Raw genomic sequence first — 72,089 nt, 5'->3', positions numbered from 1 at the left:
CAGGGTCGCGGGGGGCGCTGGAGCCTATCCCAGCTGTTGCTGTGTAATCAATTATTGTAAATGTAAATGTTATCAGGAAATGATCAGACAGGAGAGGGTTTTCAGGAAGCACTGTTAATTGTTTAGTTTCTATGCCATATGTTAAAACAAGATCTAGAGTGTGATTAAAGTGGTGGGTGGGTTCTTTACATTTTGAGAAGAAGCCAATTGTGTCCCATAACAGATTAAATGCCATGTTGAGGCTGTCATTTTTAGCATCTACATGGATTCTAAAATCATCCACAATAATTATTTTATCTGAGCTGAGCACTAAATCAGATAAAAAGTCTTAGAAATCAGAGAGAAACTCTGTGTAAGGCCAAGGTGGACGATATATGATAACAAGTAAGGCTGGTTTCTGAGTTTTACAGCTGGGGTGGACGAGGCGAAGCATCAGGCTTTCAAATGAATCAAAAGTCTGTCTTGGTTAATTAATAGGCTGGTGTGAAAAATTGCTGCCACACCGCCCCCTCGGCCTGTGCTTCGAGATTTCTGGTAGTTAGAATGACTCGGGGGTGTTGATTCATTTAAACTAACATAATCATCCGGCTGCAACCAGATTTCTGTAAGGCAGAGTAAATCGATTTGTTGATCAATTATTAAGTCATGTACTAACAGAGACTTGGAGGAGAGAGACCTAATATTTAATAATCCACATTTCACTGTTTTACTCTTTGGTTCAGTTGTGGATACTGTATTGTTCTTTCTTTGTGACTGTTTATGTTTAAGTTGTTTGTTGCTGGTTTTTAGTTTGTTTTTTGTCTGTTTGGGAGCTGACACAGTCTCTATGGAGATGGGTTTTTGGGGGGGTAGCAGGAGGAGAGAAGCTGCAGAGAGGCGTGTAAGACTGCAACTCTGCTTCCTGGTCCCAACTCTGGATAGTCGTATTTTGGGGGGTTTAATAAATTTGTCCATATTTCTAGAAATGAGAGCTGCTCCATCCAAAGTGGGATGGATGCCGTCTCTCCTAACAAGACCAGGTTTCCTCCAGAAGGTTTGCCAATTATCTTTGAAGCCCACATCGTTTCTGGGACACCACTCAGACAGCCAGCAATTTAAGAAGAACATGCGGCTAAACATGTCACTCCTGGTCTGATTGGGGAGGGGACCAGAGAAAACTACAGAGTCCGACATTGTTTTGGCAAAGTTGCACACAATTCAATATTGATTTTAGTGACCTCCGATTGGCGTAACCGGGTGTCATTACTGCCGACGTGAATTATGATTTTACTGAATTTACATTTACCCTTAGCCAGCAGTTTTAAATTTCCTTCATTGTCGCCTGCTCTGCATGCTCTGTGGGTGTTCTTCTGCTCAAAGCTGTAGCTTTAAAAATGCATTATCTTGTCAGCTATCTCTAAAGCTCCACTAATCAAGATTGCTGCCCTAACAAAGATATATAATACAGTATATCTGGCCCCTGGAAGACAATTGACTATGGTTGCCGGTGTCTCTAGCTTCACATGTCTGAGAACAGAATCACCAATTACCAGAGTTCGACCCCCGGCAGGTGTGTCACCGAGTGGGAAAAAAAAAACGGTTACACACATAAACAGGTTGGTGGTGTACCTTGGGATTCTGTTTAAGACTATGCTTCCTCCTCACCGTCACCCAGCCGCCCTCTTTCCCCAGCTGCTTGGGGTCTGCCGGGGAACAGCTAGAGGGGCCTACGGTATCTTCGACTGCACCAGCTACAGGGTCCTGGCTAGCTACGGGTGAATGAAGGGTGCGAAGCCGAGTCTCCAATTCAGCAATCCAGAGCTGCAAATATGCTACTTTTGTTACAGATATCATTACTGCTAAAGGAGGCCGAGGAGTAACTAAACATCTGACACAATGAGCAAGAAAGTGCAGGAGGGACAGGTGAAGTAGCCATGGTGCTAACGAGTCGGCTACGAGCTAAGCTAAACTAGAGAAACAGTACAGACAGTGAGTGAATACTTTGGCTATAAATTAGGTAGTGAGTACACAGAAAGTGTGCTTCGGAAGAAGCACGTGAAGATTATACTATGAAAAAAGAATGTATTTAAAAGTTTTTAATTAAATTGCTAAGCAGATAAGCAGTAGCAGTTTTTGATACGGGCGACACGGGCGGTTGCCTGGGGCGGCATCGTGTTGGGGGCGGCATCACGGGCATCAGCTAAAAAAAAAAAAATAGCTCGATCTCATGTTGCCCCGACGTCATGCATAGTAGGATGGGATAGGGACCGATTGGTTTTCTATTGCCCATTTGCTGGGAGTAAGGGCGCCCTCCGTTAGCGAGGTGCGCCTGCTGCTTGCGGCACAGGGAGGAGAGGGCGGGGCGGCAGGGGATTCTCTGGCTGGCTGGAGCGGCATCTAATAACCAAAAAATGATGCAGACTTATAATTTGCACAGATGTTTTTTCGAAATTCTATATGCGCGAGAGCCCTCGATGCGCCTGCTCGCTGCTGAAGTCAAAGTAAACTTTATTGTCATCTCCGCTACATACAGTCCAGTATATAGAGAGACGAGACACAAGGCTGCAGTTACAGCAGTGCAAGTAAACAAACAATAAATATAAGAAGAGTAAGAAAATAAATATACACTTTAGGACTCGGGGAGGCAGTGTTCGCCCAGGGTGCCAAACAGGCTAGGACCGCCACTGCAGATAAGCTACTCAGAAACACCACTCTGTTTGAGCAGGAACAGGAAGTGATACTCTACCACAGAGCAATCGAACACCAAGTGACAGCGCCACCAAGAGAATGAATTCAGGCAGATGGGATAACAGGATAAAAGAGCTCAGCTATCATCTACATAAGATACACACACACACACACACACACACACACACACACACACACACACACACACACACACTTATCTCTTAGATGATATGAAAATAAAAATATTCATGAAAAACATCTAATACACTATGTTAAGCTGTTAGGATGCCAGGCTTTTTGAGTTTATTATATTATTTATACTTTCTAGTCTTTGGTTTCTTTGAGTTCTGTCTTATGGTTTATGTCTGTCTTCTCTAGTTGTTCTGTCTCCCCTGTCACCTGTATCCCCTTGTCTAGTTCGCGTCTCTGTGTATCCTTAGTTCTTATCCCCGTGTCCAGTCAGTGTTTGTGTCTGCCCTGGTCCCACGTCTCTGTTCCCTCTGTAGTGCCTGCATGTGAGTCTGTGTCTTTGTTCAGTCTGTGTTATGTGTTTCCTGTTTTACTTTGAAGGTCTCTGTCTTATCTCAGTGTGTTCAGTTTACGCTTCTTTTGTCTCGTCAGTTCTGATTTGCCCCAGCTGTGTTTCCCTCCTGTTACTCATTCCCTGATTGCTCCCTCTGTGTATTTAAGCCCTGTGTTTCTCTGTGTCCGTATCGCGATCTACCGTTTATTTTGCTGTGTGTTTTGTCAGTCTGCCGGTGTTAGTTTATTTTGACTTTTTTCCAGTTTTTCCAGTTTTTTCCAGTTGATATTAATATTAATAATTAATAATATTAAAGCTGTTTCGGTTTAAGTTTGTATCTGGAGTCTGCACCTTGGGTCCTATTCCTGTTTGCACACAGCCGTCACTTAACATAAGCATTTGTTTAAAAAAACAAAAAACTTAATGTGTTTAAATGTTTATTGAATATAGCAGAAACATGAATATACAAAATTAGCATGAAGCTGTATGCTTAACATTCTTCAACATTAATAAATTCCTTCTTTGTTACCAAATTTAAAAGAAATATTTATTGTACAAAACTGTTTTAAATTACATTTTTGTTCTAATTAAAGACTTATTGTGGACATTTCTATGCAGAAAAAAGCACCAATGTCCTTTTTTTTATTTATTAACATACCTAACATAAAATTAAAATATTAATACTATACTAATACTGCTCTCAGAGTCTGTCCACTTTGCAGCCACACACCATCTCCACTCCACATCAACTTCTTTGTCAATGAGACTGAGGTCACTCAAAAAGAGAAACCCAAATGGCTGAAACTGAGGTACGTCTGAGTTAACCCCCGTAAACTCTGGACCTTAAATTTTCAAAGCCTCACAGTGAAACAGCAAAGAGATGTAAAACTGAAATTAAGTCCTGAGAGATATCATTCTGTGGACCAGGTTCAACAAAGCCAGACTTTCTTTTTGTTGTTTTGCTTAACAAAATCTAAAATCCTAGTCAGAGATAACTTTAAAGTGCCCACTCTTAAACATCATATGACACTGCCCCATATCTAATGAAGAGATTTAAAATTTTAAACATTAAATCAACTTTACTGATCTTGTATTCTGGGTATCTCAAATAAAAAAAAATGTTTAAAAAGCAGCTTCTTAAGGTCAACTATGGGTAAACACTGATTGGTCGACTCATTGATTGGTGTTCTTCAACACACCAATTTGTGTGCAAAGTGTCAACAGCAAAGTCTTTTGGCCATGTTGACCTTTGAAATAGACGCACACATAAACCTTCATAAAGTCTAAAGTGCTTCATATGGTTTGTAAACAGGAGCAGAAACAGACACACATGAGGGCTAATTAGTTAATGAGTTAATTAGCCACACATGTGCTAAATATGACAATATCAAAGTCTGATAACAAAGTGCTGGATGAAAATTTTTTAAAGCTTTATAGCTGGAGTTAGCATATCCTTCTGTTGTTGTTCTCCATTTGTTGAAGTGAATTAACATTTTTTTTTTTTTTTTTTTTAAAGAAGGTAGTAATAATTAAAAGATTGTCAAAAAGGCAAACTTTGTTTTTTATGCATTACTTGGAGTTTAACCTTTTGTCTGGAAAGACTTCTGAAAAAATTGGTCAGGCATAAGAACTGGACTTTCAAGACTTACAAGAACATCTGACTCCTGGAATTCGAAATGTAAAGAGATCGGCGGCTCAAGACTTTTTCATAGTATTGTAGAAGAGTGGGTGTGGTGTAAATGTGCACTGCTCTGTGGCACAGCTCTGAGGAATTTGAAAAACATTGGCAGCAGTCTCATTTAGGGATGGGTACCAGTTCTGACATAAACGGTAGTAACCAGATCGAAAAGCAGTGCACATTTCGGTGCTTTATTTCGGTGCTTTTTTTTCCAGAGCTGTGATACACTTTAGATTCTAGCCAATCATTTTACGTTTCCGAGGATAGTAGGCGGGTCCAGGTACGTACATTCTTTTAGAGCAGAGCTACAGATTAAAAATGCCCAAGGCGAAGCGGTCAAAAGTCTGGCTGTACTTCACAGCAAAAGATGCAAACTCAGCAGCCTGCAACAAGTGCTTTAAGCTGATAAATGGCCTGTATTTATATAGCGCTTTACTAGTCCCTAAGGACCCCAAAGCGCTTTACATATCCAGTCATCCACCCATTCACACACACATTCACACACTGGTGATGGCAAGCTACATTGTAGCCACAGCCACCCTGGGGCGCACTGACAGAGGCGAGGATGCCGGACACTGGCGCCACCGGGCCCTCTGACCACCAGCAGTAGGCAACGGGTGAAGTGTCTTGCCCAAGGACGCAACGACCGAGACTGTCCAAGGATACTGTGATACTGTCAAAGGAGGTAACACCTCAAATCCGATGAAACACCTGGCGACGCATAGCGTTTTTTTTAAAAGCCGAGAAATGCACTGTATTTGATAGCTTGCTGCGAGACCTCACACATCTACTGCAGGTGTGGTGCCTGTTATCGGACCCGGAGTTAGCAACATCCCCCAAAAACCCGAAGAGGAGAGTCCTGGCCCCTAGCCCTGTCAGTGTAGCAGAAATGATGACGGATGATGATGGCAGCAGCAGCCGTTCTTTTCTGCGTGAGTAGCTTAATGTTGTTCGTGTGTAATTTACGTTGAGTAGGCTAACCACGTTATTACATTAATGCATGTAAAGTGAACTAGCAAACATCATCATAGCTACATGCGGCTGTCTTCTTGTTTGATGGCAGATACTCCCTTCACCCTGGCTAAAAAGGCTAAAATGACCAAAGAAAAAGTGGGAAACAGTTAAACATGAGAGGTTTTTAGACAAAGTTTGTGTTTTTTCCATTGTTTAAGCACTGCTTCCAGCCAAGAGTGATGCCATAAATCCTCTATAGCTGCAGAAAAGACTAACATTGTTATCTTTTTCCAAAAAAACAGCTGAACATGAGAGGTTTTTGGACCAATTTTGTGTTCTCCATTCTTTAAGCACCGGTTTGAGCACCGGCACCGTTTCAAAAGTACTGATTTGGCACCGGTATCGGATAAAACCTAAACGATACCCATCCCTAGTCTCATTACAGTCAGAGGTGACCTCAGGAGTAATCTGTAATGGGCTGCTACTTCACATTAATACAAATAATATTATTTACAAAATGTTACAGACAGGTAACGCAGTGGCAGCGCTATGATCACCACTGCAAACAAAGCCAGAGCTGCGTGGAGGCCGATCCTCTTAGAGTTCGCTGGTTTTGATGTCACTTCCACAGGTTTGTTAAAAGTTGCTGCAAAGAAATTGAACGAGCATGAGTGAAGGGATCATTCTTCAAGAAAACTTAGTGACTAATTAACAAAGTTAGTTGCTTAAGACTTAAGAGATTAAGACTAAGATCAAGCATGAATTTTAGTTTAACACACTTCATTAGTAACCGCTCTTAAATAGTCAGACCAGACTATCTGGTAACAAACGTCCCGACATGACTCTCACTTAAGTTATCTTTCTCCCCCATTCTGATCCTCAGTCTTAACTTCAGCAGGTCGTCTTGATCATGTCTACATGCCTAAATGCTGCTACAGTGTGATCAACTGATTAGAGATTTGTGTTAATAAGCAGTTAAACGGGTGTACCTAATGAAGTGGCTGAGAGTGTACATGCTAATGTAGCATTCACAGCCTGTGGTACTTTATATCATGGCCACTGGTTCAGGATGAACTTAACATGATGGCATAACCAGAGAAGAAAAATCAATGTTTGTGAGACAGAGAGAGGGTAAAGGAGTGCATGGTTGTGATAATACTGATGCTGATTTTTTTTTCTGGTGACTGAAAATATACACAAATGTATAGATTGAGTACAGTACTTTAAGTATGCAAGTCTAAATATTTGATACTACATAGTTATTGTTATGGAAACCAGCAAAAGAGTCAGTGGTGTCATCTTACCTGTAACACTGAGGTCACAGGTTTTGGAAATAACTTCTTCGTTAAGGACAACGATGCAGTGATACATCCCCGTGTCGTTGAGCCTGAGATCAGTTAAGAGACATTCAAGTCGTCCTTTCCTGGCGAGCTGTGGATCACACTGCAGTCGTCCTCTGTAGTTCTCATCTGGATACACCTCAGTGCCAGTCTTGCTGTTATAGAAGAAAACCTGTGTCTTCCTTTTCACATTCATTAGGTCTATTTGCAGGAAGTCAGGAGGCCTGTTGGTGTCTAAATGGAGCAGCCATGTTATTGTGATGTTACTTTTTTCCTCAGCTTGGTAGACCTCCTGTTCTTCACTCATAGTGAAGTTACTTTGACCTGCAGGAGGAAACAGACACAGAATAAATTAGGAACCATATTAAAAGGCAGAATCAGCTCATGAAACTCAGTAAGCATACTGACAATCTCAGGAGTCAGGCGTCTCTTTCTGACTGTCTTTTATGAGGGGAAGCTAATCAAAAGAAAGATATAGAACAGAGATAAAACGTATTGTTTGAGAGCAATGAACTGACAGCAGAGCTCTATTTGTTAGTTTCCACGTACACAAGTGTGTGACGGTCTGCTTTGCTTAGTTTTCATTACGGGGTGAATGTGAGGCCCAGTGTGGACTCGCGGTCTCCATCAGGGAAAGAAGAAAATATTTTCTGTAATTCAGAGCACAATTTCTCTGATTTTTGAAGTATCAAACATTTTAAATCATGTGATTTCAAACAGAAATCAGAGTCTAAGAATCAATATCAGCACGAAGTTGACTGAAGCAGGTCTCTGGACTTAGACTGTGGTAACAGGCAGCAGGTATGTGACTTTTTACTGCTTTAAATCCTTCTTTTAAACTTCAGAAACAGGAAGTTTACAAACTAATGCTTCATCAGCTGAACACAGCAGCTACTCACCCACTGCAGCACAGAAGAGATTCACAGTTAGTACTGAGAGGAGGAGAGCTCTGGAGCTCCACATTCTTCATTGTACCCTAAACAGTAAAACTAAGAACAGCATTATTTACAACAGATTCAGTTCATTCATATCACAGCTGAAGTAGACTGAAGATAAACGCTGCAGATGGGATTTCTTATCAGATGACTTTGACAATGTGTTTGTCCTTGGAAGAAACACATTAATAAATAGAGATGGCAAAAATCAACTTTTTTAAGTTTGAGTTTCATTTTGAATGAAACTTTTTTCCCTTCATACTATTTTCAGATTTCTCGTACACCAAATCCAAGGATTTAAAGTAATGCTCCGGATGCAAGGATTTCAAACACCATTTTGTTATATCGTAGTTTTTGCACTCACGATAGATTCACTTCAAAAACTCTTTGATCTCTAACATGGATTTTATGATTGCACAGACGTAATCGACGTCATGTTTTTATGCAGCTGAAAATGCTGCAGACAAATGATTCTGAATCCCCAAATTGGATTCTGTTCATCTGGACGTAACGTTTTGAGCGGGAAAAATTTTTCGTCACTCATCCAAGTGACTTCTTCAGTCTCAGCCGACTGCAGGTTTCCCAACCTTATCAACAATACATTTGCACAATGACTGAAACTAAATGAACAATGGGCTGTGAGATTAGTTCCTTGATATACAAATTGTCACGATTATTGATCAACAACCATTGATTCAAATTATTCTGAAGAAACATATCTAACGTATTTCTGATCTGAAGAGGAATGCAGACTCATACTTTAGGCAATTATAAATCTAAAGTACAGTTCACCTATTTAAAGCATACAAATGTCAGAGGAACCTTATGGAACACTTGTTATATACTTTTATAAAACTATCAAAGCTTGCAGGCCTCTGTGGACATTTACTTACTGCAGAGTCCTGTGTCGGACGCAGAAGGAGCATAGTCACAGAAAAAGAACAAAATTGTCCAAATATCTGAGGTAGGAATCCAAATTTATATACATTAAAATCATAAAAAATGCATCAACTCTCTCAAGGCTCCAAAGAAAGAAACAAACATATTCCAACGTTTCTCATTGCACAATAACGACACACCTTCCTGCTTTCCCCTAAAGTCAAATGGAGCCAGTCCGCCCCCTCATGTAGGCAAACCCAGACATGCAAAACGAGCTCATAGCTGTGAGATCATAATGCTCAGAGTTTTATATGAGCAAAGATGGTTATTCTGTGTGGAGTTTGTATGGTCTGTCCATGTTTGTGTGGGGGGATGTGAGTCACTGTTGAGATACTCTGGTTTTCACTTATTAAACATTATTTAAGCTTTAGGTACTACTTTTAGAATATTTCATCTCTACATCAGCTCTCTGTTATGATGCACTGCTACAGATTCAGCAGACTGAGGGACAGTACATTAAAATTGCTTTGAACCTTTAGCTCTACTGCTAAAAAGCTCCTAAATAAACACATTGATAGACTTCATTTTTTAAATGCTGTGTTCATTCCAGGTGAACACTGCGTAGGCACAAGTCATGTCAGGACAGCCTCCAGCTTTCATTCTCACAAGCTGTTTATTTGCATTCTCTCAGATTGTTTTAGGTTTAATATTGCTCATGAAAAGAAAAAAATCTAAACCCTGGTTACAGCCTGTTTTACTCTGTTCAAATTTACTAAGTATCAAATTCCAAATATGAGCCCACAATCAGTTCATATTTAGTTACTAAGAGTACTTTGTTACTTCAAAAAAGCGCCCCTCCGACAGCCAAATCCATATGTTCTCTGATTGGATTGCTACATTTGTGATTGACATGACATTGACCAATCAGATGAAAGGAAGAAAAATAGGGTCAAAATTCGTATTTGTAACTTGCAGAGATTCACACGGTTTTTCTTGGCTAAGTCCAAATTTCTAGTTTATTTTTGGGGCATGGTCTGTGATGCCACTGCAGGTGAGATGGACGCACCTGCGCACATCTACAGTCATGCCTCGCCGGCATAAAAAGCTGTTCTTGCCTGTGATTGTGTTGTTGGTGATGTGTGTGGCTGGCATAAGGAGAGCTGAAGCCGCCGAGTGTGACAGCAACCTTGTAAAAAGTGTATACAATAAAGATCTGGAAAAGCAGTTGAAAAAAAAGCAGTCGTCGGGCCTGTTGTGGTCGTTCACAATTCTTATATTCAGATTTATGTACTTAGAATTTCCACTGTAGAATTTTCCATACCTTTTTGGGTCTACCGTGGCTCAGGGGGTTGGGAAGCGTATCTGTAACCGGAAGGTCACCGGTTCGATCCCCGGGCTCTCTGTCCTGGTCGTTGTGTTCTTGGGCAAGACACTTTACCCTACCTGGTGTTGGCCAGAGGGGCCGATGGCGCGATATGGCAGCCTCGCTTCTGTCAGTCTGCCCCTGTAGCTGTGGCTACAACTGTAGCTGCCTCCACCAGTGTGTGAATGTGAGAGTAAATGAATAGTGGCATTGTAAAGTGCTTTGGGTGCCTTGAAAAGCGCTATATAAATCCAATCCATTATTATTAAGGTGAAAAACGTGTGTCAGTATGACCAGATGTAGCCTGCTTAACTATGTAGAAGAATGAAACTCCAGCGCTTCCCATAGATAGTGGGAGTCACTATCTGCCCGGCAACAGCGAGGGTGGGACAAGAAAATGTTTTAACTGAACATGCGGGAGTTGTGTTTGATGTTATAAAAGAGATGCTGCGAGGACTCAAAGGCAGACCAGGTGACTGTATAAGTGAGATGTTTGCTATCCACTTGCTCTCCTGCATGCAACAGGTGTAGCTACAGCTGATCACATTGCAAACTTTAATAACAGAAAATTCCAACACAGTGTACACAGCAAATTCAAAAGTGTTAAATGTTTTGGTGTTAATAGTCTCCTTGCAAAAGTAGAGTTAATTTTACTCTAAGCAGAGTCACATTCTTTTAATGTAACTCTGAGGTGTAAAATGATAGTAGTTCAAATCGAGTGTTAAAAATGAGTGTTTCTATGTCAAATCTGGAGGTGTTACAATGGAAACATTAACTCTTGACCTCTTAACTCTGAACTCCTAGAGGGGCTATGACACCAACAGAGTAAATTCACAGACTCCGCCCCCAGCATGGCTCCAATCGAAGCTGAAGTGAAGCCGTTTCATTTTGCTCTACATATTTGAGTTGTTTGCCATGCTTGGTAAGTCATTTTTTCAAAGATTGTTTCAATTATTATTAGCTTTTACTTCTGTGGCTCTTTGGAGTTGAGACAAAGCTGTGTGAAAGGCATTAGCCATGTTGCTCGCTGATAGCATAATATTCTGTTTTAGCTAGCTGAAAGGTATTGTTTGCGGGCAAATACCACAGCCTTGACAAAAAGCTTGCATGTGAATTTTCAGTCAAATTTTTTGGTCAAATACACCTAAAACAATGTGTAGAATGTGAAATGTTGGTATAATGGTGCTACTTGAAGCCTGAAAACGATCGCCCATAAAAAAAAAAAGACGAGCAAACAGCAGTAGCTGACGTCCTGACTGGATTCTACGTTAGCATAGATCCCTCCAGAGTTTTGTGCACACGGTTTAGGTAAAAATGAAAAAGGTTGAGGTTTTACATTTAGTTCAGTATTACCTGTTGCCTGTGTCTTTGTCTTTTGAGAAAATACTTTACACAAGTAATGGCTCAAAGAGGATTCCTTTTTTTTTTTTTTTTACTGTGCTGCAATTGTTTACTGGATTATTTGTGCCATTAATTAGCGTCAACTAATTTTTATTCAATCTCCACACAGGATATGCTTGTGAAGATGGAATATGGGGGAGAGCAGAAGTGCATTGAAGTTCCACAAAGGGATGAATGAAGGACATGCATATTGTATTGAAGAAATAAGTGATGAGAATGCTGTTATTTGCATTTACCATGTCAGACCTTTTGATAAACAAAATTCTAATGAAAGTGAGAACATGTACACTGTTACATCTTTCAGAAGATGTTTTGAAATTGTGGTGCACAGTTCAGAATAAATGTTTTTCAAAAACCATTGCATCTTTTTAGTAAATGTTTATTTCCAAAAGAAATTTCTAGAAGTTCAGAACAGTAAAATTCCCGCTTTTTCAAATTCAAATTCAAATCAAATTCAAATTTTATTTGTCACGTACACAGTCATACACAGTACGATATGTAGTGAAATGCTTGGACAACTGCTCGTGATCTAAAGAAAACAAAAAAGGAAAAGGCTATGAATAAGAAAGGAAATAAATATGAAAAATTAAAAAGGGTAAATTTAACTAGGAAGGAATAAAATATAAATTAAGGTTAAAAATGAAATAACTGTACAACACAAATTAGAATGAAGGGTAAATTTAACTGGGAAGAATAAGATAAAGATAAATATATAAATTAAAGTTGAAAATAAAATAACTGTACAACAAAATACACAATACACAATATAGAACTATATAAGAATGTATGAAGAAATCTAAATATAAATAAATATATACACAATAACAGCAGCTGTACAAGTATTAAACGGAAATGAAGAATATAGTGACCAGTGTTGTGCAAAACCAAAGTCCAGAAAGTCCAGTGTGTGTGTAAGAACCATATGTGTGGGTCAGTACTGTGTGGTGGTGTGATTGAGAGACCGTATCGCCTGCAGGAAGAAGCTCCTCCTCAGTCTCTCTGTGTTGGTTTTTAGAATGAATTAGAAGATAACTCTTACGTAGTTAAACTAAAATACTCTTTGAGAGTTAATATATAAACTCTTAACACCAAGTGTTAAATTATCAACTCCAGACAGATTTGGTGTTTAACACTAAATCAGAGTTGACGTACCAACTCTCCAAAAAGAGTTAAATTAACACTCTCTGGTGTGGACCCATATAGACACTTTAACAGTGTTGAAATCAAATCCGACAGTGTTAATTTGGACATGCTGGATTTGCTGTGTATACATGTACAAAGAATACTATGAAATGGAGAGACTAGACATATATAGAATATACAGGATTTTTTTCCCTGTCATACTTGTTTTATTTGTTTTGAAAATACCACATGCATTACGTTAAGTGACTTTGGGAGAGACCACTACCTCAGCAGTGTAGGGGAGAAATGGCAAGATTAAATACAACCAAACGGTGTATATATATATATATATATATATGAGAAAAGGATCCGAATTGCAACCACCACCACACTCTCACACACACACACACACACATATATGTGTGTGTGTGTGTGTATATGAGTGAGACTTGACTGTACATGGGCTCCTGGGCACGTGTCCAGGTAATGGCATTTTAGCAGCTGCACCACAACAAGTAGTAACAAGCCAACACAGCCACATCAGGCTGCTGCTGGAGAAGTGCAGGTGGAGGGACAGCAGCCCGAGAAAGACATGCAGGAGGATGGAGCTGAACATCTCAGTGTCCTCTTCATCCAAAAACAGCTTCAAAGTGTTTCTTTCATCAATCAAGAAACTTAATTTTGCCTCAGCTGTCAACCACAATAGTAGCACAAAAGCAAATGTTTCTGATATCATTAATTAAAACATTTGTTTAGAATGTAATGACTTTTCACTACCTTAGCAAATCAAACAAAATTAATATCAAACATTTGTGCTATGTTTGTTTTAAAGATATTAATAAAAGTCTTTAGAGGTCATCCAATGTCAACCAGCCCCCCACATTAACGAAAACAAACAACATTGGTGCCAGTCAATTGTGCTATGTTTGTGCTGGTTTATGATAAACTAGCTATTATTTTGGAGTTATTGTATTAAACTTGAGAGGCTTGTCAGTTCTATGTATTTCGTTTTTCTTACATGAAGCATGGCTAAAATATTCCCATAGTTTTGTATTTTGCAAATAAAGTTTCATTTCCTGGACAGAATGCAGAGTTTATTTTAACTATTATAAGTTAATCTAGTGGTTTGCTTTTAAAGAGTGTGATCATGATAAAACAAATATCCAATACTGATGTGTGTTTCACAACCTTTTCACAGTAATGAAAGGGGCTGGTTGACCTTAGATGAACTCTAGAAACTTTTATTAATATCTTTAAAATGATACCAGCACAAACAAATTTTTTTGCAGCACAAACCAGCACAAATGTGGCACCAATCATGTTTGATTTCATTAATGTGGGGGGGGGGGGGGGGGCTGGTTGACCTTTAATCTTACATTAATATCTCTAAAACAAAAACAGAACAAATAAAACTTTTTACAGCACAAACGTTTGGCATCAGTTTTGTTTGATTTGAAGAAGGCTGAGCAAGTGAAACAGGTCCAATGCACTAACAAGTCATTTAGAGGTCAGGAGCCCCAAATAATCCCAATTCCAGAAAATGTATTTATGAATATTTAACACTTTGCAAGATTTCTTGTTAAAAAAAATCCTTTTTTCTATCCATGTTACAAGAAGACAACAAACAAAATGTAGCTGTAAGCCAGTTGGAACACCCCCCAGCCCCAGCTTTCCTCTCGGTCCCATAAAGAGATAAAAGTCTAAACAAGACCCGACATGAAAATATGAAAGCTTATGATATTGGCACATTAGCAACTGGGTGCTACTTTAACACACAAGGTTTACACAATCCAGCGAGGTTTCCATCTCAGGAATGACGTCCATCATGACCATTTATTTTTCATGTGCATCATTAGGAAATTCATAAAATAATCCATATGAGTTTGCATTACACAGAACCACATGAGATAGTATAAAACACTAAGACCCACACCCAGCTCTGTGCTGTGACTACATGGCCAAAGTTGAAAATAGCATTAGCTTCACAATGGCTAAGACTTTTAAGAAAACCGTGCGCTGCCTCAGAAAATGACCATAGATGTGAGCTGTTTGGATGAACTGCTGTTAGAAGCTAAAGCTAAGCAGTGCTGTGTTGTCTTTAGACACTCAGCTTGAAAGCACAGGAAACAGACTTTAACTTTATATATTTTATTCTAAACCATGATCTCTCTGTTTCCAGCCAATAATAGTTGCACCTAAGCCATCTTTAGAAAAAAAAGAAAAACAAACAGCTTGTGAGGATGGAAGGTATGCAGCCATGGTAGTCATACAGTTGTACAACTGGCATGTGTCCAAAAGAACGTTACAGAGCATGTTTGCCCAAGGCGTGAAGATGTCGGATAAGGGGGTGGGGGAGTTTTTCCTCTTTTATATGTGTTTGAATAGATCTGTGTGCTTCAGTCCTACACAATCTCTTCACTTGGTCGCTCCTGGATTACTGTAGCAGTCCCCCGGACCAAGGAAGAAATAGAGAGAGCCTCGACGGGTGCAGTCATTTTTACTTTGAGATTCATTCAGAATCTAACAGTGCTGAGGTGCGCCAATGCACCGTGAAAACTAAACAGAAACACAAAATACATTTTGTTAGACGCTTATTGGAAATATGAACTCAAATAAAGCAGAAAATACAACAAAATATCAACTGAGCAATCAAATACAACTTAAAACATGTACCTCGCTCCGCATTCCAAGGGCTGCAAATTGTTAATTTCGCTAGAGTCCGGTATCACGCTGCTTCACGCTTCATTGCCTACTGGGACATGTGCGGCACAAAAACCGGTCTGAGCTGGAAGTGCAGCTAGTGCAGTTAACTAAGCAACAGAGCCCTCTACTGGACACTACGCGTAGCTGTTCAGGCTTAGATCAATAAACAAAACTGGACCTTTACAATTACTGTGTGGCTCTGATCAGGAACGTGTCCACAAAGCTGTACATGACATGAACTGTTCTCACCTCAGAGTTGGGTTCTGTGGTGATGGTGAGCTCCAAAACTGTCCAGAGACGGCATAAGATAAGCCAGAGCAGTGTCATGGCAGCTCATGTAACAACTGTTAATCTAGTTATTTGTGTTTCAACATAAATTGACAACTATTCCTGAGTCTCTGAGCACGACTCTTCATCTGCTTTCTCTCATGTGCACTGACTGATGCACATGTGCTCAGTATTAACGTTTTAGAAATGAAGGCAGAAACATTTTGGGGCAGGAGGGGTTGTACTACAGACATCAAATAGAAATATGTGCCTTACAAATTCACGAGTTTCAGTAAAAACAAAACAAAAAAACTTGAACAAACTGCTTTTATTGTGAGATTCATGTTCTGCTATGACACTGGGCTGAGTAAGCATTTTGAGCTGTGTTGACTTTGTTCTTCACCTCATTTCTGTCCTCTCCTGTTGGACTGGGCTGTTGGACTTTTGTGTGTGTGCGCATGCGTGTGTGTGTCTGTATGTGTGTGTGTTTAAGATTGCCTTTAATACTGGAGACATAGTATATAATACTATATGAGTCTGCATAATAAATAATGTTATGCTATAGATTATTTTTCTGATGATGCCGGCACATTTGTAAGTCTAGAACTTCTTTGAGCACTTTCTATCAGTCATTGTTATTAGTACCAGGATCATGAACAGGAGTGCTGATGACTCTTCACCTCTGTCTCCTCTCACAGGGAGAAGATGATCTGCAGGATCCTGCTGCTCATCATCCTCACCTCATGTGTCTCTGGTTAGTTTACAGCTTCACTTTATGAACTCCAAATAAAGCTCAACAACAGATTTGTTCCAGTTCTCAGTGTGTCTGCTCCTCTCTTTCCCTCTCTGTCTCCTCAACAGGATCATTTGTAGTCAATGTGACACAGACCTGCTATCAGGCAGAGGAGAACCACAACATCACACTGGAGTGGACGTTCACCACCAACATGTTTTGTTTGTGTAAGTTTGGTCAGAAGGTTCCTTTGTAAGTGCGCATGCGCCATTAGCGTGCTGCCTGCTGTAACCCTAATTTCCTCCGGGATTAATAAAGTATTCTGATTCTGATTCAGACCTGATGGATCCTCTAAATTCCTTTTTATCATCTGTGAACTGATAGCTGAGGATAAAGCTTTTGTCCTGCATCAGTTTTCAGTTTTATTTGTCATATGCAAGTTAGCACAGGGTCAGCATTGCAATGAAATGTGTTTGACGAGCAGCAGTCACTCAGCAGCATGGTACAGTAGAAGAAAATAAAATAAAATAATAAAAAAAATAAATAGAAAAATAGTAAAGAGCAAAATATTTGAGAGACATGGTAAAAGAGAAAAGATGACTAAATATATATGTATCTATAAATATAAATATATGTACACTAGTGATTAAATAAGAAAATTTCGAAAAGAAATATGATGGGGGGGGCAGATGGGATATTGCACAGGAATGAGCAGCAGAAAATTACAGTATTGCACTTTTTAAATATAAATATCAATAACAATAAAGTGGAGTGACCAGTGCAGATTAAACAGAGTACTTGTGAAGCTGCAAGGTAGCTTCTGAGTGCGTCCTGTGGACTGTGTTGTGTGTGTTTAAGTGTTGTGGTTGAGGTGTCGTATGGCTTGGTGGTAAAAACTGATTTTAAGTCTTGTAGTCCGAGCAGACAGACTCCTGTAACGTATGTATCAGGTTCATGAAGGTGTTGAGGTGTCAGAGTCTCAGGATGAAAAGTTTTCGGGACGAGTCCAGAGTGACAAAGACGCCCTCAGAGAAGGACGAATCAGACTTCAACTGTCCAGACTCAGGACTGATGACTCGGGTCTGTACCTGTGTGAGGTCAACACTGATTATGGCTTCAGCTCTGCCAGCTGTCGACTCAACATCATTGGTACGTTGATTTAGTAAAACTTTTAAGATGAGTGTCATATTCTCCTGAGATCCACCCTATTCATTAATGTCCTCTGTAATGGATATTTGTTTTTGGCCTATATCTTTTGACTTATTTGAGGTACCCTCCTAAGTCCTGATGTATGCCAGTGAAAGTGTAGAGTATTTGATGTTGAGGACATTTAAACACAGGATCCAGAAAGCTGTTTCAGACGTTTACTTCTGCGTTAATGTTGTTTTTGTAGATCGTTGCATGGATGTTTTTTCCTGTGAATGTTCAAGTAAACAACGAATACTTACAGTTACAAACTAATCCAGAGTGTCAGTGTAACAAGCTGCTGAAAGAATTAAATAAATTAGGATAACTGAAGCATCCACCATCTTGATATTTTCTCTGTCTTTAAGGAAACTGATCTCAGGAATCGAATGTTAATATTCCTCTACATGTAGTTTTGATCAAATGAACCAATAATCAATTTTCTCAGTTTACAGGATTCTCTTTGTTCTCATTATGATGGTCAGGAGGTCCTAACAGGATATGATGTTATTCATAGTGATGTCAGAAACAGTAAAGCTTTAAACTTAGATTTAATAGATTTATTTCAGCACCTTCATTACCAATGCAACTTATTCTGATGTGTTGTTAGCGTAATTGTTTTTAATAAATGTGAGCGACTCAGATGTTTGTGTCTCTGCAGCAGTGAGGGATTGTCCTGAACCTGAGAGAAAACCTGAGACATCAAACACAGTCAGTCCTCTACTGTGGACTGACAGCAGCTCTGCTGCTTCTCTGCTGATTTCATTCATTTACTGTCTGGATAAAAAACAGGATTTCTACTCACCTAATAATAGATGTCAATCAGTGGAAACAGTTTGGTCAACAATGTAAACGAGACTGTTGGAATTTATTCAATAACATGATGGACAGAATAATGAGACACGATCCACAAAATCATGAACTTCATGGAAATCTGTTCATTCATGAGCTATAATCATAAACTTGATGAAGGAAACTGTTTTACATTTTACAACAAGTTTACATTATTTTGAGGTTAAATTTTAGGGTTAGTTAATTTCTATTTCTATGCAAAGCAAGAGGAACTTCAATACACAGCATTATATTCACAGTTTAAACCAGATATTTACATACACTTTAGGGGAAAAAACATGACAAAATTGTTTTTAGTGTTAAATATAAATTTAGGGTAAACTTGTTTTGTTTTGGATAAATAAATATTGAAATATCGTTTGAATTAGTTAAATGTCAGAATAAAGAGAGACAGAGCTGTCTATTTTTATCACTTTCGTCAAATGTAGGAGCACATATACACTAAGTTTATTGTTAATTAATAAGAAAACTCCAGACGATTCCATTCTGAGCTGAAGAAGCTTCTGATAGGTTAGTAGAGTCCATGTGAGTAAATTGGTGGCACACCTGTGGATGCATTATGTGTTCTTTATTATAATGTTCTTTTTTATTATTATGCATAATTATGTTCTTTTCAAAGAACATAATGTGTTCTTTGCAAGAACACATACAAATAGATTACACGCAACATTTTTTCCTCCTGTACATCTTTCCTGTTTTACTGTTGTCTTCAAACATTACTCATGAAACCACCCCAAAATAACAACAGCGCCTTTCTTGGAAGTTACTGAAAACTGAACTGAAGCTGTAGTGAACACAAACAGAGGAACAAACTGGCTGATGTAACCTGACCTCAGGCAGCCGGGCGTGACAGCTGTGTTTGCATATGGAAATATACTTGGTTCAGTGTCCTGTAAGGACTGATGAAACAGGTACAGAGTGAAAGAAGGACACACAGCAAACGTATGGATTTTACCTTTTATTTATTTTCTGTCCTGCTACTAATGAATTATTAGCCAGACAGCTTTCTTGTGAACGATGTTAAATATTTCTGTTAGTACACATCATCATGTGAAGCTGAGGTTGATTATATGGGATAATGTTGTCCTCTGAAAGAGACTCGTGACCACAAAACCTTTGAGAACCTTTTTCCTGGACTGAGGAGGCTGAAGGTTTCCCACTGCAGGCAGAACAGACTCTGTTGGAAGGACTAAAAGTGAGACATGAACCATTAATTTGTTTTGTTTTTTGTTCTGTTTTGTTTTCAGACATTTGTTATTTAAGTTCATCATGGCTGACATGATTGTTAATGCCTCTGGATGATGAGCTCTCTGTGTAGTTTGTCATATTTGATTCGGGTTGGTTGGGTCATTTCTGGTAGCAGGGCTCTAGACTGCAACCAATTGGGTTGCAAATGCAACTAAATTTTTCAATGGTGCCACAAAAAAATCCTATGTCGCAGGTCTTTGCAACTCTGAAAGACTCCATGTGGTCAAAAACAAACACACATTATGCCCATAATGTGGTCTAAGCCAATCTGAGATAGTCAGGAGCAGGACCTCTCTGATTGGCCGTGGTCAGAAATTCCTGTAGTCCTTCGTGTACATTTGAACGTGCAGGTGGATAGAGGGAGGTGAGTAGCTTGAATAAAGTGAGAGCAGGTAAACGGATTCCACACAAAGACGTGAACACAGAGCGCGGATCCGACGCATCAGAATCAGCTTTCTCACCCGACGGCCGTAAATGGACACACCGTCAGGGCTGAAAGCCGACAGCTCACTGATTCTGATGCATCACTGATTCTGGGTAGTGAAATGTTCATTTTCAAAATTCATTTTGTTTCTTTTCTTTGTTTCTTTCATTTTTTGTTGTTTATAAAATTATTTTTAATATATCATTTTAAGATGTGTCTTTAAATCCTTCAGTGGTTACACACAGTCTGGAGGGGAAGTAAGTGAAAAATAGCTGAAGTAGAGGATGCTTTCTAGAATGTGTGTTATGTGCCATGAAAATACTTTTACTTAAATACAGACTCAAACTCCTGAAGCATAAAGTGATGAAGGGAAGTAAGACAAGATCTTAATAGAGAAAGAACAGAATCAAAACTTATCCCAGTGCAGACAGCAAAGAGCTGCAGACAGACGGTGTTCAGGAACATGATGAATAAATTAATCTTTGATCTGATTTATATTATATGGTTTTTTTTTTTGTATTTTTGTTCCATTTAATCTTTTGTTTGAAAAGTGTGATCATCACAATGATTGTTTTTTGACTCTTTGATGGTCAGATTGATTTTTTCAGATTTTTTTGACAAACAATGAAACCTTAGTTATAAAGTAATATAATATAAAAGTATAATTATGATTAAACAGGTCACCACCTTGTAGCTATCAAATATCTCAGTAAACAGAAATAAAGCCTAATTATAATCTGTGTCAGTCCGCCAGGGCCTCCGCTCCTGGCCCCCACCCGGCACACAATGCACCCGACCCCTATGGCGCCTCCTGCGGGTGGTGGGCCTGCGGGAGGATGGGCCCATGTCTCCTCTTTTTGGGTTGTATGGAAGCCCCAAACGCAATTTCATTGTTCTTGACAATGACAATAAATAAATACTACTACTACTACTCTTCGGGCTGTGCCCGGCCGGGCCCCATGGACTAAGGCCCGGCCACCAGACGCTCGCCCTCGGGCACCCTCCCCGGGCCTGGCTCCAGGGCGAGGCCCCGGTGACCCTATCCCGGGAAGGGTAAACTGTTCCCTCGGTGTCCTTTTCATAAGGGTCTTATGAATCGCTCTTTGTCTGGTCCCTTGTCTGGCGCCTCCTGGGTGAGGTGTTCCAGGCATGTCCCACCGGGAGGAGGCCCCGGGGCAGACCCAGGACACGCTGGAGAGATTATATCTCTCGGCTGGCCTGGGAACGCCTTGGTATTCCCCCGGATAAGCTGGAGGAGGTGGCTGGGGAGAGGGAGGTCTGGGCCTCTTTGCTTAGGCTGCTGCCCCCGCAACCCGGCCCCGGACAAAGCGGATGAAGATGGTTTTTTATAATCTGTGTTTTATTCTCACTTTTCTCTTCCATCAGGTGACTGCAGGTTACAAACATGGAAAGGTATCACACTCTAAACCTTGTATTATCTTCACTGCTAAATATGAAAATGATTTCAAACTACATGCAGTAACTTCATCATCTGCTCTCTCTTTTGCTAATTAATTTTAACCCTGAAAGGTTTTTCTAATATATGTTTCACCTGGAGAGTAAAAAATGGTAGATATATAACCTTTCCTGATTCCTTTCCTCACTCCTCAGAGGACCAGACTCTCCTGAACATGAACCTGAGCCGAGTCTCAGCTCTGTAACAATGAGGAAGAGAACCACTCAACAGGAAGACCGTCCTGACTTTAAAAGCAGGACATTGTCTCCTGATGCAAAGTAAGAGTTAACTGAATGGATCCAGGAGTAATCAGTGAGAAGCTTTAGTTTGCCACATGTGTAATCATTTATTATTATTATTATTGTTGTTGTTGTTGTTGTTTTATTGATGTGTTCATAAAAAGAAGAAAACACAGCAACAAATAGACTAAAAAGAACAGAAGTCATTTGTTGCGAAGTGCATCAAACTTTTTAGCCTTATTTTTTAGTCTTACTGTAATATCATCACTGTGACTAGCTCCAAGTTTATTCGGTACTTTTCGTGTTAGAAGACTAAACATGTAATTTCTCTGCCCGATGGTCTTTTTCTGTGTTCACCAGGATCACTGAGACACCAGATGCCCCTGAACCTGAACCAGGACCCAGCTGTGTGTCTTTAAAGAGCGATCGGTCAATGGATTTCCCCATCCACTTTAAAGGACCAAAACTGGCTGCTGCTGAGGAGTAAGAAAGTTCACACCTACCTTAAAGCTATGTAGTGCATCTGGCCTCAGTCCTGAAATTTAGGTCCTCTATGAGTAAGACTGAAAGACTGCTTTTTTTTTTTTATCTATCTATCATAACAGCCCTGCATTCCCTGCACTGGCCATCACGCTGATTATAATTTATGTGGTAATCAGCAGGAATGGGTCAGCAATTAGTCAGTTTGACTCTGATACTGTGGGTGCTCGTTTTGCTTAGGAAGGTGAAATGATCTACAGCTGTCTGTGTGGTGCTGAAAGCCACGATACAAGCTGCTGGAATTCTTTAAATTTTGTATAAAAGTGCTTCAATGCTTCCTTTATATTCCAGCTTAAGCATGGACCACCCTTGATCCATGTTATCATAATCTCATAATTCATAGTGACCATCCCAGCATTCATGAAAATCATTAACAAAACTGGTTGTTACAGCCCAGGCTAGGGGTACCGAAATGAAACATAAAGGTTAGGAAAGATGTGACCCCGCCCTGGTCCCCAAAACCATACCCAGAAGCCAAATCTTTGAAGTGAACGGTGGTTTATTTGTGGCTACACTGAAAACTTAACTCCGGGGTGAACAAAGGCCAAAATAACAAGCTAAGTCAGGAAAGGAGGTGCTATCTAAAATCCTAGATGAATCAAAAACCAAACAAAAGACAAGTGCTACGCCTACCTCCCTAACTGAAATAAACAGGAGATAATAATACAAGAAAAAATAAGGCAGCTCACCCCTTCTGTTTCAGTGTCTTTATAAGTGAAAACTAATTTACACACTATATACAAACTCTGTGAATCTCAGGAATAACACACAAATCACAGGGTTTGGAAGCCAGTTTCAGGTCTGCCACATGATGAGGGGACTCCAACTCTATCAAGACAATCTTCCATTCCAGGAAGAGGAGAAGAGTCAGGTTTGGTCGCACTGTTTACTTTTCGAAAATCGTAGGATTTTGTAAACCTTTGGTGCAAGAAGACATGGGGAACTCCATGCACTGGAGCTCAGGACAGCTAGATTATTTTCCAGAAAGTAGGAAACTTCTTGCTAAAAAAGTGCACGTTTGGTAGGGTTCACACGATAAGCCTGTTTTTTGATCAGAGGAATGTCACCTACATCTATGTCATGTTTAAGGACCGTAGAGCGAGACAAAGTGTCTGCAACAGGAACGGATGGTCTTTTATAAGACAGCACACAGTGTTCTGGGCAGCATCATCTAAATGTTTTAGGTGGGATTTTAAAATGTCTAATATTTCAAAGTTTCTCAGTTGGGAGCAACCCTCAGCACAAATGAAAACTAAGCCATCACTTTTTGGATTATACTGAGACAAAGACACTGGTACCACTACAGGCAGGGACGACGGCACAGCATGGGATGAAGAGGAGTTTACACCGACACTGTAAACAAAATAAGACTTCATCAGGTAATTCAGCAAATATTTTGGACATAAAATTTGACCCTTGGTCCGTTTGAACAGATTTTGGAAAACAAAGTGGAGAAAAAAAAGTGGAGAAGCTAGCACTCTGACAACAGCTTTGACTTTGCGAGTGCGTAACAGAATAGCCTTGGGGAAGCGTGTGGCGGTGCACATCAAAGTCAAAATATACTGATGTCCTGACTTTGTTTTGGGAAGTGGACCTACACAATCAATGAGTAATGAAGCAGGTGGAATAACTTGGTTTGGTTTACCACTAACCTGACAAATGTGGTAGGAGTGGCAGTAAGTTTTTCTAATTCCTAAATGTCCGGAGAAACTGTCATGTGCAAGACTGAGTACCTGGGGTTAGAACTTTTGCGATACAGCTATCTGTTGAAAAACATTCCAGTCAAGATCATTAAATGAGGGAGGGTGCCATTTACGCATTAACATGTCATTTTCAATGCTGTAAACTCAGGGATTTTGATCGCTGGAATTCGCAGCAAGTAGACATTTGGCCAGAGTTGGATAATTTTGTCTCAGGATCATCTTCACAGCATAGAAAAGAGTCAGACAAATCAACGTCACCGTATTTGCGCTTATGCGCACGTGTGACAACACAGGCAAGCAAGACCTGAATGGCAGCAGGAGTGGTGATGAGCAATCAGCCACCGTTAGCTCTCCAATCAGGAAGGACCTGCAGATACTTAAAGACATAGCACAGAAGAAAACTCTAGCCGGCCAGGGCTGTAACATTGATAAAGGACCACAGCAAATCTTTTTTTTTTTTTTAACATTAACATTGATATTTTTCTGCATGAAATAACACTGCAAAGTGCATTGGGATGTAATAAGACAATACTATTAATACTAATAATAATAATAATAATAATAATAATAATAGATCACATTTATATAGCGCTTTTCAAGACCCTCAAAGCTCTTGATCTTTTTGTAGTTCACCGTCTGGACACTGAACACCACAGATGTAGATGTATTGTAGGCAGATTCAAGGTGTCATCGTGTGCTTTTTTTGTTTTTTTGTAGGTGTATTCTTAGTTTTCTCCTCAGAAAATATTCAGCTGTTCCTCGAAGATGCTCTTTCTTGCTACTGGTATTGTAAACACACAAAGGCCATTTTTTAAATAAAACTCTTCAACATAAAAATATGAATCTGACTTTTTTTTTTTCTTTTTGCAATGTACAGAGCATATCTATAATATGGTCAGTACAAGAACACACTTTAGTACAGAACCATCACTGACCTGTTAGTTGGACTAGTGGAGTCCAATAAATGAATAAATAAATAAGTGTATAAACTGACACAATAGATTTGTTACAGCACAGTTGTGCTTGTTTTAATCAGGATGATCATCAAACAGCAGAAGAAGAAATCCTTGGCTTGTATTTATGTGCAAAATGGTTCTAATTTCTTCATGATGTCTCCACAGAGCTGATCAGGAGAGTCTTCATCATGCCCAGCAGCATCAAACCAATCTGGACTCGGTGTTTAAGGTTTGTACATGTACACCTACCTCTTTTTTTTAACCCTTTAAGACCTACCATAGAACCAAGTCCGCCAGAGCTTATATTATATTTTTACATGCTGTGGAGCCATTTTTGGGAGCATTTCAAGTTGCTATACATCAATACAACCATTATAGCCCAGATTTTAATAATATGTATTCATTAAGTGCATAGTACTTACATAAATTGCAAAAAAGTGCAATAAACTACAAAAAAATTGAAAATCGTTTTTGCTTTTTAACATATATTTGTAGTTAGAGAAATTTAAGAGGCTTATCCCTCAAAACTGTAAATACAAAAAAGTTGCACAAAATAGTTTCCCACCACAGGAAATTTATTTTGAGTGTCTTCATAGTTTTATTTTTGAAATACACCAATTTTTATACACTGCAGGAAAAACGAAAATAAATATTATACTGCAAATTTGCAAAAAAGCAGCATCTGCATCAAAATAAACTATTTCCAGCAGTGCAATATGAGTCCTAAGCATCCCAGAAACGACACAGAAAGTCATAAAGTCAAACATAACTTTTAAAAAGAACAGTATAGGCCCTGAGGCCCTGATGGTAAAAAAGACTACATTTCCGCGAAAATTACGTCACTTCCGGTTTCGGGCAGGTAATGGCGGAAATGCAAAAGTTCGCGCTGACGTCTATTCCAACATAGGAAGTGTTATGAACAGCTGATCGGACCGGCAAAGCGTGTTTCTGGAATATTATGTTTTTGTTGCTGCAAGCGCTTTTTATGCAGTTTTTGCAAAGTTATATGTGGAAGGAAACCGTGACCTTGGACAAGCTGATGGCATAAGATGTAAGTACAACTCCTCCGGTTTCATATGCAAAAAAAATTATTGCGCTAGCTTACGTGGTTGCAGTGCTACCGGGATTTAAAAATAGTTACGCAAAACAGAGCGTGTCCGCTCTGATCGGCTCTAAAGGGTTAAATTGTTTTCATGTTTCTCAGTCCAATATTCATCATAACTTAATGGCAAAATAACAAACATACTCCAACAGTGAATTAGTTTCACTTTATTATTACTTATAAAGCACTTTTCAAAACAAAGTTTTGAGAACATAACATGATCCGCAAATAAGGTGCAAGTACACTGCACAGCCACGTGATTAACAGTAGTTACCATGCCTAGCTAGCTGCATCAGAGCTGCTTTCCGTCAACAACCTCCATTTTAGACCCACCTACAGACACGTTACTGACGGGATGTCACATGCAGTAAATTTGGGTCAACGTGGGTTTTGGCATTGCAACATCTGATTGGTTGAAGTGACGTGAACGTGGCATCATTGCTGTGATCCTATTGGCTCAAACGATTAAAAAGAGGTGTAAATCATGCAAATTGACCAAAACAGACCAAAGTTACAGCCCCTCAGAGTTTAAAGGGCCAGAGGCCAATTAAACGTACTATGCGCACAGCAGAAAAGGGCCATTACCATGTAAATCTGTGGTTAATTCTTCAAAAATATATTTTAAAAAACAGCATTTTCAAGCCTATTAATAAAATTAATTAATTTCTGCTCTTAAATACCTAAAAAATCCAACTGGCATGGTGTCCAATTGTGTGCCAAAATTAGACATTTTTGTACAATGTCTGGATATTCATGTATTGACAGTGCTGTAATTTTTCACTGTTTCACTTTACAAACATAAATCTTTGCACAGATGATGTTTATATGTTGGTTATTGAATTTCTGTAATGAAATGTGAACTGAGGGTTATATGCTATTTATTTTTTAAATTAGGCGAGGATAAAATCTACTTACTTTTTCTGTGTTCCAGTCTCAGTAACTTTGACACAGTAATATCTGCTTCGATATATACACCTCTGATGAAATTTCACAAGTGTTAGCTTTATTTTGATACCAAGATTCTAAGGACAGAGTTTGTAATTGCAGAGAAATAATCAATTAAATTTGAGCATTGCATTTTCGAGCATGAAGCTCAGAAACCCCCACGTTGGCCCAGAGGTTAAAAAAAATCAGTACTAATGATTACTTAATTTAATTTATGTTATTATTTTATTATTTTCTGTCACCTAAGTCACTCTATAACACTACAGGCACGCCAGAAAGTACAGGGTACTTAAGGTGTACTTATTTATCACATTTCTGTCAGAAATGTAAATTTCTGAAAATGTCCTTACATCAATAAAAACCAAAATGACACACTTATCCAAAAAATTATCCTTATCTTATAACACTGACATTTTGGAATTATATATTTTTTCTGTGGCAGAAGTTTTAATTTAATTAGTTACCTGCATATCTTTTAACGCTGTATTTCTGTTAAATTGAAAACACACAAAAAAACAAATCTGTAAAAAAGTGTTTTTTACTATGAAGATCTGATTTTTTTTATGAATTCAGATTGTGTCGTTTATTTTTCAGATTCTGGAGGGAAACATTATTACTTTTGTGAAGAACGAACTAAAGAAACTGCAGAATGATTTGAATCCAGATTATTCAGAGTGTCAGAAGGATGAAGATGAGGTGTTGGACAGTGAGGAAGAGAAGCAGAGAAGAAGCAGCAGAGAGGCATTTCTCAAACTTGCAGTTAACTTCCTGAGAATAATGAAACAGGAGGAGCTGGCTGACTGTCTGCAGAGCAGTGAGAGGATTTCTCTTCATAAATTCAGTCTTTACAGCAATGAAATTGTCATATTTTCTATAATCATAACACCCATGTTTCTGTTTCTTCCCTGTAGGAAATCCTGATCCACGTTGTGAGAACACATTTAAATGTAACCTAAAGAAGAAGTTCCAGTGTGTCTTTGAGGGGATTGCTAAACCAGGACCCCGAACCACTCTAAATGAGATCTACACAGAGCTCTACATCACAGAGGGAGGGACCGGAGAGGTCAACACTGAACATGAGGTCAGACAGATTGAAACGTTCTCCTGGAAACCAAACAGACCAGAAACAACAATCAGATGTGAAGACATCTTTAAAGTCTCAGCTGAAAGAGACAAACCAATCAGAACAGTTCTGACCAAAGGAGTGGCTGGCATCGGGAAAACATTCCTGACACAAAAGTTCACTTTGGACTGGACTGAAGACAAGACCAACCAGGACATCCAGTTCATGTTTCCATTCCCATTCAGAGAGCTGAATTTACTGAGGGATAAAAAGTTCAGCTTAGTGGGACTTATTCATCACTTTTTCACTGAAATCAAAGAAGCAGGAATCTGTAACTTTAAAAAGTTCAAAGTTATCTTCATCTTTGATGGTCTGGATGAGTGTCGACTTCCTCTGAACTTCCACATCACTGAGATCCTCACTGATGTTACAGAGTCCACATCAGTGGATGTGCTGCTGACAAACCTCATCAGGGGAAAGTTGCTTCCTTCTGCTCACATCTGGATAACCACACGACCTGCAGCAGCCAATCAGATCCCTGCTGACTATATAGACATGGTTACAGAGGTCAGAGGGTTCACTGACCCACAGAAGAAAGAGTACTTCAGGAAGAGACTCAGAGACAAGGACGAGGCCAACACCATAATCTCTCACATCAAGACATCACGAAGCCTCCACATCATGTGTCACATCCCAATCTTCTGCTGGATCACTGCTACAGTTCTAGAGAGCGTGATAAAAACCAAACAGGATGGAGGAAAGCTGCCCAAGACACTGACTGAGATGTACATTCACTTCCTGGTGGTTCAGACCAAACTGAAGAACATCAAGCATGATGGAGCAGCTGAGACAGATCCTCTCTGGAGTCCAAAGAGTAAGAAGATGATTGAAGCACTGGGGAAACTGGCTTTTGAGCAGCTGCAGAAAGGAAACCTGATCTTCTATGAATCAGACCTGACAGAGTGTGACATTAATGTCAGAGAGGCCTCAGTGTACTCAGGAGTGTTCACACAGGTCTTTAAAGAAGAGAGAGGGCTGTACCAAGAGAAGGTTTACTGTTTTGTCCATCTGAGCATTCAGGAGTTTTTAGCTGCTCTTTATGTCCATCTGACATTCACCAACTCTGGTATCAACCTGCTGAAAAAGGAACAAATGGCATCAGTGCAGACTGGAGAGTCTTTAGTACAATATTTCTACCAGAGTGCTGTGGACAAGGCCTTGAAGAGTCCAAATGGACATCTGGATTTGTTTCTTCGCTTCTTCCTGGGTCTTTCAATACCAGCCAATTGGGATCACCTACAAGGCCTGCAGGCCATCAGCTCACAGATAAATCAGGAAACAGTCAAATACATTAAAGAAAAAATGAATGGCACTCTCTCTCCAGAGAAAAGCATTCATCTGCTCCACTGTTTGAATGAATTGAAGGATGACTCTGTAGTGAAGGAGGTCCAGCATCAACTGAGTTCAGGACAACTTTCTAAAGTTGATCTCTCTCCTGCTCAGTGGTCAGCTCTGGTCTTCATCCTACTGTCAACAGAAGCAGGTCTGGATGAGTTTGACTTGAGGAAATATTCAGCTTCAGAAGAGGCTCTTCTGCAGCTGCTGCCAGTGGTCAAAGCCTGTAAGAAAGCCCAGTAAGTATCCAGTTTAATCTCTTTAAAGTGTTTATTTAAAGATTTTGGAAAGTTCACTGCTATTCATGTCTTTCTAGGTTGAGTGGCTGTAACCTCACAGAGAGAAGCTGTGAAGCTCTTTCCTCAATTCTAAGTTTCCAGTCCTCCAGACTGAGAGAGCTGGACATGAGTAACAACAACCTCCAGGACTCAGGAGTGAAGCTGCTTTGTGTTGGACTTGGGAGTCCTCACTGTATGCTGGGAACTCTCAGGTTAGTTGATGCTTTGTTTCAGGAGATTTGGATATTTCACAACAACTGTCATTATTTTATAGATGTTAACATGTTTTTTCTATTGTGAAAGAGCGCAGTAGAAGAGAAAGACACACACACACACAACAAAAAACATAACTTTATGTCTGTCCATCATAGTATAAAATAAAATGTAATAATATTTTTTCCATGTTTTTAAACAGAGTCCTTAAAAGCCTTTTTCAAAACTACTTTAACTGAAATCAGAATCTGTTCATATGACTGCATGTACATCATCAAATGCAGAGCAGTTCCTTACATTGTTGTATGTGTTTTAAGGTTGTCAGGCTGTCAGATCACAGGAACAGGCTTCACCTCTCTGGCCACAGCTGTGCGCTCCAATCCCTCCTTTTTGAAAGAGCTGGACTTGAGCTATAATCATCCAGGAGACTCAGGAATGAAGCTTTTGTCTGCTCAACAGCAGGATCCACATGTGAAACTGGACATACTCTGGTAGGAAAACAGGAAATAAAGCTGAAAATATATTTTTTTCTCCAACATTTTGTAAGGAAGAGCAGATATTTACTTGAATTCATTTAAGGGTTTATTGTAACCACTGACCTGATGGCCCGTAATACAGTCTGTATGTCCAGTCAAATGGGCAACTGTGTGGCTGAATGACTCAGAACCAATCACAGTAAAGCTCATCTGTGAGTCAAAATCACAAAATCAATCATCTCTAACATTTTCTTGTCTTGCTGGTCAAAGGTGGTGCTCAAACATAACCCAGCTGTCACAGTCTTTGCCAAGCAGTTGCATACTGTGATATCATTCACAATAAGGGGTCATCTTGCTGATCTGCTTTGGCTCAGTGGGTGAACAGGCGACCATATGCCGTATGGCCGGAGAGCAGTAGGCCTGGGTTCAAGCAGCCTTTTGCTGCATGTCTTTTCATCTTTCTCTCACCACTTTCCTGTCTATCTACAATATATCTATCCAATTATGGACAAAAAAGTAAAGTAAGTGATAACCTTAACTCTAAGTTTACCTTAACCTTTAATTCAAGAGAGAAGCAAAACTGACGTTTTTCAAATTAGTTTTTGCTCTGTATCAGATCGATTATTTTCTTTGTTTCCAGACTGCCAAGATTTGAGAAAATAATTGACCAAAAACAAATAAACAAGGCTGGGATCATGATGAGTTAGGCCTCAAACAGTGTTTAAAATCAAATGAAATAGGCACCCACAACCTTATGACTGCATGACCTTGCAACCTCATTAAGGTTGAAAATTGAGATTGTGCATTTCAATAAAAGATTGAGGTATTTACCCCAATCACATCCCATCAGGATTCATCATCATTGCCCACGAGCGTTGCTCTCTCTCATTGTGTGTAAAGGTCGGCTGTGTGGCAAGATTAGTTAGACCCAAAATGCAGGACATGAGAAACAAGGTGATTAAAAGGAAGCTTTATTGCTGAGCTTAACAAAATACAAATTAAAGTTGCTCAGGAGATGCAGAAATACACAAGGAGGAATACACAGCTTGAGGGAGAATGTAACAAATAGCTTGGGATGGGACCCTTACTGATGTTTGAAACTGTGTCGATCTTATGAAGTTCAGTGTTTTTACTGCACTGCTTTAAAGTGTAGCACACAACACCAACATCACATGACAGTGTTATAGGCCTTCTATGGGGTCTATTTTATACAGAAAAGTAGAGACTGGAGACATAAGTTGTGCAGGCTCTTCCTTGTCTTTCTATTACACAGAATTTCACACCATTGTTTTCTGTTCATTTATAAACACATTCCTCTTTCCTTCAGTTATTCCTCTTGTGACAAAAAAACCATCATATTCAATCAGGTTCACATGTTAAACCCATTCGCATTGTTTTTTCCACAAGTATAGATCTACAAAATAATGATCTTATATCAGTCTTGTTATTTACAATAAATCTGTAACTAAATCCTGCTTCTGTCCAGCTTCAACAATATCTCTGTGCAGTAATATTAGCACTGCGAATAACCTGCTTATTATAACTGTTACAAACTCTTTATACCTTAAAAGATTAAACACTATATTTGCGAACAATAAACAAACATATTTTATAGTTGTCCAAAACGTAAATATAAACCAGTCTATTTACATTTAGCAATATAATGAGTAAGAACAAGGTTATGTTGAAATCATCAACTGTAAAACTTCTAGTAACATCAGGTTAAGATGATGTCTCAGAGCTACATGTGCTACGAAATAAAACAGATGTAGTAAGACCCACCACCTCTTTACACTACAAGTGGAATTGTGGCTCCCATTACAACTAAAGGGAAAGTTTGCTTTCTCTTGATCTATGAAAACACACGTTCATACAACAGTTGTGGCCTTTAAATCAAGACAGAAAAGGGTTTCTTGCTCTTATATGTGCATCACAGTTAGTTAACTCAAACTACTAACCTGTTTTCATACAGAAAAGTAGAGACAGGAGACAAGAGTTGTGTTCAGTCTGCAGGCTCTTCGTCAACTGAGGTAAGAGCGTTGCAATGGCCTGTCGCACTTACAGCTACTCGCCTTTTGTGGCGATGCCACACAATTTTCATAACCTCAACTGAAAAGTGCAATACAGCAGTGAACCAAAGGCTTTTACATCAGTAAATGTTTCCAGCAGATTACAACTGTGACCATACACTTGTAGGTGTCACAATAGCTACGTGCGGTTTTGTTAAGATGGCGCCGGTGAGGTCGGCTGCCGTCACGACTGCTCCGACCACTTTTTCTTTGTCTTTGTTTTTTAAGTTAGTTTTCAGCGTTTCTAAATCGGCAAAATCATCACCATTGGGTACATTAGGTATGACAGTGACACTCTTGTTTCTATTGGTATACAATGTACTCACAATTCGAAGTTTTTAACTCCGGATCCGAGCTGGCCGAGTGAGATCTTGAGGGAGAACAAAGGGAAGCGGCGGCGGCCTAGAGGGAAGCGAGCCGCCGTCAGGAACAGGCTGAGAGCTCGTGCACACCGCACACCTCTGCCTAGCATCCTGCTCGCCAACGTCCAGTCACTGGAGAACAAGCTTGACGACCTCAGGGCCAGGGTAAAGTTCCAGAGAGACATTCGGGACTGCAATCTCCTCTGCTTCACCGAGACATGGCTGAACCCAGCGGTGCCGGACCACGCCATCCAGTTCTTCTCGGTTCACCGCATGGACAGGACACGGGACTCAGGGAAGTCAAGGGGAGGCGGCGTGTGTTTAATGGTGAACAACAACTGGTGCAACAGTGCGAACGTTGTTCCTCTCACACGCTCCTGCACACCAAATCTGGAACTACTGTCCATCATGTGTCGTCCTTTTTATCTACCTCAGGAATTTACATCGGTCATTGTAAGTGCCGTTTATATTCCACCACAAGCGGACACGGTCACCGCCTTATGCGAGCTGCATGAGGCACTCACACAGCACCAGACACAACACCGGGACGCTGCGCTTATTGTGACGGGGGACTTTAATAGCGCCAACCTCAAACGCGCAGCGCCGAACTTTTATCAACACATCACCTGCCCCACCAGAGGTGAAAGGACACTGGACCACTGCTACACTACGGTCAAGGACGGCTACAAGGCACAATCCCGCCCTCCTTTTGGCAAATCTGATCACGCCGCCATCTTCCTCATCCCAAAATACAAACAAAGGCTGAAACAGGAAGTTCCGGTTCAGAGGAAGGTCGCGCGCTGGATGGATCAATCGGTGGCCGCGTTACAGGACGCACTCGATGACGCAGACTGGGGCATGTTCAGAAACAGCTCTGATGATGATGTCAACGTGTTTACGGAAGCGGTTGTGGGATTCATCGGGAAACTAGCGGATGATACCGTGGAGACAAAGACTTTCACAACGTTTCCCAACCAGAAGTCGTGGGTGGATAAAACCATCCGCGACGCTCTGAGATCCCGCACCGCTGCCTACAACACGGGACTCACGACGGGGGACATGGACCCGTATAAAGCCGCGTCATATAACGTGCGGAGGGCGGTGAAAGAGGCGAAGCAGCGCTACGGGAGGAAACTAGAGTCACAACTCCAACAGAGTGACTCTAGGAGCCTGTGGTGGGGACTAAGGACAATAACGGACTATAAAGCACCAACAACCGGTATGACGAACGCGGCCGTGACTCTGGCAGACGAGCTGAACACTTTCTATGCTCGCTTCGAGGCTGCAGCTAAGTACTCCAACGATGCTAGTGTTAGCGGCGCTAACGGCTGCAGACAGGAAGATACTGCCAGCACCGGAAACGTGCTCGTCATCTCCGAGCATGAAGTAAGGAGAGCCTTCAAGAGAGTGAACACCAGGAAAGCAGCAGGCCCAGACGGCATCCCAGGTCGTATCCTAAGAGACTGCGCATACCAGCTAGCTCCTGTGTTCACTGAGATATTCAACATCTCTCTATCTCAGTCGGTGATCCCCACATGCTTCAAAGAGTCCATCATTGTTCCTGTCCCGAAGAAACCCCACCCTGCTTCTCTCAATGACTATCGCCCTGTAGCCCTCACCTCAGTAGTGATGAAGTGCTTTGAACGCCTGGTCAGAGACTTCATCATTTCTTCACTACCAGACACACTGGACCCACTACAGTTCACTTACCGTCCAAATCGTTCCACAGACGATGCCATCTCTCATCTCCTCCACACATCACTCACTCACTTGGACACTAGAAGGGGGAATTATGTTAAAATGCTCTTCATAGACTACAGCTCTGCATTTAATACCATAATTCCCTCCACACTCACCACCAAGCTGGAGCATCTGGGACTCAGCTCATCTATGTGTCAGTGGATCTCCAACTTCCTAACTGGCAGACCACAGGCAGTAAGGATGGGCGGACATGTCTCAGCCTTCACCACTCTCAGCACTGGAGCCCCCCAGGGGTGTGTTCTGAGCCCCCTGCTGTACTCTTTGTACACATATGACTGTGTGGCCACTACCAGCTCCACCACCATCATCAAGTTTGCTGACGACACCGTCGTGGTGGGCCTGATCTCTGATAACAACGAGACGGCCTACCTGAAGGAGATTAGGAATCTGGAGAACTGGTGCCAGAGGAACAACCTCCTTCTAAACCTCAGTAAGACAAAGGAGCTGATAGTGGACTTCAGCACTAAGCAGGAGAAGAACTACCAGACCCCTGTCATCAACGAGTGCCCAGTGGAGAGAGTGGACAGCTTCAAATACCTCGGAGTTCACATCACGCAGGACCTGTCATGGTCCTGTCACATCAACACCGTGGTGAAAAAGGCCCGTCAGCGTCTCTACCACCTCAGACGCTTGAGAGACTTCCAACTGCCCTCCAAGGTGCTCAGGAACGTTCACTCGTGCACCATAGAGAGCATCCTGACGGGAAACATCTTAACCTGGTTCGGGAACAGCACCATGCAGGACAGACGAGCTCTACAGAGGGTTGTGCGGTCAGCTGAGCGAAACATCCGCTCCGAGCTCCCTGACCTGCACTCAATCTACAGCAGGCGGTGCTGGACCAAGGCCAGGAAGATCATGAAGGACCTCAGCCATCCCAACAACAGACTGTTCTCTCTGTTGAGGTCAGGAAAGCGATTCTGCTCCCTGAAGACCAACACAGAGAGACTGAGGAGGAGCTTCTTCCCGCAGGCGATACGGTCTCTCAATCACACCACCACACAGTACTGACCCACATATACAGTTCTTACACACACACTGGACATTCTGGACATTGTTTTCACTTCATTACTTAAATCACGCTGCTGTTATTGTGTATATGCTGCTGTTATTGTGTATATATTTATTTATATTTCTTCATACATTCTTATATAGTTCTATATTGTGTATTTTGTTGTACAGTTATTTTATTTTCAACTTTAATTTATATATTTTATCTTATTCTCCCAGTTAAATTTACCCTTCATTCTAATTTGTGTTGTACAGTTATTTCATTTTTAACCTTAATTTATATTTTATTCCTTCCTAGTTAAATTTACCCTTTTTAGTTTTTCATATTTATTTCCTATCTTATTCATAGCCTTTTCCTTTTTTGTTTTCTTTAGGTCACGAGCAGTTGTCCAAGCATTTCACTACATATCGTACTGTGTATGACTGTGTACGTGACAAATAAAATCTGAATTTGAATTTGATGTGTTTAACCCTGACAAGTTCTGACAAGTGTTTTTGTCATAGTTCTTGGTCTGCGGTGGGGGGTTTGAGTTTATTTTGGGATTGTTGACACTTTGCTTTATTAAGATGATTTAGGTTTGGGTTTTAGTTTTCCTAATGTCTTTGAGTTTACTCATGTGTTCCCCAGTCATGTCTTTGTGTTTCATCTCGCTTTTCTTTTCCTGTTTTCCCCTCCATGTGTTTCTTTCCATGTCTCCTCTGTCTGTCATGTCCATCCATGTGTCTTTTCCTCAGCCATTATGTCTCTTTGCCTGCTCTGTGTCCCTCCCTCTCCCCCTCTCTGTCTCTCGCTCACTCCCTCTCCCTCCAGGCCTCGTCTCCCTTAGTTGTTCCCATGTTTCTCTCCTTGTGTTCAATCCTTTCTACCTAATCTGTCATGTCCATCCCTGTCTGTTTTCTCCCCCGGCCCCTTTGTCAAGCCTTTGTCTCTTGGTCTGTGTCTCAGTGTGTTTCCTGTTTTATTTTGACAATCTCAAGTTCTGTGTTCAGTGTGTGCAGTTCTGCTTCCTCCTGTCAGATGACACCTAATTCGTTCCTGCTGTGTTCACCATGTTTTTCCACTAGAACAAGTGGGCTGTTTTCCGTTATTTTGCAAATGTACTGTTTATAAGGTTGGTGAAACCTGCAGTCAGCTGAGACTGAAGAAGTCACATGGATGGGTGACAAAACGTTTCTCCCACTGAAAACGCAAAGTCCAGATAAACAGAATCAAATTTTTTATATTATGTAACCCTTTTGTTTCATTTTCCCTTTATTACCAGATGTATTGCCATACATGCCAATGTTTTGGTTCAGATTGTTTTCTCAGACTTAGTCTCAGTCTGGAGCCCCAAAAGGTTGATTCTGTTCACCTGGATGTAATGTTTTCAGTGGGACAAATGTTTTGTCACTCATCCAAGTGACTTCTTTAATCTGAGCTGACTGCAGGTTTCCCCAACCTTATATACAGTTCAATGCATAATGACTGAAACTAGCACATCTGAACAATAGGCTGTGTGGAGTTTCTCACTGAAAACATTACGTCCAGATGAACAGAATCAACCTTTTAGGATTTACTTACCTGGATGATTGATCATGCATCAAGACATCTCAGTCTGGAGCTTACGTGTACCATCACACCAATAAATTCAAAACCACCCTAATCTTTGGAACAGGATTTTGACTTTCCTACTGTAAAGAAAAAAAAGTGAAGCAAGTAGTAGTTATTTATGCAGAGCAGATATAGTCATGTGAGAAAATTAAGAATTCTTCTTCAAAGTTCCTCTTAAGTTATTCGATTCCTACTCATGGCTAGTGTGAACTGTTTTGCACCGTGTCATTTATACAGGATTTTTGGCTTTTTATTTACATGTCTAAATTCTTTCAGTTTCCTCAGGTTGTGTTTAGGTAATTTAAGAACCTTGTACAGACCAGTTGGTTTCTTTTTTAAAAAAAAATACTTTGATATATAAAACCATAGAACTGAAAGTGCATTATCGTTTTCATTTTATTATGGAATGAAAGGAAACAAGATAATTTCTCTAGAAAAGATTAATCAGAAAATATAAAGGCATGTTTTCACATTAAAAGATAAAGTTCTCATTTCAGTGTGGAGCCTCAAGGAGTCCAGTGGATGAGACCAGGTCTAAGGAAATGTAAGTATTTTTGATGTATCAGTTCTGTTTACACCATGTTTTACTGTGTTCACATATTTTACACTTTAGTTGTACCTCTGCCAAATATATTTTATCATGAATTTTACAAAAAAAGTTACATAGTTTCTTACTTACTTACTAACTAAAAACCAATTTCTGATGGTAACACACTCTTAAAAAAATCAAAAACTTTTGCATACCGGATCTTCTTCATAAATTAACATGAAAACCATGCAAATAAAATTAAAAGTGTTTATTACAGACCATTTGCACTGTGTCTCACTGTCCCCTTTAGATTTCTGTGACCTGACGCTGGATCTAAACACAGCACACAGGAACCTCAAACTGTCTGACAACAACAAGAAGGTCACACACGTGAAAGAAGACCAGCTGTATCCTGATCATGATCATAGGTTTCATCACTGGCCTCAGCTGCTCTGTACCAATAGTCTGACTGGTCGCTGTTACTGGGAGGTCGAGTGGAGTGGAGAAGTTCAAATCAGTGTTGCTTGTGTAGGAATTGGACGGAAAGGAGACGGCGATGACAGCAGGTTCGGAAGGACTGATCAGTCCTGGAGTTTCTACTGCAGTGATGATGATGGTTACTTTGGAAATTACAATTACGCATCAATAGTGATCGCTGTCCCCTCCTCGATTGTCTCTCACAAATTAGCAGTGTATGTGGACTACCCTGCAGGCACTGTGTCCTTTTACAGTGTCCTCCCTGACAGACTGATCCACCTGCACACTTTCAACACCAAATTCAATGAAGCACTATATGCTGGGTTTCAATTAAAGTCACCTGGCTCCAGTGTCTCTCTCTGTGACGACCCGGAGTGAACTTACTGCAACATGACACATTCTCACATTGGTGTGGAGCACCCAAATTTAGTAATAAATGTACAATGACAATAAAGAGCTATTCTACTCTATTGAGCTTCTTTTGTGTACCAAATATGCTTCTAGATAAATGATGACTTTGTGTTTTGTTTAGTTTTTTTTTAAACTTTCATCTACTGAAACTACCTGTTAAAGGTTAAGTTTATCTTTGGGATGGCGAGCAAAATGCATCTCTGGATCCTCCAGTATGGTGATGCTAGAGCAACCAGGAGTTTTTTGTTTTGTTTTGTTTTTTTTAATAATAGGCAGTGAAATCTCAGAGCATTCTCATTTCCCACACACAACATACCGATGATTTGTCACATAGCATTGATATGTTACGTGTTGTATAAATGTGTCAATTTGTATTTTATACTATTTTTTATCGGCTGTGACAGAGTTTCTATTTGTGTGTTTTATCTGTGAACATGCATGCAAACTGATATTTAAAAAAAGAAATGAAAAAAATCAAACTATTCCTTATTTATTTATTTTTTTACAGATGCTTGTTATTATACTTAAAACCTTTAGAGTACATTTTCTAACCTTTAGCCAAAAAGTAAAATTATGGAGGACATTTTCACATGATGGCCTTGATTTACCAACAATAAACTTTTAATTTATCTAAATAAAGCAAACCCTCACATATTCATGGCAATGAAAAACTAGAAAACAGCTGTCAGTTTAGAAAAAAAGAGAGAAGCTACTCGTTCCTCTGTTGCCAGAAGAGGTCACGACAGTGGGTGGTTCAACATGTTTGACTTTGCTGAGTTTTACACATGATGCCCTCCCGGACCTAAAATCAAAAACAGTTACGTGCTAATGGTAAATGGACTGATTCTGACATAGCGCTTTTCTACTACCCCAAAGCGCTTTAAACAACATGTCCCATTCAACCAAACACTTTCTTCTATGCTTTTATCTAACCCCTAACACGGAAGCATTGGAGAGCAACTTGGGGTTAGTATCTTGCACAAGGATATTTGGCATGCAGACTCGTGTAATCAGGGATCAAACCACCAACCTTCCAGTCAGTAGACTGGCTCTACCTCCTGAGTTACAGCCACCACTGAAGCCTAGCCTAATAACCTGTTTTAGAAGAAGCTGGTCAGGATAGTATGGATTTGTTGGCATCTTCACTTAAAAAAAGGTTGGTTTTATGAATGTAAATGTAGAGGAGTGGAGGCTGATGTAAAAGTACACTGTGATACAGCTCTGAGGTATTTTAAAAGCAACTTATGTATAACAGTAGCAGCAATCTGCAATGTGCACCTACTTTCTATATGTACATAACTGGCCTATTATTTACAAAACAGATTGAGTGAAAGTGCTATAAACAAACCCAAAGGAGCTAGTATTGTTATCTTATCTGTAACTTTGAGGTCACGTGATTTGACCTATGACCTATTTTTTCTCTTAAGGATAGCGATGCAGTGATATGTGCCTGTGTCGTTGAGTCTCAGATGACTTAAGAAGACACTCAAGCCATCCGTTCCAGGTGAACTGAATGATACTGTCATCCTCTGTAGTGCTCATCTGGATACGCCTCAGTGTTAGTCTCACTGTTATAGAATAAACATGTGTTTTCCTTTTCACATTCATTAGGTCCTTTTGCAGGAAGTCAGGAGGCCTGTTGAAATTTTGAGCCATGTTATTGTGATGTTGCTCTTTTGCTCGGCTTTGTAGACCTATTCTTCACTCAGTGAAATTAGCCTGATCTGCAGAGGTTAAACGGAAATATATAAACAGAATAAAATGGTAATTATGATAAAAGGCAGACAGAACTTATAAATAAATGAGAAATAATGAACAGGTGAAGCCTTTAAAGAGAGCATTTAAACTCAGTATGCATAATGTGATTTGTAAGTAGACTCTCAGAACTGAAGAAGCTTCTCAGATGAGAGGTGAGACGTCTTCAAGAAACTTAACTTCTCAGCGAGAAACAAGAAGATGCGTACGAAGGTGATATTCTTGTCAGAAGAGCCTTTCAGGAGGCTGGGATGCTGACTAAGGATACGTGGGATAAGTTGCTGTCTAGTGAACTACGTGGGAGAGCGGTCAAGCTCTTTAAGGAGTACACGTGGCTGAGTACCATCACCTTTCCCAGGAGTATTACACCCTCCGGCTGGGTGGGTAAACCCTGGGGGATCACGTTCTCTGACTCATACGGACCGGTCCTCTACCTGCGCTGGGAAACGTCTGGAGGGGTCAAGCCTCGGCTCGTGGAGTCCAAGGCCAAATTGACTCCAATCGAACAAAAAGGAGATGCTGTCAAGGCAGAGATTTGTGGAGCTGTTTTTGCCACTCGCCTGAAAGGTTACTTTCTGAAGTACAGTCGGTTGGAAATAGATCATTGGTACCATTTTCTGGACAGTCAGACTGTGTTAGGTGCCATCCAACGGGAGAGTTACGGGTTCCAGACCTTCTTTGCCAATTGAGTGGGAGAGATACAGAAGGCCGGGACTGTGACCGACTGGTGGTGGCTTCCTGGCCAGTTCAACGTGGCTGACCTGGTCACAACAGGATGTTCCCCTGAGCAGCTTGGTGAGGACTCTTCATGGCAGACCGGTCCCATGTTCCTAACCAAGCCAGTAGATGAATGGCCCATAAAGTCGGCTGCAGAGGTGGCCTCTGGGACTAGAGAAGTTGTCAGTTGACTCCAAAGAAAGGCTTTTTCTGCAATCTTAACAAGGTCGTAGGAAAGGGTGCAGACTACTTCAGATGGTTTTGATAGCGTCAAAGCTGTGGTCGGCGGCCGAGTAAGTCCAGAGCTTTTACCATTCAGCAACAAGGTTACGTCTTTTGAGACTAAAGGTGTCACGGTTCTGGGTCAGTTTCTACCCAGTATTTTGAGTTTATTATGTTTTGGTTTAAGTTTGCATCAGGGATTGTTTTCTTGTTCTGTTGTCGTGATGATGATGATGATTATGATGTTTATTATTAGAGTTTCATGTCTCTGTTTGTGTTTAGGATTTGTTCTTCGGTTGTGTCTGCTTAGTATTTGTCTAGTTCCATGTGTCATTTTCTGTCAGTCTCTCTATGTCGAGTCTGGGTCTTAGTGTGATGGTTTCTTGTTCCTGTTTTATTGTGAAGGTCTGCGTCATGTGAGTGTGTTCAGTTTTACCTCTGTCTCGTCTTGTTGATTATTCCCAGCTGTGTCCACCACCTGTGTGTAATTCCCCTGTGTTTCTCTGTGTGTATTTAAGTTTGTGTCCTCTGTCATTGTAGTTGCTGGTCCGTCTGCGTATCCACCATGTTTCATCCGTGTGTTCCCTGCCGTCATCATCATCATCATGTACCATCGCCTTCCTTCCTTTATGTTCAGGTTCGTGTTCTTGTTCATGCTCTGTAGTTTAGTTGTCCCAGTATAGTTTAGTTCTCCATTTTGCCGTTTGCCTCTCCATATTTTTGTGTTCAATAAATCACCTTCACACCTTCACGACTGCCTGCACTTGGATCCTCTTTTTCCTTTTTCACACAGCTCTTCTCACTCGCCGTGACAGTACGGACCAGCCAGGTATGGATCCAGCGGCATTCACCCCACCCACGGAGCTTCGAGAGCTCATAACGGACTCAGTGTCAAAATTAATCAACCTGTGGCTGGAGCATGAGGGAGAAGTGTTTCTCTACGTTCTGGAAGTCAGGCTACAACAGCTTATTTCCAATTATCCCTGGCTATTGGACTCACTGCACCCGCTCGTGCAAAACTTCATTCTCCACGAACTACACCTCCACCACCCCGCCGCTACTGCTCGCCCGCTCGCTTCTCCTCATCCACGTACCGCAGGATGAGGAGTTACCCGAGGAGTTACCCGGCCCGTCGGAGCCGACTCCAAGGAGGAAGCGACGTTCGCGGCACCGGCGCGGCACCCCACAGCCGGACTTCAGGATGTCAAATCAGCCGGCTGTGGTGAGTGAAAGGGACACTTTTGTTGACTCTCTGACTTTCTGTTGCTTCTGTGACTGTTGTTTCTGGGGCATTTTTTCGTGTTTCGACTGAGGATAACAATGATTTCTGATTGCCTGTTCTGAACCCTCGTTCCATGTTTATGACCATGTCCGCTCCATTGTCCCATCCTCACTTCCATCCCAGTTAAATGCCAGGCCTGTAACGCTGCCTTCAGTTCAGTCAGCAGCCGCGCTGCCTTCAGTTCAGTCAGCAGCCGCGCTGCCTTCAGTTCAGTCAGCAGCCGCGCTGCCTTCAGTTCAGTCAGCCACTCCACCATCTATTACGCCTCCACTGCAATCGTCTCTGCTACTTATAGCTCAGCAGCCTACCCACTCATTCACTCACTCATCATCCTCACAGCCTCATTACAAGCAGGGAACACACTTCATACAAACTTTAGCTGGTTCACTTAAGCTGGCCATCTCAGAGACAGTTGCTCCCTCTAGGGCCTCCCCAGAGGCTGGGTGCCAATCACCAGCCGACTCTGGACCCCTAGAGGTCAAGATGCCAGCACCAGCAGCATCACTAGAGGATTTTACTGAGCAGTCTCAGCCGTCATCCCCTGCTGAGAGCTCCAGTGAGTTCGCCCCTCTGCCCCTGTCCTCTGCTGGAGGACCAGAGGGACCCATTCAGTCGTCTATCTCAGCTGGAGGGCCGGAGGAGCCCGTCCAGCCTCACACCACGTCAGCTGGAGGGCCCGAGTCGCCCATCCAGCCTCAAGTGTCATCAGCTGTAGGGCCCGAGTCGCCCGTCCAGCCTCAAGTGTCGTCAGCTGGGGGTTCGAGAGAACCCAGCCAGCCTCTGGTTTTGTCAGCTGGGGGCTCGGGAGAACCCAGCCAGCCTCAGGTTTTGTCTGCTGGGGGTTTGGGAGAACCCAGCCAGTCTCAAGTTTTGTCAGCTGGAGGGTCCGAGGAGCCCGTCCAGCCTCATGCCACGTCTGCTGGAGGGTCCGAGGAGCCCACCCAGCACCACGCCTCGTTAGCTGAGGATCCTGGAGGACCCAGCCAGCACATCCTCACATCTGCTGATGGTCCGGGGAGGTCTGTTCAGCCGTCATTTGCTGAATCATCCCCCGCGACTTCTACATAATCGCCTGCAGCATCATCGCCTGCAGCATTCGCATCATCGCCTGTAGCATTCGCATCATCGCCTACAGCATTCGCATCACTGCCTGCAGCATCACCGCCTGCAGCATCACCGCCTGCAGCATCGCTGCCGTCAGGTTCCGCAGCCGTCCCGCTGCATCAGGTTCCGCAGCCGTCCCGCTGCCGTCAGGTCCAGCCTCTGTGCCTTCTTCCACGCCTGGTCCAGCCTCTGTGGCCGGAAGGAGTTCGTCGCCGCCGCTGGCATCGCAGCCGACCTCCGGACCTGCTCGGTGGCCGCCACTGCCTTCCAAGTGGTCGGCCTCCTGATTGGTTTTGCCTGCGCGGCCACCGTTGCCGTGTGCACGGTCGGCCTCCTGAACTGTTTGCCCGTCGCTGCCGTGTGCACGGTCGGCCCCCTGAACTGTTTTGGCTCTTGTGTTGTTGACCTCCAGTCGACCCCCAGACTTTACTGTGGACTCATGAATAGTCTTGTTTTGTGTTGACCTGTTTTTGGTTTGATCTGGACTCTTGTGCTCCTTGTTTTTTGTTTCGGACCCTCCTTCCTGGACCCCCTCCGCCCGCCCTGGTCTGGTGCTCAGTTTTGTTGTTCTGTTTTCTGTTTGGGGCTGTCGGGAGCCAGCCCTTGGAGGGGTGGTACTGTCACGGTTCTGGGTCAGTTTCTACCCAGTATTTTGAGTTTATTATGTTTTGGTTTAAGTTTGCATCAGGGATTGTTTTCTTGTTCTGTTGTCGTGTTAATGATGATGATTATGATGTTTATTATTAGAGTTTCATGTCTCTGTTTGTGTTTAGGATTTGTTCTTCGGTTGTGTCTGCTTAGTATTTGTCTAGTTCCATGTGTCATTTTCTGTCAGTCTCTCTATGTCGAGTCTGGGTCTTAGTGTGATGGTTTCTTGTTCCTGTTTTATTGTGAAGGTCTGCGTCATGTGAGTGTGTTCAGTTTTACCTCTGTCTCGTCTTGTTGATTATTCCCAGCTGTGTCCACCACCTGTGTGTAATTCCCCTGTGTTTCTCTGTGTGTATTTAAGTCGTGTCCTCTGTCATTGTAGTTGCTGGTCCGTCTGCGTATCCACCATGTTTCATCCATGTGTTCCCTGTCGTCATCATCATGTACCATTGCCTTCCTTCCTTTATGTTCAGGTTCGTGTTCTTGTTCATGCTCTGTAGTTTAGTTGTCCCAGTATAGTTTAGTTCTCCGTTTTGCCGTTTGCCTCTCTATATTTTTGTGTTCAATAAATCACCTTCACACCTTCACGACTGCCTGCGCTTGGATCCTCTTTTTCCTTTTTCACACAGCTCTTCTCACTCGCCGTGACAAAAGGGTCTCCTTCTGTTGCTTCTAATGTCTTCAGGATCAAGGAGTACTGGGGTTCAGCCTTGATAAATCAAGTAGATCTTTCACGGTTCAATTGCCTAGCCAAGCTTTGTGGGGTCATAGCTTATGTCCACAGAGCCTTGTGCTTTTGGTTATCTGGCAGGGGTCGAACTGCTGTAGGATTAAAGTGGGAGGCAGTGCCCACGGCTCAGGAGTGGGTAGAGGCGTTTCAGGACTTATACCTCGCTGCCCAAGCTGGTGTGACTTTCCCTACGACGACGCTCAACCACCACCGGTCCCATTGATCCCCTACAAGTGTCGGTTAAGCTCTCTCCTTGTTGAGGACGCCCATCGTGTCAACCATGAAGGTGTTTCTGCCACCCTTCTTCGGATGAGGAAGAGGGGCTAGGTAGTTCAAGGTTCCAGGATCGTACGGAAGGTGATTGATTTGTGCATATGTTGCTCTGTAAGGCGACGAGGGCATGGTTTTTAGCTGTATGGCCTCAAGAGCAGTTCAAGCAGACATAGTTGAAGATCTGTCAACTGAGGGCTTTCTGAAGGCATACCTTGGTATGGTTTACTGGTTTACTGGTGGTTTACTGCTCTGAGGGGTCACCCCAAGAAACTCTGGTCTGACCAGGGGACCAATTTCGTGGGAGCTAAACCTGCACTGAAGGAGCTCTACGATTTCCTTGCGAGTATCGACAAAGAAGAGATCCAAAGAAAGGCAGCCATAGTTGGTTCTGACTGGATGTGGGAGTTTAGTACAGCGGACTCCCCACACCGGAATGGAGCAGCAGAGGCAGCTGTTCGCGTGTTGAGAAGGGCGTTGAGTAACGCTGGTGAGGAGGGAAACTTGACTGCTCTGGAATTCCAAGCCCTCCTCTATTTGGCGGCCAACCTCACCAATGAGAGGCCTATCGGGGCCAGAGCTCAAGTTCAGAAAGAAATTGTAGATGTTTTGACACCAAACTCTTTGTTGTTGGGTCGGGCAGGACCCAGAGGCGACAACATAGGTTTTGAGTTCCCTGCCTACCCATTCAGTCGTCTACGTGGAGTCCAGGTGGAAGTGGACAAGTTTTGGAGACGGTGGAGTCAGTTGGCCGGGCCGCACCTGTTTGTTCGGCAAAAATGGCATGCCCTGGCGAGAAATGTCTCTGTTGGGGACCTTGTCTGGGTGGCAAATCAGAATGCACTTAGGGGCCGTTTCAGGCTGGGCCGCGTGGAGGAGGCAGATCCAGATCACCGGGGTGTTTTTCGAGACGTCAAAGTAAGGATTTGTTGTAGTCGTCCCATCAACTGGTCTCAGGCAAGGAAGGACAGGGAACCATGTCATTCCACCATTCTCCACAGGGACGTAAGGAGGTTGGTGGTGTTACTGCCAGTAGAGGAGCAAGAGGGACGTGGTTCATCCCCCTGAGTACCTGAGAAATACTTGCGGATTGGGGACTCTTTGGTGTGGGGACCAGGCCCAACCTGTTTAAAACACGGTTATAACACTCCCTAGCAGATCGTTACATGGAGAAACCTTTGGAATACAAGCGCGCTGATCCTCACAGGTATGCACACGGGTGTTCACTGCTCGTAGACCCAAATTACACCTTTCTTGGCCGCTACTTCGAAGCACATCTGTCCTGCGTGCTGCACAACAACATTGAATATTTAGTATTTACTGCTGTTTACACTTAGCTAGATTAATGCGATGGTATTGTGTTTATTATGTTGCTTTGGTTTTTTTTGCTTGTTTTCTATTTTTCTCTCAACAGGTGATCCAGGAGATTTTTTTTCTCCCCCCCTGTCTCACTGTCCCTCTCCCCTTCTGTTTTTCCTTTCCTTCCTCTTTCTTTCTTCCTTTCCTATCCCTCACTCATGTCTGTCCCGTCTGTAACATCTGAAAATAAAATATAATAAATAATAAAAACAAAGATCGACCAAATGGACCAATACGGCAATGCCACGATGATCCATTTGGCAAAGTAAATCCATTGGGTATCCTTGTTGGTCTTCAGACAACAATTCTGATGGCTAAAGAACCAAATGGGACAGGCAAAAAAAATAAAATAAAATAAAATAAAACACGGTTATAAGGGTTTTTGTTTTCTATATTAGTGTTTACTGCTACTGGTTATTGTGGCCTACTTAGTCTGACACATAGCCCAAGTGGGAGGTGTGTGGTTTTTTCCCATACTACTAACATGCCAATTTGTTTGTTGGGATTTATTATCAGCCAGACCCATATTTGCTTTAAATGACAAATTTATTTAAGACGGAGTGATTTATGTAAGTCTGGGATGGTACGTGTTAACGGGCACTCATAGATCCTACCTGCCGGATCTTCTTTTCATTGATATTGCTGTTATGACTGATGAAGCCGAGCTGGTGAGTTTCTGTGTTAACTAAGTAACATGTTAAAGCTATAGATATGAATATTACCAAACTGTACTGTCATTAATAGTGTTGCTTTCTTAATGTTGTATGGTTGTTTTATTTTGTGTCTTTCAGTTGATTACCTGGCTTCTGTAAAGGCACGGTTACTGTACTGGTGTTAGCTTGTGCAATAAAGCTTATAAAAGGCAGCAATCAGATGTCCGAGCCTGAGTACGACACAGTTTCATCAGTTAAAACACACCCTTACGGTGGGAGTTTACTAAATTAAAGGTAGTTAGCTTAGTAAAAACCGTACACTGGTTCTCACATACCAGTATTTAGCCACGTCCCTGCTCAAGACGATTTCGTGTGATCAACTCGACCGTAAAATACTTTTAAAGAAGGATCAGAGTTTCTTTTTATTCCTGTCAAACACTTATCACATTTTTGTGGAGATGAATGTGTAAGAAAACTCTTTAATTTGTTTACTGCCTCATATACCAACTACTACACCCGCTGCACCCTCTCACCTCTGATGGTGTTTGAGAGAGAGAAACAACTGAAATGAACATAAACTTAAATGCAACATAAGCATCATGTCAGTGGCTGCCTTATCTGTATGATTAGGATCATTATCCTCATGCATTGACTAAAACTGTTTGTTAACTTCAGTGAGAACTGAAGACATTTTTAAAGTGAAGTTTATTTATAGAAAAGAAAGGGTTAACAAGCTTAAAAGTTAATGTGAGCAGTAAATAAAAAAGGGTTAAACACACAGTATCGCTCTCAAACTGCTCCTCTTCCTGGAGTGAAGCACAGCCTGATAACCCTCCCTCTTCTTCCTGCTCTTGAACACAGCACCTCCTCTCTGTGCACATGTTTCCTCGTTCCCACCCCTTCGAATCTTCACTTTGAAGATGGGTGTAACCAACATGTGGTGACATGTAAGAGCTGACAGGCTCCATTCACTGCAGAAACATGTTGTTGAGATCAGAGCTCAGACTAGTTTCAGTTATAAGGACGAGAAACTCACACAGTCACTGACACTGAGAGGAGAAATGGCACAGAAAGGAGTTCAGCTGGATCGAGAAACCTTCTCTTGTTCCATCTGTTTGGATCTACTGAAGGATCCGGTGACTACAGCCTGTGGACACAGCTACTGCAGGAACTGTATTAAAGGTTTTTGGGATGAAGAGGACAGGAAGGGAATCCACAGCTGCCCTCAGTGCAGGAAAACTTTCATACCGAGGCCTGTCCTGGAGAAAAACACCATGTTAGCAGCTTTAGTGGAGGAGCTGAAGAAGAGTGGACTCCAAGCTGCTCTAGCTGATCACTGCTATGCTGGACCTGAAGATGTGGCCTGTGATGTCTGCACTGGGAGGAAGCTGAAAGCCATCAAGTCCTGTTTAGTCTGTTTAATTTCTTACTGTGAGAAACACCTCCAACCTCATTATGATGTAGTTCAGTTTAAGAAACACAAGCTGGTGGCCCCCTCCAAGAAGCTCCAGGAGAACATCTGCTCTCGTCATGATGAGGTGATGAAGATTTTCTGTTGTACTGATCAGCAGAGTATTTGTTATCTCTGCACAGTGGATGAACATAAAGGCCATGAAACAGTCCCAGCTGCAGCAGAAAGGACTGAGAAGCAGAAGGAGCTCGAGGTGAGACGACTAAACATCCAGCAGAGAATCCAGGAGCGAGAGAAAGATGTGAAGCTGCTTCAACAGGAGGTGGAGGCCATCAATGGCTCTGCTGATAAAGCAGTGGAGGACAGTGAGAAAATGTTCACTGAGCTGATCCGTCTCATCCAGAAAATAAGCTCTGATGTGAAGCAGCAGGTCAGATCCCAGCAGGAAACTGAAGTGAGTCGAGTCAAAGAGCTTCAGGAGAAGCTGGAGCAGGAGATCGCTGAGCTGAAGAGGAAAGACGGTGAGCTGGAGCAGCTCTCACACACAGAGGATCACAACCAGTTTCTACACAACTACCCTTCACTGTCAGCACTCAGTGAGTCTACACACTCATCCAGCATCAATATTCGTCCTCTGAGCTACTTTGAGGATGTGACAGCAGCTGTGTCAGAGACCAGAGATAAACTACAGGACATTCTGAGAGAGGAATGGACAAACATCTCACTGACAGTCACTGAAGTGGATGTTTTACTGTCACCACCAGAGCCAAAGACCAGAGCTGGATTCTTAAAATATTCACATGAAATCACACTGGATCCAAACACAGCACACAGACGTCTGTTATTATCTGAGGGGAACAGAAAAGTAACATTTATGAACCAACAACAGTCTTATTCTGATCATCCAGACAGATTCACTGGATGTTTACAGGTCCTGAGTAGAGAGAGTCTGACTGGACGTTGTTACTGGGAGGTGGAGTGGAGAGGAGGAGTAGTTCGTGTAGCAGTCGCATACAAGAATATCAGCAGAACAGCGTGGGGCAATGAATGTTTATTTGGAAACAATGACAAATCTTGGGCATTACGTTGTGACACAAACAGTTTTCAATTTTTGCACAACAATGTCCAAACTGTCCTCTCAGGTCCTCGGTCCTCCAGAGTAGGAGTGTACCTGGATCACAGAGCAGGTATTCTGTCTTTCTACAGCGTCTCTGAAACCATGACTCTCCTCCACAGAGTCCAGACCACATTCACTCAGCCGCTCTATGCTGGACTTTTGCTTGGGTTGTATAATGGAGCCACTGCAGAGTTGATTAAAGTCAAATAGAGAAGACAGGTTCATGTTGATCCCTGACCATTATATGTACTTGTGTAGTTTCTAAATGAGGCTTTACATTTTAGAAGCTGAGAAGTTCAGTGGTCCATTGATGTGTGAAAATAATATTGCACTGATTCAAACTGTACTTACATTTATATACCTTACATCAATATAAATCTGAATTTGTTCTTATGGCTGATAATCATGTGAGTTTAAATGATACTACTCTTCATATTCAACATGTTTGAAATCTGTCATCAGTCTGGTTAGTGGTTTTATTCTGTAGTTGCTGTAGTGGGTTGTCAAATGCAACAATATATTGGAGCTGCAGTGATTCATCAGTTAGTCAATGATTAGAGAATTGATTGTTTTATCATTATTTTAGTCACATTTAAAGCTGCTTCCAGTTTCTGAAATGTGAAGATTGTTGATTTTCTTGATCATATATGACTGTAAACTTAATGTCTTTGAGCTTTGAACTTTTAAAATGCAACAAAAAAATTAATCCTTGAGGTTTTTGATATTATTATTATTATTATTATTATTATATCTAGAGTGATGTCATTTTTTAGATGAAAAGTTTGATCATGGATAGAATATGTCTGTGAAGGTTCTCAGTCATCCAGGTCATCGTAGTCAAAGGAGTTTGCAAAGAAGCTTGCAAAGAAAAGCGTCTGGACTTCTTTAAGTTGCTTGAAGACGTTTCACCTCTCATCCGAGAAGCTTCTTCAGTTCTAAGGTCAAATGGTGGAGAGTCCCAGATATAAACCTAGTGGGAGTATCCCCCCACAGAGGGACAAAAGGACCCCCTGATGATCCTCTAATCGCCTGCGCCAAGGTGGGAAACTGGGTGTGGGTCCCAATCAGCCAGAGTTTCGGGTGTGTTCATTGTGAAACCTGGCCCCACCTTATCATGCGAATTCCTGAGATCAGATGGCCCAGGATGTGAGTGGGCGTTAAGGCGTCTGGGAAGGGATCTCAAAACTGGATTATAGATGGCAGAGAGTTGGTGTCGTAGACCCCCGCCTCTGTTCAAAGATGGTCGCTCACAGTGGACATAGATGGCTTCTTTCACTCCTCTTTCAAACCGTCTGTCCTCTCTGTCCAAAATGTGAACATTGGCATCCTCGAAAGAGTGTCCTTTATCCTTAAGATGCAGATGGACTGCTGAGTCTTGTCCTGTGGAGGTGGCTATTCTGTGTTGTGCCATGCGCTTGTGAAGTGGCTGTTTGGTCTCTCCAATGTAGAGGTCTGAGCATTCCTCGCTGCACCGTACAGCATACACCACATTGTTAAGTTTGTGTTTTGGCGTTTTGTCTTTTGGGTGAACCAGTTTCTGTCTGAGCGTGTTGCTGGGTCTGAAATGCACCGGGATGTCATGCTTGGAGAAAACTCTCCTGAGTTTCTCTGATACACCGGCTACATAGGGGATGACAATGTTGTTGCGTCTGTCCTTCTTATCCTCCCTCGCTGGTGTCTGGTCTTCTTTTCTGTGCCTCTTTGCTGACTTTAAGAACGCCCATTTAGGATAGCCGCACGTTTTGAGTGCTTCCTGTCATGGATAGAAGATGGATAGAAATGAAAATCATGGAGCATTTATGCATTTTTACGTCTGTGTCACAGAAACTGTTCAGCTATTCTCTGTTTATTAGTCTATTTATCAGGAACCTCTGTTGATTTTATATGTAAAGGATTTTTCTTCTATCACTGAACCTTTTTAAGGGTTTTCTCATAGTAGTTTTGGGGAGTTTTTCATTAGATTTACAGCTTCAGAATAATTTTTTGATGTCAGATTAGAAAGTCTGTGTCCAACCCTGGTGTTTGATCAGATGTTTGATCCCTGCAGGGTTGGATTTTTTTTTTTTTTTTTTATGAATGTTGAAATTGTTGTATTTGATTTGAGTTAGATTTTTACTGATGGATGATTCATTGTAAAAAGTGGATCTACCAACAGTTTATTTCTTTGTTATTGTGATTAAAATGTCAAACAAATATATTTTCCACTTTTTGTGTGACAGATGCAGGAATTTCTCTGTCCTGCATGTGAAGAAATCTGCTGTCAAATCAGAACATTAACAGGTTTCAGGTTGTATTCAAACACACATTACTGTGTATCATGCGTCAGCAGGCATGTGTTAACAGGGACTATAAGACACTTTAGTGGCTTTAATGTATATTTATATGTTTAAACCAGTCAGGCGCAAAGGTTCTTTATACTAAAATGAGGGAGGAGATGTGCTTCCAAGATTTATTATCCAGACAGAGAAAGCAACTTCACATTCAACCATACAGGGAAGAGGAGTTCAGGACTGAGGCTTACCAGCAGGTGAGAATGGTCAACACAAGGGGAAGGCGGATCCATCAAATAAATAAGTAAAAATAGGTCAACAGTAACACTGTTTCGTCTTCCGTGGACTCTGTATCGCCTGAATCAGATAACTCCGCTACTGTGTGTTTGAACTCTAAAGACATTATTCAGAGTGACACCTCGGTGTCAAGTTGAAACTGTCTTTGGCACCATTAACCTAGTTTGCCCAGTTACTGTTTCTGCTCCTGAGCTCCGCTCTCCACTTCCAGTTGTGAAGGCAACTCTGACCCTGCCGACTCCTGCACCCGTTTCAGTTCCCTGGGTTGGAGCAGCAGAGGTCCAGCTAGCTCCTGCGCCTACACGGGCTCCCAGAATAAAGACAGGAAGAACCCAGCTCGTCCCTGCACCCGTATCTGTTCCTCGGATGGGGATGCCTGGTGTTCGGCCAGGCCCAGTACCCATCCCTGTTCCCCAGAGGAGAGCAGCTAAGAGTCAGTTACCTGATTAGTCGCAAGTTCAACAACCGTCACAGCCACCAGCACAACCATCATCACAACCACCACCACTACAACTTTTGTTTCAGCCATTAGCTCATTTATCAGCTCAGTTTCATGTTTTATCACCAGCTCAGCCTCTAGTTCAGTTTCTACTTCATTCTCTAGTTCAGCCTCTAGTTCAGTCTCTAGTTCAGCCTCTAGTTCAGTCTCTAGTTCAGTTTTTAGCTCTATTACTTGTTCAGGCTTTAGCTCTGTTTCCAGGTCCCTCTCTAGCCCAGCCCTGTTCACTTGCTGTCATCCTCTGCTGAAAGCTCTGGTGAGCTCATTCAGTCAGTTGAGGACTGCATCTTTCTGACAAAGCTCTGACAGACTGTTAGCACTGTACGTGCCCTGTGCAGCTACAGTTAGCTTCGCCTCAGCCGGACTTTTCTGCACCTGCTGGCTCTGCATTCGACTCTGCTGGGGGTTCAGGAGAACTGCTCCGGCACCTCCTCGTCTCCGCTGGCGGCTCTGGTGAGCCCGTTCATCCACCACCTGCTCAACCATCAGCTCTATCGTCTGCGGCTGCCACGTTGCCATCTGGTCCAGTCTCGTCGGCTGTGGTTACCACACCATCGTATGGTTCTGCACCCACCAAGCCTCCACCAGTACGCCCGGTGCCCGAGAATCATCGCCCACGCCCACTTCTAGAAAACAACATGGATGTGCAGTTTTTCACTAATTTTTATCTCAGATGTGGTCAGTGTGGTTTGTGCTCGGCTGCACGGGAGGAGTGGAGCAGTGGGTTCAGGGTGTGGTGTCAGGGGATACTGGTTGTTACAACCAGCAAGCATCATCTAAACACACCTTCCCTCCTTTAAACAGCGAAACAAATGAGATTCATGGTACGATCCAGAGGATTTCTGAAACAGGTTTCCAGCCTTACATTTCCAGTTTGAATTAACGACACATTAGTGAATGCTCTTTATCAGCTTCCAGGCTCAAGCTGAATAAAGTGCACTTTGTTCTGCGTAACGCAAATGATGATGTGGTGCACAATTCCCTGGATCACAGCAAGTCTGTTGCACAAGAGGAGAAACTGTTGATGTGGGAAGCGTAAAACAGGCGTGCACTGCTGAGTGTTTTTGTGTGATGGGGATGAAATAAGATGTGTTAACACTCACAGTCTGACCACTTGTGTCTCATAGCGATCGTGGAAAACACATGACATAAATTATATCATGACCCTGCTCACTTGGTGGGTTTGGGCAGTGTGAATAACCCTCTCAAAGCTGCAGGGGAATAAGCAGGTGTAATGTTGTCACTACTGGAGGTGAAACATTGTCATTGTTTAAAGAGGGAGGATACTTACACACTTCATAAACCAGCAAGAAGACTTTTCCGAATCGACAAACAGTTTGAGGCTGATTTGGCTGATATGGGTGAATATTGTGCAGATAATGATAATGTGAGACACTTACTGACATGTACAGATGGATTTTCTAAGTATGCATGCAGGTGTCTTCAAACCAAGGCAGGAGCATCTGTTGCATCTGCTTTTGAGGATGAGTGAGGGACGTGTACCTGTTAAACTTCCAACAGATGAAGGCGAGGAGTTTAATAATAAACATTTGCATCAGCTGATGGTTCAGTTTAACATCACACATTTCTCTGCATAAAGCCAGATTGAACCAAGTGTTGTGGAGCATTTTAACAAAAGCTTTAAGGGCCGTATGTGAAAATACTTCATATCTGTTAACTTATGAAGACATGTAAACGTGGACCAGGACCTTGTGCTGTCAAGGCCAAACACTGCAGAGAGGGGGTTTCTCCAGGTGTGTGGTGGAGTGAGGAGAAGAACAACATGTCTAACCTTTCCTTTCCTTTTTCAGAGCAGAGGTGCAGACAGGAGGGCAGGCGGGTGAGTTTTCAGACTTACTCCGGGAAGCTGAGAGGAAGAGCAGCAGCAGCGAGCAGGTAAGTTTCCAGCAGGCAGTGAACAGACAAAGAGGACCAGCATCATCTAAGCATCATGAGCTTAACTGCAAATTCATCTCTGCTACACTTGATGTAACCAAACTGAGCATGAAGCCACAGCCACTGTGCAGCAGTCACACACTGTTCTGTTAAGTTCATCACAGTGCAGCAAACTAACCTGTTTATCCTGCACTAACCTGTAACTTTCAAATAAACCAGTGAGTCTGAAAGGAACTTTTAAAGAACACCGATCACATGACCTGTTTAATTTTGCCTCATTTATTTTCTGGTGAGAAACGCCCCCTGTTGGCTAATGCTCAACTTATCTGTGAGCTCTGATGAAATGAAAATCTGTTACACTGATATTTTGTTTTTATCTTGCAGGTCAGTGAGTGAAATGCACCGGGTAAAATCAACAGAAAAAACTTCACATGTTCTTCCACGTTCGTAGAGAGGAGCTCATGGTTTGTAGAGACAGCTGCCAGAGACGGAGAAACGCAAGGACGGGTACAGATAAACTCAGCCCGAAAACATCTAAACATGTTACTGGAGTAACAAAACAACACACTTCACTCTGATGTCAACAGACAATTTTACATCTTGTAGCTGAAAGTGTGCACAGAACAATGATCATGATTTGGATCATCGACGACCATTAAGTCTTCATGTGCTGGTGAGCTGCACTGAAACTGTGGCTGCAAACTCTGCCAAGTGTCAAGTGTCTGTTATTGTCATTACCATGTGCAGTCGTACAGTACAGAGTGAAATGACAGCTTTCCTCTGAGACCCTGGTGCTACATATGACATATAATAGAAAAACACGGGACTACGTAAAGTGCAATCTGCAAAAAACTGCTAAGAAAACAAGACAAGACAGTGCAACACTAGACAGAACAGGGCGACACAGACACAAGACAGAGCAATGGATGTGTGTGTGTGTATGTGTGTCCAGTCACCGAGTGTTCAGGAGTCTGGCGGCTTGGGGGAAGAAACTGTTCCATAGTGTGGCAGTGAGGGCCCGAATGCTCCCGTACCTCTTTCCAGAAGGCAGCAGGGTGAAAAGTGTGTTTGAGGTCCTCCATGGTGCTGGTGAGCGTTGCAGATGGAGCGGGTGCTGAAAGTGTCCTTGGTGGAGGGAAGAGAGGCTCCAGTGATCTTCTCAGCTGCTCTCACTATCCATTGTAGGGTATTGCAATCCGATATGGTGCAGTTACCACACCAGGCAGTGATGCAGCTGCTCAGGATGCTCTCAACAGTCCCTCTGTAGAAGGTGGTAAGAATGGATGATGGCAGATGGGCTTTCCTCTGCTTCTGCACGAAGTAGACACGCTGCTGGGCTTTTTGGTTATGGAGCTGGTGTTGAGGGACCAGGAGAGGTTCTCCACCAGGTAGTGACCAAGTAATTTGGTGTTCTTGACAACCTCCACAGAGGATCTATTGATATTAAGTGGGCAGTGAGCTCTCCGTGCTGTCCTGAAATCAACAATCATCTCTTTTGTTTTGTCCACATTCAGAGACAGGTTGTCAGCTCTGAGATGAGTTTGAATCCCTGTGATCTTGACCTCAAGTTCAGAGTCAACTTTTCTGAGATCACCTGTGATTTTCACATTTACCAGAAGTGCAGCTGCTGAGAGGCTGAGGGGTAGCTGCCAAAATGTTTTAGAAGATGAGAAAGTTCATGTGAGACAAGATTCAGCTCTGCTGAGTTTTTTATACTTTTATTTAAAACATATATATGTGTGTGAAAAGGTTCTTCCTCAAATCAAATTTTATCGTCACAGGGAGAAGATGATCTGCAGGATCCTGCTGCTCATCATCCTCACCTCATGTGTCTCTGGTTAGTTTACAGCTTCACTTTATGAACTCCAAATAAAGCTCAACAACAGATTTGTTCCAGTTCTCAGTGTGTCTGCTCCTCTCTTTCCCTGTCTGTCTCCTCAACAGGATCATTTGTAGTCAATGTGACACAGACCTGCTATCAGGCAGAGGAGAACCACAACATCACACTGGAGTGGACGTTCACCACCAAACCTGACACATTTATCCTCCTGAGAAGCAGCATTTATGTCCTCTGTAATGGACATTTGTTTTAAGTCTATATCTTTTGCCCCTTTTTAGCTAAGTCCTCATGTACTAAATAGAGGACGTCCTGGGATTTCTATTGATATCTTGTGTGTTTAGGCCTCTTTTAGATTCAAACAGAAAGGAAATATTAAAAAAGTTCATTTTTTCTCAGACTCAGTTTGACAAAAGAGCTGAAGCCATAATCAGTGTTCATCTGACACAGGTCCAGTCCCGAGTCATCAGTCCTGAGTCTGAACAGCTGAAGTCTGATTCGTCCTTCCTGAGACTCTGACACCTCAAGTCCTTCATGAACATGACAGGTGTTGAGGTGAATACGTTGTGTTAAATGAAACCAGATTTCTGCCCAAACAAATTGTCATGGACATAATACAGGACAGAGATTGTTTGATCAGTTATCTCTCCACAGAAGATAAAAATATAATTCCAGGATCTGTCAGGTTTGGTTGTGAGCGCCCACTCCAGTGTGATGTGTGTCATGTTTTAGGCTCTAACACAGGCAGGCCCAACAGAACAGGGGAAGCAGTGGATTTAAACACCTGTTGTTGAAAACTCAAAACAGATTTTGGCACAAAATGGAGAATCCACTGTGTGATCATGTAGTTCAAAGTTCAGGCTGGAACTGAAACAACAACAAAAGTGAAGAATCAGGAACAAACACACACAAACACACAGACAGTGAGCACACAATAAGTAAGAAAAATCAAGTTACAGAAATAATAAAAAGACTCATTTACACCAAAGAGTGGGTCTATTACTGAGCTGGTGAGCTCAGGTAGAGTGAAAGAAAACTGCGTCTGAGCCGATGACCTGAGATTGGACACTGAATTATTATTAATATTAATACATTTTCCAGTTTACCTACATTAACATTTCTAAGTGTGCCAAAGAGACACATAAACATGAGCTCATATTAGTTCCTATTACAGAGGATCATATTTTTTGTTTCAAGGTCAACACACAGACATAATTATTGTTATTTTTACTCCTGTTTTACTGCTGTCTTCAAACTTTACTCATAAAACCAAACCCAATAAAAACTGTGTGTTTCTTAGAAGCTGCTGAAAACTGAACAGAAGCTGTAGTGAAAACAAACAGAGGAACAAACTCGCTGATGTACCCTGACCTCAGGCAGCAAGGCGTGATGGCTGTGTTTGCATATGAAAGTAGACTTGGTTCAGTGTCCTGTAAGGGCTGATGAAAAAGGTACAGAGTGAAAGAAGGACACACGGCAGATGTATTTAGTGATACAGTTTTTTCTGAATGCTTAAACCCTAACTGTGATTCCTGTAGCACAATCTGTAAAACTATTCAGACTTATAGCAAAACCACTCACTGAGTCTGCAAAATTAAAAGCACAAAAACTGCTTTGCACTCAGTTTGCAAATTCGTAACACACACTTTGCAAAACTGTAGGCGCAATTCACTGCACAACACTCAATTTCCAAATTTCCAACACACTCCTAGCAAAAGTATACACATGTATGGCTATCATTAACACTAATTTGCCAACTGTCTGGCACACTTTCACATGTGAAAACTTTTTTAGATAATTAGTTCACTTTGCAATCAGCCTAAGCACTATACAGTTTTTTCTGATTGCTTAAGCACATTTTTTGCAACTATTGGCTAATTTTGCAAAACTCTTCACACAAATAAGAAAACCTGTCACCCAATAATCAAAACATTGTAGTTCTCTTGCAAAAGCAAACACAGCTAGATTAACTCTTCACACCTTCGTAAAAATGGTGTTTCCGTATCAAACAGTACACACAAGCCATCATCTACTAAGCACACAATGCGCCAACTGCACACTGATGGTATGAATACAAAACACATCTGGCTTTTGCTTTCTCTGTGCACAAGGTAGGCTATGTCAGTTTGAGCTCATACTTCTGTCATAGATCCATAAGCATAGAGGGATCCAAACTTCAAGTACTGGTGTTTAGTCAAACACATCAAAACAAACACAAGTGTTCATTTCCAAGTATAGGATTATTTGCAATCGCCATAATGAGTATATGGGTTACTTGGTCTGCAGTGAACATGCTTCCTCTGCCCCAGCATCTGGTCATCTAGCAATTCTGTAAAGTAACAATTTCAGTATTTTTACATCAATGGTATTGGTGTGTTTCTCATTGGCATATGGCAGTGCTACAAATCTTTGTGCGAAGTGACTGTACTAACCGATTCTCATTTCAAGATGTCCTTATGGTACTTGCTACAGTGTAGCGGCTCGAGTTAGGCTGGACCCATTGGCCAGCTACCCTCAGGGTCATTCCACGGTTGATTACATGGTCCACTATTGTAGCTCTGATGTCATCAGCAATTCTATTTCTTACTCTTCCTACCCTTCCTCTCCCCCCTCCTCGTCTTCCTCTTGCTCCTCCTTGTCCTTGTCGTCCTCTTCATCCTACTTCTTCACCTCCACGTCCTCTTCCTCGGCTTCCTCTACTTCTCACTCTTTCTGCTCCCTCCATTGTACTCCGCACACACAGCTTACCTGTATTATAGTGCTTAGGCTGATTGCAAAGTGAACTAATTATCTAAAAAAGTTTTCACATGTGAAAGTGTGCCAGACAGTTGGCAAATTAGTGTTAATGATAGCCATACATGTGTATACTTTTGCTAGGAGTGTGTTGGAAATTTGGTAATTGAGTGTTGTGCAGTGAATTGTGCCTACAGTTTTGCAAAGTGTGTGTTACAAAATTGCAAACTGAGTGCAAAGCAGTTTTTGTGCTTTTAGTTTTGCAAACTCAGTGAGTGGTTTTGCTATAAGTCTGAATAGTTTTAGAGATTGTGCTACAGGAATCACAGTTAGGGTTTAAGCATTCAGAAAAAACTGTAATACAGGTAAGCTGTGTGTGCGGAGTACAATGGAGGGAGCAGAAAGAGTGAGAAGTAGAGGAGGCCGAGGAAGAGGACGTGGAGGTGAAGAAGTAGGATGAAGAGGACGACAAGGACAAGGAGGAGCAAGAGGAAGACGAGGAGGGGGCAGAGGAAGCATGTTCACTGCAGACCACGTAACCCATATAGTCATTATGGCGATTGCAAATAATCCTATACTTGGAAATAAACACTTGTGTTTGTTTTGATGTGTTTGAATAAACACCAGTACTTGAAGTTTGGATCCCTCTATGCTTATGGATCTATGACAGAAGTATGAGCTCAAACTGACATAGCCTACCTTGTGCACAGAGAAAGCAAAAGCCAGATGTGTTTTGTATTCATACCATCAGTGTGCAGTTGGCGCATTGTGTGCTTAGTAGATGATGGCTTGTGTGTACTGGTTGTTACGGAAACACCATTTTTACGAAGGTGTGAAGAGTTAATCTAGCTGTGTTTGCTTTTGCAAGAGAACTACAATGTTTTGATTATTGGGTGACAGGTTTTCTTATTTGTGTGAAGAGTTTTGCAAAATTAGCCAATAGTTACAAAAAATGTGCTTAAGCAATCAGAAAAAACTGTAATGATAGCCATACATGTGTATACTTTTGCTAGGAGTGTGTTGGAAATTTGGTAATTGAGTGTTGTGCAGTGAATTGCGCCTACAGTTTTGCAAAGTGTGTGTTACGAAATTGCAAACTGAGTGCAAAGCAGTTTTTGTGCTTTTAGTTTTGCAAACTCAGTGAGTGGTTTTGCTATAAGTCTGAATAGTTTTAGGAATTGTGCTACAGGAATCACAGTTTGGGTTTAAGCATTCAGAAAAAACTGTAATACCAAACAGGCTAACAGAGATTACATGCACCAAGAGGGAGGGGGCAACAACAAGCAGAGTGAAACACAGACAATATATACACAGGAATACAAGCTGGACACACGTTCTCTCAATGAACTCACCACACACTTAGACAGCTGAATTTGAACACACAATATCCTCATCATATTTACATGATGATGAATGACCCACAAAGACTTTCCCTCCTGCTCCGTTATTCCCACTGACGCTTCTGGTGGAAACGTCTCATAAACAACAGGAGAAAGACTCAGACTGAGTTTAGAGGTTGCTGAAATGCTGCTGCAAGAAAGTATGAAACCAATACAGAATATATAATCATGAAAACAAGAATAATCGAAAGTACAAACCAGAAAAAAAAACCCCAAACATCCCAAAACTCCAAACGCTGTGTCCAAAATACATCATCCTGGTCACAAAGAGCCGGGCCCAGCGTATGCAAACAAGGCCGTGGAAAACAAGTCCCCCTCCATGGAGCTTTTCTAAACACAGGAGACAACGCACGCTCAACGTCGCTTATCAGCCAAACCACGCCACCAGTAAAGCCTGAGCTTTACCTGAAAACCTCCTCTTCTCCCTCTCCTTCTCCGTGGTCTAGAGGAACCACCGAAATCCCCTGACGAGGATCCAGTTAATGGAGGAGGGTGAAAAATGCCAGAGGATGACGAGACATCGTGAGGCATCATAGAGGATCGGATGGATAGCAAAGCCAGGCGATCATACACCAGGGCAGCAAATACATCATTAAAACTGAATGAGAACAGTAGAGCAGAAAAAAATAACACAACAGTAGTAGAGCGCGACAAACTGCACCCTGCAGCGGCAGAGCCAAACACAGGCGCCATCATACCGGAAGTTTTAGTTTTAGTTCACCTGGTTGAGAAACTGTAACACTTTTGTTTCATTGTCCCCCCTCCGTACCAGATTCATTGTCACCCCTTGCCAATGTTTTGGGTCAGATTTGGTTCCCAGATTTATTCTCAGTCTGGAGCTTACTGTGTGCTTTTATGCCAATAAATGCAGAACCACTGTAAGCTTTGAAACAGGACTTTGACTTTCCTGGTGTCAAATAAAAGTAAAGCAAGTATTTGTTATTTCATGCAGAGCTGATACAGTCATGTGAAAAGTTAGAATTCTTCATAAAGCGATTCCATCCATCCATCCATCCATTCGCTTCCGCTTATCCTTTTCAGGGTCGCGGGGGGCGCTGGAGCCTATCATAAAGCGATTCCTCTTAAGTTGTTCAATTCCTGTGCACTGTGTGCACACAGATATTTATATATTATTTTAACCTTTTTTACATGTCTAATACACTTCACTGTCAGGTTGTATTCAGGTAATTTAAGAACCTGGTACGGACCAGATGATTTTTTTTTTTTTTAATTGTGCTTTGATACATAAAACCTTAGAACTGTATTATCTGTTTGACTTTATTAAGAGATCAAATAAAGCACAAGGTTATTTCTCTAGAAAAGATGAATCAGAGAATATAAAGGCCACGTCTGCACACTAAAAGATAATGTGCTCATTTCAGTGTGGAGCCTCAAGGAGTCCAGTGGATGAGACCAGGTCTAAGGAAATGTAAGTATTTTTCATTTATGAGCTGCATTCACACAATCTTGTACTGTTCTACATTTTTTGTCACGGTTCCTTGTAGATTTATGTGATCTGACGCTGGATCCAAACACAGCACACAGGAACCTCAAACTGTCTGACGACAAGAAGGAGGTGACACATGTGAAAGAAGACCAGCTGTATCCTCATCATGATCATAGGTTTGATCAGTGGCCTCAGCTGCTGTGTACCAACAGTCTAAGTGGTCGCTGTTACTGGGAGGTTGAGTGGAGTGGAGAGGTTCATGTTGCTGTAGCTTATGGAGGAATCAGAAGGAGAGGAGATGGTGATGAAAGCAGGTTTGGAAGGACTCATCAATCCTGGAGTCTCAACTGCAGTGATGATAAGGGTTACTATGCAGGTCACAAATTTGATTTAAGAGCCATCCCTCTTCTCCCCTCAGCTCTCTGTCACAAAGTAGCAGTGTATGTGGACTGTTCTGCAGGAACTCTGTCCTTCTACAGTGTCTCCTCTGATAAACTGATCCACCTGCACACCTTCAACACCACCTTCACTGAACCTGTATATGCTGGGTTTAGGGTGAAGCCTGACTCTAGTATCCACCTCTGTGCTGACTCACAATAATGAACTTACTGTGCAGAGAAATATTCTCACATTGGTGTTTCATACTTTTCCTCACTTAGTATATCAGGTAACTGTCTCGTACATATATTAGTTTGTTTTTCAGTCCAGAGATGTTGGATTAGACTGATTCTCCTGAATTTTTTTTTATCATCTTATTGTCTTTGGTGCCTTTTTTTAAAGAGCAGATATCAGTTGTTACTTATATACTACAGTTTAAATACCCACAGGACTTTTAGTGCTGAGGAAAGAGGAACTGTATTTTTAAATCTGTTGCATTACTATCATCTATTACTAAATCTGTTGCATTATACACATTTTAATCATGCTTACACTGATGGATGAAATCTTTGGAACATATAATTTAGACATTTTAGACGTTGTTGGTTAGACTTTGTGATGATGAGAGCTGCAGGCTCTAAATATTTTGTGTTTAGGCGTCTTTAATTTTTTACATGGCATAACTATAAATTTGTGTCTCTCTCTTTGTTATGCAAATTAAGTAACATTTCAGTACAATTAGTTCATGGAGAAATGCAATATCACCACTGAAGGAAACGGTTTCCAGGGCCTAATCCGTGGATCGACTTCCTTCGAGGCGTGGACGTCTATCAGCAGAGAATGTACCTTCACCTATCAGCAGAGAATGTCCCTTAGTCTGTAACACAGTCAAATATATTCTCAAGTAATATTCAAGCATGCCATTCAGCGTGTTAGTACGAGCTCGGGAGCAGCTTGGGAGAACAAGAAAACAGAGACTGCTTCAGATTGTCTTCCCAAATTGACTCAACTTTATTCACAAGTACAACAGTTTATATAGAGGGTAAAATTCATGAGACAGCAGATTTATCAGTTTAAACCAGTACAGACCAAGATAAGGCAGCGTCTTCCTGCCCTTGGATGAAGAAGCATCCTTTGTGTAGTGTATCAGTTCAGCTAAAATTGTGATTATCTCAGCAACATATTTTCAAGGCACAAAACAAAGAGTTCTTTCATTAGTGAAATCTGAAACAAACCATTTGGCCTTCAACAGGCGTCTAAAAGATTAAGAAACTAATGTAGCTGAGGGAGTGATCTCTGTGGTATTTCAACCTTGTACCAGCCTGTGATTCTCACACATCAATTCTTGGGTCAAAGAGAAAAATAACTAAAACAAAGGGGCCTTATTGAATGACAGAGTTTTCCTGCATAATGTCACTATAAAACAATATCCAGTAAATGCTCCCATGGTGCTAAAATACCTAACAACCACTATGTGACCAGTTTTCACAACAACTGATCTGGATGGTTCTGGATCCATTTATTAGTCTGTGTTGATCCAAATGTAGCTTCTAGTACTGCTGATACAAGAAGAGCAGCTTATGGCTAACTGGACGCTGTGGAGACATCTCTCTTCAGTTCATAATCAGTAAAAACAGTCTGACTTATAGATGACCTCCAGTCTGTGTTTCTTGACTGAACAGAAACAGTTTTACAAGCTCAGATTTGGTTTTTATTCTGTGTTAAAACACACTCATGAAATGTAACAGAAACGGAAAAGTGAACACAGTGGGTTACTGTGGCCAGAGGTGGAAACACAAATGAAAGCAAAGCACACATACACAGCTCCTTCAAGTTTGGTAATGTGTGCAGCTCTCTGAACACATGAGGCAGAGTTCATGTCACACCCACTGCTGCAGCAGCAACAAAGTGAGCCACAAAAGACAAGAGCTGTTACTCAACATCAAATACTCCAAGTTTGTTCTTCCTTAGTTGCTAACTTGCAAACTTGGCAAATTAACTTAAGCGCCCATGGGAGGACACACACACACACACACATTTCGACTGTGATTAATATATAAAATATAAATTAGTAGAGGCCACATAAATGCCTCTTTCTGCATCATGTAAGAAGGGGGGAAAAAGACACAAATGTGTTGGCTGGATTTGTATAAAATGAAATGTCTGGGAATGGACTGAAGCAAGGATATCGATGGTTACACCCTCGTGAAATGAAGAGGATGCATGTTGTATCACAAGACACGATAAGCCAGCTGATTGATTTGTTTCTCTGAGGCATTTTGTGAGGGTATAGCTGCTGTGGCATTTGTCTGGCTAGAAACAACAACTGTAATCTCCACATTTCGATTTTTCTCAAAACACTATTTCAAGTTTAATCTCAAAATGGACTCATTTTTTTCCTTTCATTAATGTGACCTTAGTACTCTATCGTACCACTAATTACCCAACTGCTAAAAAAAATATTTTAACAACATATTTATTAATAAAAAGACCATCAACAGGAAATAATTAAATAACATCAATAGGAAAAGTCATTTGCCCCCCCCCTCTTCTGCACTTTCCTCACTTTCACTATCCAATAGGAGCCAAGGTGCCTTGTTTGTTTGAGGATTTCTCCAAAACATGTGATGATCACAGTTGTTGATGGTCTGGTATAATAAGTGGTTTTGTTTGAAGTTGTGCAGAACTTGTCTGTGTCACCATTTCACAGAATGTGATCAAGACGTGACAATAGCCAAATTGTCCAGCAGGTGCCACTGTGGAGATGGTTTCAGATTGTTTGGAATCATCAATACAAGCACAAAGACTTCAAATGTTTCACAAAGTCTCGCTTTGCTCATCACTAGTGACAACTTCACAGGAGGTCCGTATCTCAGCACTGTCATAGTTAAAGGTGACCTTCATAAACCGAGGAACTGACATTCATGTTTGCCACAGGAAATCCACATTTACTCCTAACTAAGTGTTTAAATGCACAAAGAGACAGACACTGAGACAGAGACTAAGACAAAATCTAAATTTTTTTGTTGCACCATATTTAATGAAGCTATACAAAACGTTACCTTCATAGTATGAACTTAAAGAGCAGCATTATAGACCCTTGAAGTTCACTTGTCTTATTTTTTGAGGCATTTCTCAGGACTCACAGCTAGAAGATGAGCCTGTATATAAAAAAGGTGGAGGTTTCGGATCATTATCCTCCTGCATTGACTGAAACTGAAGGACTGTTCGTTAACTTCAGTGAGAACTCTGACATTTCTAAACTGAAGTTTATTTATATAGAAGAAAGTGTTAACAAGTTTAAAAGTTGACGTGAGCAGTAAATAAAATGGTTAAAAACACAGTATCGCTCTCAAACTGCTCCTCTTCCTGGAGTGAAGCACAGCCTGATAACCTCCCTCTTCTTCCTGCTCTTACAGTTTTTTCTGAATGCTTAAACCCTAACTGTGATTCCTGTAGCACAATTTCTAAAACTATTCAGACTTATAGCAAAACCACTCACTGAGTTTGCAAAACTAAAAGCACAAAAACTGCTTTGCACTCAGTTTGCAATTTCGTAACACACACTTTGCAAAACTGTAGGCGCAATTCACTCCACAACACTCAATTTCCAAATTTCCAACACACTCCTAGCAAAAGTATACACATGTATGGCTATCATTAACACTAATTTGCCAACTGTCTGGCACACTTTCACATGTGAAAACTTTTTTAGATAATTAGTTCACTTTGCAATCAGCCTAAGCACTACAATACAGGTAAGCTGTGTGTGCGGAGTACAATGGAGGGAGCAGAAAGAGTGAGAAGTAGAGGAGGCCGAGGAAGAGGATGTGGAGGTGAAGAAGTAGGATGAAGAGGACGACAAGAACAAGGAGGAGCAAGAGGAAGACGAGGAGGGGGCAGAGGAAGCATGTTCACTGCAGACCAAGTAACCCATATAGTCATTATGGTGGTTGCAAATAATCCTAAACTTGGAAATAAACACTTGTGTTTGTTTTACAGTTTTTTCTGATTGCTTAAACCCTAACTCTGATTCCTGTAGCACAATCTCTAAAACTATTCAGACTTATAGCAAAACCACTCACTGAGTTTGCAAAACTAAAAGCACAAAAACTGCTTTGCACTCAGTTTGCAATTTTGTAACACACACTTTGCAAAACTGTAGGCGCAATTCACTGCACAACACTCAATTACCAAATTTCCAACACACTCCTAGCAAAAGCATACACATGTATGGCTATCATTAACACTAATTTGCCAACTGTCTGGCACACTTTCACATGTGAAAACTTTTTTAGATAATTAGTTCACTTTGCAATCAGCCTAAGCACTATAATACAGGTAAGCTGTGTGTGCGGAGTACAATGGAGGGAGCAGGAAGAGTGAGAAGTAGAGGAGGCCGAGGAAGAGGACGTGGAGGTGAAGAAGTAGGATGAAGAGGACGACAAGGACAAGGAGGAGCAAGAGGAAGACGAGGAGGGGGGAGAGGAAGACGAGGAGGGGGGAGAGGAAGGGTAGGAAGAGTAAGAAATAGAATTGCTGATGACATCAGAGCTACAATAGTGGACCATGTCATCAACCGTGGAATGACCCTGAGGGAAGCTGGCCAACAGGTCCAGCCTAACTCGAGCCGCTACACTGTAGCAAGCATCATAAGGACATCTTGAAATGAGAATTGGTTAGTACAGTCACTTCGCACAAAGATTTGTAGCACTGCCGTATGCCAATGAGAAACACACCAATACCATTGATGTAAAAATACTGAAATTGTTACTTTACGGAATTGCTAGATGACCAGATGCTGGGGCAGAGGAAGCATGTTCACTGCAGACCAAGTAACCCATATACTCATTATGGCGATTGCAAATAATCCTATACTTAGAAATAAACACTTGTGTTTGTTTTGATGTGTTTGAATAAACACCAGTACTTGAAGTTTGGATCCCTCTATGCTTATGGATCTATGACAGAAGTATGAGCTCAAACTGACATAGCCTACCTTGTGCACAGAGAAAGCAAAAGCCAGATGTGTTTTGTATTCATACCATCAGTGCGCAGTTGGCGCATTGTGTGCTTAGTAGATGATGGCTTGTGTGTACTGTTTGATACGGAAACACCATTTTTACGAAGGTGTGAAGAGTTAATCTAGCTGTGTTTGCTTTTGCAAGAGAACTACAATGTTTTGATGATTGGGTGACAGGTTTTCTTATTTGTGTGAAGAGTTTTGCAAAATTAGCCAATAGTTGCAAAAAAAGGGCTTAAGCAATCAGAAAAAACTGTAAACACAGCACCTCCTCTCTGTCCACATGTTTCCTCGTTCCCTCCCCTTCAGATCTGCAGTTTGAAGATGGGTGTAACCAACATTTGGTGACGTGTAAGAGCTGACAGGCTCCATTCACTGCAGAAACATGTTGTTGAGATCAGAGCTCAGACTAGTTTCAGTTATAAGGAAGAGAAACTCACACAGTCACTGACACTGAGAGGAGAAATGGCGCAGAAAGGAGTTCAGCTGGACCGAGAAACCTTCTCTTGTTCCATCTGTTTGGATCTACTGAAGGATCCGGTGACTACAACCTGTGGACACAGCTACTGCAGGAACTGTATTAAAAGCTTCTGGGATGAAGAGGACAGGAAGGGAATCCACAGCTGCCCTCAGTGCAGGAAGACTTTCACACCGAGGCCTGTCCTGGAGAAAAACATCATGTTAGCAGCTTTAGTGGAGCAGCTGAAGAAGACTGGACTCCAAGCTGCTCCAGCTGATCACTGCTATGCTGGACCTGAAGATGTGGCCTGTGATGTCTGCACTGGGAGGAAGCTGAAAGCCATCAAGTCCTGTTTAGTCTGTCTGGCCTCTTACTGTGAGAAACACCTCCAACCTCACTATGAATCTCAAACTTTTAAAAAGCATATGCTGGTTAAAACTTCTGTGAAGCTCCAGGAGAACATCTGCTCTCGTCATGATGAGGTGATGAAGATTTTCTGTCATACTGATCAGCAGAGTATCTGTTATCTCTGCACAATGGATGAACATAAAGGCCATGAAACAGTCCCAGCTGCAGCAGAAAGGACTGAGAAGCAGAAGGAGCTCGAGGTGAGACGACTAAACATCCAGCAGAGAATCCAGGAGCGAGAGAAAGATGTGAAGCTGCTTCAACAGGAGGTGGAGGCCATCAATGGCTCTGCTGATAAAGCAGTGGAGGACAGTGAGAAGATGTTCACTGAGCTGATCCGTCTCATCCAGAAAAGAAGCTCTGATGTGAAGCAGCAGGTCAGATCCCAGCAGGAAACTGAAGTGAGTCGAGTCAAAGAGCTTCAGGAGAAGCTGGAGCAGGAGATCGCTGAGCTGAAGAGGAAAGACGGCGAGCTGGAGCAGCTCTCACACACAGAGGATCACAACCAGTTTCTACACAACTACCCCTCACTGTCAGCACTCAGTGAGTCTACACACTCATCCAGCATCAATATTCGTCCTCTGAGCTACTTTGAGGATGTGACAGCAGCTGTGTCAGAGACCAGAGATAAACTACAGGACATTCTGAGAGAGGAATGGACAAACATCTCACTGACAGTCACTGAAGAGGATGTTTTACTGTCACCAGCAGAGCCAAAGACCAGAGCTGGATTCTTAAAATATTCACATGAAATCACACTGGATCCAAACACAGCAAACACACATCTGTTATTATCTGAGGGGAACAGAAAAGTAACAAGAATGAAACAACAACAGTCTTATTCTGATCATCCAGACAGATTCACTGGATGTTTTCAGGTCCTGAGTAGAGAGAGTCTGACTGGACGTTGTTACTGGGAGGTGGAGTGGAGAGGAGGAGGAGTTCGTGTAGCAGTCGCATACAAGAATATCAGCAGAGCAGGGTGCATCGATGAATGTGTATTTGGATTCAATGACAAATCTTGGGCATTATATTGGGTCACAGGAAGTTTTAAATTTCGACACAACAAAGTCCGAACTGTCCTCTCAGGTCCTCGGTCTTCCAGAGTAGGAGTGTACCTGGATCACAGAGCAGGTATTCTGTCTTTCTACAGCGTCTCTGAAACCATGACTCTCCTCCACAGAGTCCAGACCACATTCACTCAGCCGCTCTATGCTGGACTTTTTCTTTATGGACTTGGATCCACTGCAGAGTTGATTAAAGTCAAACAGAGAAGACAGGTTCATGTTGATCCCTGACCATTATATGTACTTGTGTAGTTTCTAAATGAGGCTTTACATTTTAGAAGCTGAGAAGTTCAGTGGTCCATTGATGTGTGAAAATAATATTGCACTGATTCAAACTGTACTTACATTTATATACCTTACATCAATATAAATCTGAATGTGTTCTCATGGCTGATAATCATGTGAGTTTAAATGATACTACTCTTCATATATTTAGCATGTTTGAAATCTGTCATCAGTCTGGTTAGTGCTTTTATTCTGTAGTTGCTGTAGTGGGTTGTCAAATGCAACAATATATTGGAGCTGCAGTGATTCATCAGTTAGTCAATGATTAGAGAATTGATTGTTTTATCATTATTTTAGTCACATTTAAAGCTGCTTCCAGTTTCTGAAATGTGAAGATTGTTGATTTCCTTGATCATATATGATTTTAAACTTAATTTGTTTGAGGTTTGAACCTTTAAAATGTAACAAAATTTAAATACTTAATGTTTGACATTTAATATTATATTTCATATGAAAACTTTGATCACACTCGATCGTTTATACATTGAAATATAAACACTAAATGATTCAGGCCTGTATATTGTGGAGGATAGACATGTTTCTTTGCCCTGAGCTGTGTCTGGCAGGCAGAGCGTCTCCACAAATCTGAAGCTTCTGATTTGGAGAAAATGATCTGAGGGAGACACCTGGTGGACAAACACAGACATGACAGGAAGAAAGACTAAAGTGCAGAGTGGAGACAAACAGCTGGAAATACTTGTTGGAAAGGATTGTCATGCTTCAGACAAACACACAGCACACACTCTAACAGTCCTTTATTTGCACTGAAGGAGACACGTGAAGAAACCAAATCACACAATAATGAAGTGAACACATTTATAGTCAGTGTTCAAGATGATGGATAGAAATGAGAATCATGAAGCATTTATGCATTTTTACGTCTGTGTCACAGAAACTGTTCAGCTATTCTCTGTTTATTAGTCTATTTATCAGGAACCTCTGTTGATTTTATATGTAAAGGATTTTCCTTCTATCATTGAACCTTTTAAGGGTTTTCTCTTAGTAGTTTTTTGGGGAGTTTTTAATTAGATTTACAGCTTCAGAATAACTTTGTGATGTCAGATTAGAAAGTCTGTGTCCAACCCTGGTGTTTGATCAGATGTTTGATCCCTGCAGGGTTGGATATTTTTTTTTATGAATGATGAATTTGTTGTATTTGATTTGAGTTAGATTTGTACTGATGGATGATTCATTGAAAAAAGTTGTCATGGTCCCTGTGCCTCCCCGGCCAGCCCAGTGTGGCCACAAGTATTTGTTGTTTTTCTCTCTCTCCTACCTGCTTGGGCCGAGCTCTGATTGGGCTCCCGCCCTTGGCCCACGCACCTGCAGCTGATCTTGAGTGAATTGCAGTTGATCTCTGGCTCTTCTTAAGGCTGGGGCTCTGAGCTATTTGTCGCTCGAATATTGAGTGACCCTCGTCAGTCCTCGTCAGACTCTGGCTTCATTGTGAATTAGTTGTGCCCGTGCTTGCCGCCGACTTACCCTCGCCTATGTTTATAGGTTTATCTGGACCCGCCCGTTTTGATTCCTGGACCCCGTGAGTGTGAGTGGGTTGCTCGTGTGAGGAGTGTTTGGACAAGGAGCAGAGCAAGTGTGAAGAAGTGTGTTTCTGTTGCGCTCTAAAAGTAGTTATAAAACTTAAATTTTTCTGAATTGTGGGGAAAATCTTTAAAGACTATTCTTATTTAATTGTGTTTTGTTTTTGGACACATTTCTAGTTAATTTTTGTAGTTTATTGGCTCCAGGAGGTCAGAGTTCAGATGTGTGATGTCATCAGTAAGCGCAGAGAAAAAAAAAAAACAAACAGTGTCTGAGACGTGAGGGAGCGATGTTTTGCTGATGATACGCTATTCTGCCTGTAAACTCCAAACCTGAACTGAGGAGAATAAAGTTGCAAGAAAAAGGAGAATGGAGTCATGTCTCTCTGAGGGTGCAACATAATCTTGGTGTTTCCGCCCGGTTTGGAGTTTATA

At 41.7% G+C, this 72,089-nt stretch overlaps 3 protein-coding genes across 3 annotated transcripts; all 3 read left to right on the top strand.

Moving 5' to 3' along the window:
* Positions 1 to 21,675: 21,675 nt before the first annotated feature.
* Positions 21,676 to 39,105, top strand: LOC113018235 (NACHT, LRR and PYD domains-containing protein 4-like). Its single transcript, XM_026161302.1, has 10 exons — positions 21,676 to 21,687; positions 21,886 to 22,008; positions 22,330 to 22,452; positions 25,334 to 25,397; positions 27,810 to 28,029; positions 28,127 to 29,912; positions 29,990 to 30,163; positions 30,482 to 30,655; positions 37,929 to 37,975; positions 38,271 to 39,105. The coding sequence occupies exons 1-10, from the start codon at positions 21,680 to 21,682 to the stop codon at positions 38,813 to 38,815; spliced, it is 3,264 nt and encodes a 1,087-aa protein (XP_026017087.1). The 5' UTR covers positions 21,676 to 21,679; the 3' UTR covers positions 38,816 to 39,105.
* A 9,510-nt stretch (positions 39,106 to 48,615) lies between these two features.
* LOC113018189 (tripartite motif-containing protein 16-like) lies at positions 48,616 to 50,822 on the top strand. The gene is made up of 2 exons (XM_026161252.1): positions 48,616 to 49,142; positions 49,182 to 50,822. The coding sequence occupies exons 1-2, from the start codon at positions 48,650 to 48,652 to the stop codon at positions 50,324 to 50,326; spliced, it is 1,638 nt and encodes a 545-aa protein (XP_026017037.1). The 5' UTR covers positions 48,616 to 48,649; the 3' UTR covers positions 50,327 to 50,822.
* Positions 50,823 to 68,250: 17,428 nt separating this feature from the next.
* Positions 68,251 to 70,236, top strand: LOC113018192 (tripartite motif-containing protein 16-like). The gene has a single exon (XM_026161255.1). It carries the CDS (start codon positions 68,362 to 68,364, stop codon positions 70,060 to 70,062), a length of 1,701 nt encoding a protein of 566 aa, XP_026017040.1. The 5' UTR covers positions 68,251 to 68,361; the 3' UTR covers positions 70,063 to 70,236.
* Positions 70,237 to 72,089: the final 1,853 nt, after the last annotated feature.

The sequence above is a fragment of the Astatotilapia calliptera genome, unplaced genomic scaffold (genome assembly GCF_900246225.1).
Source record: "Astatotilapia calliptera unplaced genomic scaffold, fAstCal1.2 U_scaffold_5, whole genome shotgun sequence".
Classification (NCBI taxonomy): domain Eukaryota; kingdom Metazoa; phylum Chordata; class Actinopteri; order Cichliformes; family Cichlidae; genus Astatotilapia; species Astatotilapia calliptera.
This window is presented reverse-complemented; position numbering and strand designations above follow the sequence as displayed.

Coding starts and splice junctions, on each gene's coding strand:
- LOC113018189 (XM_026161252.1), top strand. CDS start 48,650: ATGGCACAGAAAGGAGTTCAGCTGGATCGAGAAACCTTCTCTTGTTCC. Junction 49,143..49,181: donor TGAGGTGATGAAGATTTTCT/GTTGTACTGATC, acceptor ATCTCTGCACAG/TGGATGAACATAAAGGCCAT.
- LOC113018192 (XM_026161255.1), top strand. CDS start 68,362: ATGGCGCAGAAAGGAGTTCAGCTGGACCGAGAAACCTTCTCTTGTTCC.
- LOC113018235 (XM_026161302.1), top strand. Junction 22,009..22,329: donor ACATTGTCTCCTGATGCAAA/GTAAGAGTTAAC, acceptor TGTGTTCACCAG/GATCACTGAGACACCAGATG. Junction 28,030..28,126: donor GGCTGACTGTCTGCAGAGCA/GTGAGAGGATTT, acceptor TCTTCCCTGTAG/GAAATCCTGATCCACGTTGT.